The sequence below is a fragment of the Amblyomma mixtum genome, chromosome 7, assembly GCF_055824585.1.
Source record: "Amblyomma mixtum isolate Tamu chromosome 7, ASM5582458v1, whole genome shotgun sequence".
Lineage (NCBI taxonomy): Eukaryota > Metazoa > Arthropoda > Arachnida > Ixodida > Ixodidae > Amblyomma > Amblyomma mixtum.
In genome coordinates this window covers 40,269,153-40,341,241 of record NC_143018.1, presented here as the reverse complement: position 1 = coordinate 40,341,241, position 72,089 = coordinate 40,269,153, and the positions used below count along the sequence as shown (strand labels likewise).

The window sequence follows — 72,089 nt, the reverse complement described above, 5'->3', positions numbered from 1 at the left end:
AACAGCAACTTTCAAACATTTCGGCGGACACCTCAACCGCGCCTTACGGAAGAGGTACGCGTAAAAAGTCTGAGAAGGCATACAAGTGAAGATGCATATTACGTCGGTTTAAATTGCTGTCGCAAACTAGCCTGAACTTGGCTAGCAGATGTAAGGTAAGCAATATACAACGGGAAATCGTATGACACCACCCGGAACAGACATACAGTCGCGTCGCAATTTTGGCAGGTAAATTGTCGAGAACACTGGCGCCACATCGAGGCTGGTCAGTGGCGAGTATATATTGAAAAACGGCATGCATAGTATTGTCTGAAGTGGTGGTCCTCGGCTTGCAGTGTGCGCCCTACGGCAGTTTGATTGCGTCACCCTATTTTCCTTTCAATCGCTGGAATTTTCACTCCCATCTTCCAGCGCGCGCGCACACGCACACACACGCACACACACACGCACGCACACACGCACGCACACGCACACACACTAACAAACGTACTAGCAAAGGCTTTTCTCGTAAAGACTAGTAATATTTTCGCCCTAAAAACGAAGTGTTCTGGTCGCACGCTCCAACGCGCGTTTCTCAGATTTTCGGTAACACAAACGCGTTCATTAATTTGCTTTGCAGAGTGACCAGCTGCCGTTCCCTAAATTACTTAAAGGAGCTCTCTATTGAAACTTCTTTTTTCGTATTTTGCCTCAGCATTTCGTGTAGCGGCCTCAGGATTCACTCGTGCATGTAGGAAAATGCGTCTAGGTGCGTAATTCGGAGCTAACACTCTACCGAAGTAAACAAGATCAGAGGCACTTTCAGTGACGCTGGCGTGGCGGTGTTATTTTCGCGGCCGTTACGATGCAAATGAGGTGTGGAAATGTCGAGATTAAGAGAAATGATTTTCTCCTTTTTGAGTGAGTATTGCCGTCCTCGTTTTTGAGCTTTGTATTTCGGTGCGTTCACTCTTTTACCTCAAAAGCTTTCCATTACAAAGCAAGAGCAAGCACAAAACACTTAATCCCCGTTGGAATAAATAACAGCCTAAGAACCTTCTTTTTTTTGTGAACTCTTTAAAAGCGACAACAGCGGCAGCATAAACAACAATAAATATAGAAAAGCAACTTCGCTAAGCTTTGTGGAAGTTGCTCAGTGAAGAAAGTGTCGCTTCCCCTGGTGCTTACATTCGCTACTTTGTCTGGATGATTTTTTTTTGTTTCGAAGTTAAGCTCTCTTGTTTAATCCACAATACGTTTTAGTTCATGAATCTTGATTGGTACCTATGGCACACATTTCACACAGTCTTGTGCGCAGTTTTTTTGCTCAGTTTATCTTGTTCATACATAATGCACCAAGAAGATCCGCTGTTTAATCAAGGACGTATGCATGACCGTTAACAGCCCACAAACTACGGAAGTTTCGACCACCTAGGGTTCATTAACGTGTACTGACATCGCACAGTACACGGGCCTCTAGAATTTCGCCTCCATCGAAATTCAGGCGCCGCGGCCGGGATCGAACCCGCGTCTTTCTGGTCAGCAGCCGAGTGCCATAACCACTGAGCCACCACGGCGGCGTTCGCCAAAAGCAGAAGAAATGGTTGGTTGGTTGGTTGGTTTATTGGGGTTTAATGTCCCAAAGCGACTCAGGCTATGAGGGACGCCGTAGTGAAGGGCTTCGGAAATTTCGACCACCTGTGGTTCTTTAACGTGCCCTGACATCGCACAGTACACGGGCCTCTAGAATTTCGCCTCCATCGAAATTCAGGCGCCGCGGCCGGGATCGAACCCGCGTCTTTCGGGACAGCAGCCGAGCACCGTAACCCCTGAGCCACCGCGGCGGGGCAAAAGAAGAAATGGAAAACTGCAAAAGTACGGCTCCTGACTTCCTAGTTTAAGAGAGAAGGACGAAATCCAGATGAGGGACGCAAGATGCCGCAAAACGGTACTGCGTTCCATTTAAAGCGCTGTTTAATGTCTTATGTATATTCTAATCTTTCTCGTCTAGCGTTTGCACTGACTTCTTCACAACTTATTTCAAGCCTTTGGTTCGGAGAATAATTGCGTGTTCCTTGTACCAGAGGAAAAGCAGGCCGTTGCTACCTGAAGGCGATGGAGACACAAGCTGGAGACACAAGATACTCAGGGAGTTGCCGGACAACCTGACTAGATAGTATTCAATTAAAATTAGCTGTGCCCTTTGGCGCTGTCAAACATCTAGTTAGATCCGATCTAGTTAGATCCTTCTGCTTTGAAATACCTTTACGAGATTTACACTGACACAACTCACGAGTATGAACCCGTTACTTCAAAATAAACGAATGAACGCAAAGAGAAAGAGAGAGGACCATGAAATACACGGAGGTTAACCAGAAAGGTGTTTCGGTGCGCTACCCTGCAGAGAAAACAATAAAAATGGTAAGGCTATTATCGACTACATTTAATCAATGCATGCAGGACCGCAGAGCAGTGCTGCAGGCTTTCTTTTCTCTTCTTTCTGCATTGCTTAACTAACACCTTCCTTGCTTTCTGTTCTCAGTAAACGCGTTTATTCTGGAAAAAAAAAATAAACACACTCGTTTCAACGGCAAATTTTTCCGGGATATCTTTATGTGCTGAACACCTACACAAAGGTACGGCCTTATAATAGCATGTTAAAAAAAAATAATGGCAGCGGAACAATGACGCAATATGCCTGCGCAACGGAGCCAAGTCTCAGTGAATTTGTATACAGGGTGTTTCACCTAAGACTTTCTGCAATTTTTAAAAATAAGCTATTTGAATTAGATGCGCGCTTTTTCTGGCATAGCATTGTCAGTGGTGTAGTACATCATAATGCAGCTAGACGTGCTAACTAGCACGCTTGTTAACCAATATTTAATAGTTAACTTTTAAACTATTACCGTTGGGCTCCTTAATTATTGAGAGGCATGTAGCCCACCGTAAGTAATGTGCATATCCGTTTTTAGAATTTCGAGAACGCGATTATCCTCGGCTCTGTGGCCCAACAAATTTTGGCTATCTCGACGAGTTAGGTTCACTGGAGAGGTTGCTTTGCCTGGAAGCTTCTCAAACCGCATGTATTTTGGCGCGATGTAGGCGAAATTTGTTGAGCCACAGCGCCAAAGGTAACCGCGTTTTCGAAATTCTAAAAACTGATATGGGTATTACTTACGGTGGGCTGCATGCCTCTCAATAATTAAGGAGCCCAACGGTAATACTTTAAAAGTTAACTATTAAATATTGGTTAACAAGCCTGCTAGTTAGCACGTCTTAGCTGCATTATGATGTACTACACCATTGACAATGATATGCCAGAAAAAGCGCGCATCTAATTCAAATAGCTTATTTTTAAAAATTGCAGAAAGTCTTAGGTAAAACACCCTGTATATTGAGTTTTCAGTGCTGTTTGATCACACGGTTACTGAAATGTGCGCTAGGTACTAACGGTTCCGACCAATGGCTCACATTGTAGCGAAGTAAAGCCATCGCGTGTCGTGTGTAATGAGGTTATTGTGCTTCTCAGTTTTACGAAACTCATAAATACGAACGACGGCGTTTGCGCCTTCAGGTTTGACGACATGTGAACCGGGCTGACGCTGCAAAACGTGCCAGTACTGAGCAGTCAAACTTCTTTAGTGCCCCGTTTACCAACGCTGGCCCATTCCATGTCATAACATCAGCCGTAAAAGACGCCCATAATATGCAGCCTATGGCAGCATGGCGTATACGTCTGCGGCGTAACGACTAAATGCCTAATTATCGCTGCTGTATATTTCTTCTTTACTCTCGCTCCAGCAGATCCTTATGAAAGAAGCCATTAATACGTGCTTCCCGAAACTGAATGAAAGCGCGCTATCTATTCGCAAGATGAAACGGAATAACGCAACGGTGTTCGCTCAAATCCTCCGAGCCTCAGTGCAATAACCTGCGGTGGAACGACCTTCTTTGATGCTATGCCGGTGGACTGCGATAGGGAAGGTTATTGAAGAAGGCTTTGATTATGGTTCTCTAGCAAAAGATGTTGGATTCCTTTCAGGGATGAACTTCTTTCATCCTAAGAGACCATACGGAAAGTAAGCTACGCGAACGAGAATGCCCAAACCCTAAATGCATCAACTACAAACAATGAAATGAACAACCTGTAAATAAAAGCCATAAACATGATCAACTTTACAGCAACAGGAGAAGAGCAGACTTTGGGCGACGCCTCGATATTATGTTGTCATCAAAAGATATTGCCCTGATCTGCTGGCAAGACCAAACATTATCAAAGCGAGTAGGCAGTGGTGTCTTCAAAGCTGTGCTGCCTGGAGTAATACGTTGAAAGTTATACTGGCTGATATTATAGTTGGGTGCGTGTTCTCGTTGGGGAGGATACTGGGCTGCGAAAGTAATTCTCGTCTCATTTTTTGAATTTCAGAAGTGAGTATCTCTTCGGGCTCAATTAGAAGTTATTCTTGTTCACGAAATTCACTTTTGTTGTTGATTGGCTTGTCTCAAAGATAGTTACCAGTACATTTTTTTGTATATATTTGCAGAAGAGCATGTTGTAGGGAGCTTGAAGAAAAGGAATTTTTAACGATATACCTTAAAATATGTTTTCCTTGAGAAATAGCGATATACGGTATACTTATGAACAACGACCGCCGTTGCAATTCGGATCAGAACAGACTGTTTTCTCCTAGAGATGTAAGAACTCTGTTCCTAAAAACAAATCAGTGTCAACCCTAGCACGTTGCTCTTTAAAAATGAATTGAGGAGTGCAGAAGTTCCACGAACAAAGTGCTGCTAAACGGGTCGCTGCACTCGCTTAAGCTCGATTATTTTCACTTCGATTCGATTTTTCACAGATTTGCACGTGATCTTGCAGTGCTTATTGCAGTTTTTGAACATGAGAATATTTCTAGTTAAATATAACATTAATAAAAAAAGCGCACCAAACCCAGAAATTCTGACCACGGGGACTTTTCTTCAGGAAACAGTTTATGGGCACAATTTTTTCATATATTTTAACATATCACTATAACAATCAGTATAACCGTAGATCACCACATCTAAAGCTTCCTTTTTTTTCTATTAGCGCTTTTGCTACCGTCAAAAACGTTGCTCGCTGGTTTTCTGTGGCAGGCATAAATACTCGATGTGGCTGATGGAAAAAATTTCAAAGGAAGATATCGCAACACATTAGAAGAATTAACTGTTACCTTCAATATCTTTATAATAGTAAATTACAATATTACAATTTTCAAAATCACGTGCAAGAATCTTGTACTTGCAATGTCACTGGCTCAGTGTGTTGGTTTCATAATTTTCTTTTTTTTCTCTTCGCTCCCATTAATCTTCCCTCTTCATTTCCTAAGCGTCTATTATTTCAATTTTGCAATTTTGCAATATGCAAAATGCAAAATGCATATTGCAATTTTGCAATATGCAAAATTTCTCTTTTATTATGTCGTCTTTCATTGTGTTTTCAAGTTCTTCAAGCGTCTCGTTTTCTGACTCTTCTAAACCATAAATTATAAGATTATTGCGACGGCTTCTGTTTTCTAAGTCGTCCACCTTATTCATCAGAAAGGACAACTGGCTGTCAAAATCTGCTATTGTTTTTTCTATTTCGCTTACTTGTTTTGTCAGCGTGCCTAGTTTGGACAACTGTTGTTCAATGCTATCTATTCTGTTGTTTAGTGTAACCATTTGCTCTTTTATTTCGTTCTGACCGTCGATAATTCCTTCAATAGTTCCTTGCACTTTCTTTTGGCCGTCTAGCAGTTCCGACAGCAATTGCTTCTCAATTGGTCCCGGGTTTGTCTCAATATCGCCCGAAAGAAGTAGGTTAGTAGGCAATAAAGCAATGTGCGCCAGAATACATTTGAAACACTGTGGGCAGGGCAGCAGCAACAGAAACCGGTTGTCACTACGATAACAGTACATGGAAACGTTTTTACTAACCTGTAGAGCAGTCATGTTTTCCTAACTTCGCACGCGCTGATGACACATCAATAATCGATACCTTATCCTTTTATTTTGATAGTTTTTCGAAGTCTACCGCAAATGTAGACGATCTGTGGATTTCTTTTAAGGATCTGGTTATGATGTGTATTAACCGTTTTGTGCCAAGCATTGTTAAAAAGACAAAACGTGACAATCCCTGGATTTCCCGCACTTCAATACAAATGCGTAGAAAATTAAAAAAGTTGAAAAAGAAAAAGCAAGCAGTTGTCCAACCTGAAGGCCTGCTGGATAAAATTTCCGCTCTGTCAAGTCAACTACGAGGACAGGTAGCACTTGATAAAGAAAATTATTTTGGCGATTTGTTGCCTAATTTTATAACTAGCTCACCTGAAAAATTTTGGCGTACAATCTCACCAGTATCTAGGGATTCTCATGCATTTGAAATCAATGGCACATTAACACATGACGGAAAGGTAATATCAACCGCCTTTAACGAATACTTCAAATCCGTTTTTACTAAGGATAATGGCATACAACCTGTGTTCGAAACATGCTTACCTCCGATGCCTGATCTTGTCATCAGTGAACAGGGTATAACTAAAATGCTTTTGAATCTTAACGTAAAAAAATCCCTTGGGCCTGATAAAATACCCAATGCATTCCTAACGAGGTATGCAGAATGGGTGTCCAAGTATTTGTTTATAATTTTTTCTAGGTCTCTAAACGAAGGACAGGTTCCGGGCGACTGGAGGACAGCCAGAGTTCAACCAATTCATAAAAATGGAAACAAACAGTACATTAATAATTACCGACCGATTTCATTAACATCGACAGTTTGCAAAATTATGGAACACATAATACACACCCACATTTCCCATTTTCTTGAACAACACAATTTTATTACAAATTTCCAACACGGATTCCGGAAAGGTTATTCTACTTGTACCCAATTAGTTCAGACTATACACGATTTTGCGAATGCTATTAACAATAGTAGCCAAACAGATGCCATTTTTATGGATTTCGCCAAAGCATTTGATAAGGTCTCTCACAAAAAACTGCTTTCCAAAATTAATAGCACACTCAGAAATAACAAAATCATTAATTGGATTTCAGCATATTTGAGTAACCGTCAGCAATATGTCTCTTTTGGGGAACATTCCTCTCAAACTGTTTTTGTTGACTCTGGCGTCCCTCAGGGCTCAGTGCTTGGGCCACTCTTGTTTATCATTTACATTAACGACATCGTGAAAGACATTCCTGTTAATATTAAACTATATGCGGATGATTGTGTGCTATACTCCGAAATTAAAAACATGTCAGATCAGGTAAAACTTAATGAGGCTTTTCAGAAAATTAATGCCTGGTGTGATGCATGGCAGATGCCTATCAACTTTCAAAAAACCGTGTATATGAGAATCACTCACAAGAAAAGTCCACTGATGTTCCAATATTCATTTGATAACAATATTCTTTCCGAAGTCTCACACTACAAATATCTAGGGCTATGGATTACTAACAACCTTGACTGGACTAAACACATTGATCAAACTGTAAATAATGCAAACCGTAAACTTTTCTTTCTTAGGCGTGCATTGAGACTTTCCACACCCCGAGTTCGGCTTCTAGCGTATAAATCGATTGTCCTTCCAATACTAGATTATGCGGCAATAATCTGGGATCCATTCACCAAAACAAACGTAAATAAAATTGAAAAAATACAAAAGAAAGCAGTATGTTTTGTTTACAATAGCTATGGACGCACATCAGTAAGTGACCTCTTAAACAGGGCTGCTTTAATATGTATAACCGAAAGGAATCGCGTTGCTCGACTAAAGTTCTTATACCAATTGGTCAAAGGTCATTTTAAAATTAACATTGATGGACTAATATCCTTCTCTTCAGGTTATTCTACAAGACAACGTCACAATCTTACAATCACCCCTTTCACCCAGCGTAATAACTGCTTTAAATATTCCTTTTTTCCGCGAACAGTAACGGAGTGGAATCAACTTACTAACGACGAAGTCCTACAGCTATCTGTAACATCATTCATCGGCAACCTCAGTGCACAATAATGTCCTCTGTCATGCATTCCCGTTTCCCATTTTTTCTTTTTTTTTATGACCTGATTTTAATATTGTGATCGTTTTGGTGCTCTTTCTTCATTTAATTAATTCCCTGTTGACCATGTTCACTGATGACTTGATAGTAGTGTATTTATATGCCTCAAACCTTATTGTACTTTTTTGCTGTGTTACGTCATTGAGCCTTTCATTTTTGCTGTTGTGTTTTTGTTGCTTATTATTAATTTGTGGCCTTTGTACTTTTTTTTCTTAATATTTGTACTTACCTATATTCTGTATGCTCACCCTGCGAAAATCCCTTCCTGGGATTGCAGTATTAATAAATAAATATGCAATTTTTCCAGAAGGGTCTTCTGAGCGGGGTCGATTATTCTTTAGGCGCAACAGAGTAATTGATTCTTCCTTCTCCTGGAGTGCCCGCTCCATGTGCAATGTTCGATATACGTAAGACCAGCGGGCGTAGACTATGCGGTCACATGCAGTGACTTGTCAGTCAGTCCTAAACGAGATCTTTTGCCGCCTATCATTTGCCGTGCTTCAGCAACTGGCAAAGAGGCTAAAGTTAATGAATAAAACAGGTATTATAATTATTTCAATGGATATAGAGCCCGACAGCTGTGTAGAACGGGCCAATGCTTAGTTTTATGGGGTCTAACGTCCCAAAGTGACTCAGGCTATTAAAGACGCCGTGCTGAATGGCTCAAAAAATTTCGACCACTTGGAGTTCTTTAACGTGCACCGACATCGCACAGTACACGGGTCTCTATAATTTCGTCTCCATCGATATTCGACCACAACAGCCAGGATCAAACCCACGTCTTTCGGGTCAGCAGCTGAGTGTCATAACCACTAAGCCACCGCGGCGGCCAGATGCCCAGATGGGGCTAAATCTTTTCAGAAATTAAGGAAGCAGACGAAGAGAATGGTAACATATAAACCTTGCATCTTTATAAGCTGATTGGTTGCTAGCCGCAGTTTGCAATTGCATGCGGGAGCATGCTGATACCGTGTGGTTGGGCGCTCTGTTCCCGTCGTAGCCATAAACCGCTGCGTGTGACTGAACTTCATGGGGAGTTCTCGTAAAATATGCACACTTCTTCCCCACGCCTCCTATATAATCTTACACACACTAGGAAGAAAAGCGGGAAGTTGATATGTCACAATAAAACGACTCGGTGAGCAGAAATGTTGTCCGTGTGGTTTTCCATTGACGAATCAACTGTCTCGATGCGGGCTCATGGAGAAAATTTTTTCACGCGGCCACACACAACGACGACATCGACCCTTCCACGAAGCGCCGAAGCAGAAATGGCTGTAAACAATTGTTTCTGAATTTAGAATATTCGCTGGCGTTGTTACCGGCGCACTGGACACGTGTCGGCCCTCTAGCCGCTATTATTGATTCTTTTATGGCCCGCTCATGCGACAGAAACTGCGTTAGGACATTAGGGTGCTAAAGTCATTTGTCAAAGATACGAACGTTTTCTGCCCCTCCCCAGGAAAAAAAAATTCTCTTTTTTCCGAAGAACACCGCGGGCGGTCCGGTCATTCTTTTCGCAAGTATTCGAAAGTCCACGCAAAAAACACATTTTAAATTCTGTTCATTTCATAATTGCTATTCTCTCAGATAGTTGCCACACCGTAAAAATACTCCTCGGGAGGTTGTCGACAAGGCCGGGCTTGATTTCAATTCAAGCTATCTTTGTTTGCAACTTTTTACACTTCTTTTACCTGCTCTGGAACGCATGTAAAGATTTTATAGAATCTATGTATGTACGCGAGCACATTTCCCTGTTTTACCTCTTCGCAGCTAGGTTTGAATTCAGGAATATGGACAATTGTTTTCGGGCACGGCCTCTCTAGGCATTATGCGTTCACTGAGGTGCTGTACATTTTAATCTTCGCATGGCCGTCCTGAAGAATATCTGCACCCAACGACGGCCCTAAATTGAACGCGCTATATTTACCTCTCCCATCTTTACCTTTACATGCACATCAAGGCACGTCCGCCGCATGCCTCGAAGTGGGCTTTCACTCAGTTTGCTTTATGATCCGGGGTAAAGCTTTCCTACATTGCCGAGATCAAAGAACGCAACCTCAAATGTGTTCTTCCAGCTGTTTTCTATAATTTTTTTTTCAGGTATTTCTTTTTATACGTGCTCGTACGTTTAGCCTGTACTGTTCCATCAGTGGAATCAGTTTTCAGGCCATAAATAGTAGGTTTGCAGTCCAGATTATAGCGCTTTTCTTTCATTTCAATTTGGTGTTTAACACGTACAAAATATACACATCTAAAAATATCTTTCCGGGACCGGAGGAAGTCTGAGATGGTTGGACTGTGATCGGCTGGTTTTTATCTTCACCCCCTTTATAACTTAATTTTCTCTCAAAAACCAATTTCTCGGAAGGCTAGAGGGGAAACACGCGCGTCTCTTTATTTCGGGCGGCCGTTCTTTCAAGCCACAAGCTTGATGCTGTACTTCACTTAAGCATAGCAGAGCCAGCTAAAGGACTTAAGCACTAGAGAAAGGAGGAAAGAGGAGAGCGCTGAACCAACAACTAAAGTATTACAAAAAAAAAACTTACTTACCCTCCTGACCGTAGGGTGGATATGTACATATAACGTAGAGAAACATCGAGACAGCCACACAAAAAGTTAAAGCAAGCACTGATCTTGAGACACCCAGCCCACAGACAAAGCTTATTCCTTTTTTTTTTTTTATCCTCACCATGCATGATATTAAATTCTTTATTCGTCAGCTCAATGGATGAAACATTGATGCTCTCTCTTACAGCATCCAGAATATCCCCAAAAGTCTCCAGAACATATATTTTCACTCTTTTCTTAACATTTCCGTACTCATGAATCACGTAAAAAAAAAAAAACAGCGAGCCGTAGTCTTCCCAAAGTTTACACGCGGCAGGTTGTTCTTCTCAGACAAATCTTCCAGAAATTTACCGTGTTGACATGTCAAGACAGGAAGTATCAAGAAGTATCGTTGACAAGAAGTATCATCACATGTTCAATAATGCAGCCATTTGAATTTTCCCTTCTTTTGCTGCGCTTCGCACTCCTGGCACGAAGCCCAGAAAGCTAATTGGGTGTAGAAATAGCACTTTTACGCCGTGCCGTTGCACAACTTTCTTCAAATTGCAGATGTACTGTGCGATGTCAGTGCACGTTAAAGAACTCCAGGTGGTTGAAATTTCCGAACCCCTTCAATACGGCGTCTCTAATAGCCTGAGTCGCTTTGGGAGGTTAAACCCCAATAAACCATAAACCTTCAAATTGCAGATGAAGTACCGCTCTGCTGAGCTGACCAAAAAGTGCACGTCTGCGGCGTTGCTTTAAATAGCTCCTAGAAAAGATGAGCTGTACGGTAGGTGGTCACCTGGACTCTACCGTGATGGAAGGGATTAAAGAAGGCTCGAAAGGAGTAGAAATTTAAAACGAACTGGTGGTGTAAAATCTAGCTCACGATGAATTTCGGTATTGTCGCAACGACAGTAAGCGTGGTAATTATTTTTCGACGGATTTCAACTTTGCTCTTTATTTTATTGTCGTGTCCACGTTGTTCTAGGCATTGCTGCTGCATATGCTCGGCGTGAGCTGTGGGTAGTCGCATGGCTTAGCTTTACGTGTAATAATGCTATAGTAAGCCGTCCTTACTTCATCGGGCCAATTTAACCGCTCTTTGGTTGTTAGCATGGTGCAGATGTCACTAATTTTGCAATGGCATAAAACTGAAGAGAGCAGCAACGCACAGTTCGAAATCAATAACAAGATCCCTGGCAGCATATAAGCTGCGTGCATATAATGTTTTAAGAAAATTAATTTTTTGACCATGCCGAGCATGCTTTTAGCCGCATCATGTTTCTCTAAAATGAAAGATCTACAACACCTAAGTTATATGGAGCGCTTTTCTATTTTCTAAATTCAGCCGTGAAGGCCTTGCCAATAAAGGGCATGGCTGCTCGTGCCGGCATGCTGAAGCTAGGCGTAAGTACAGTTGGTAGTTTAAAAGTTCAATAAATAAACTATTTACAGAGTAGTGAACCCCTGCGCAGAAAGGAATTCTGAATACTCTATAAAATGGCGACAATGATTGTATGAAGTATATTTTCGGTCAGCCTAGAAAAACCAATATAAAACCGCAGCTATTTTAAAATTTCTATGAATGAATACATGAGATTGCTCCTAGTTCAATGAAACCATTTGTATTGATCAGCCTTCATTCTTTTCGAACTCGGACACGTTTTCACGACTCTTACTCCTGTGAAGGCTTCCAACGAGAAATTTTCGTCATTTATACCCCTCGTGTGTAAATAAGATGCTCCTCGAATATCACGAATAGGCCAGGAGGTGTTGACGGTTTTGCGGAAGAAACGCTATTGGCTACGTGGTGTGAAGAATAGCGGAGGTTTCGCAATTATCTACACCTCCTAGGATGATTTCGCGTGGACCTAAAGTCTAAGAAATGTCTAAAAAAAGTCGCCTCTGTTGAAATGCGTCCGGCGCGGCTGCTATGCTCGAACCCACCAATTCGTACTCGACATCCGGCTTCCATATCGACGAAGCCTCTCCAAAAACGACTCAGCCCGAAACTTGGAAAACGCTTCCCAGCTCTCAAGCGACTCCACATATGCAAGAAACGAGGCCGCAATCGACTCGAGATGCGTAGCTTGGCCTCAGTGCATCAAAGACATGCGACGTAGCAAAAACTCACAGTGAACGGCTTGTATAGATGGGGCGAATATGCAAACATCCGAAATGTATGCACTCCCATCACACAATACTTCCCCACGCCTGCATTTACCAAGACGGCTTTCTGGATGGTTGCTTCGCTGAACGTACGAGGCGTCTAAGTGAATTCCGCGGCAGCAGCAAAAAGAGCGGCAAGGGCGGAACTCCTAGTTTATAAGAAAGTTGAATAACTATGAAAAAACTTTTTGTATAAAGAAGAAATCCGTAAAAAGTCGGCGCTCAGACAACAGTCAGAAAACTTGTATTCCATACATGCCACTCCAAACTCCAAACATGGTTGGGGTGCATGCACTCTCGGCATCGAATTCAGACAGGTCACTTTTTAGTGCCGTTGAACGCGTATGTGAACTTTAGTAATGGCCGAGGAGGCAATGTCAAGGAAGCCTATACTTTCACGCAGCGAAATGCATAAGCAGGTCCTCTAGAGGTTTCAACATAATGCTGAGCGCATATAGGGCAACTTCGGTGCAGATTATTTCTTGTTATATCCAGAAATAAATACCTCTTCGTGCACCTGCACGAAACTACCGCGGCGAAGGCCCAGAAATAGCAGCGAGAATGTTTTAGCTTTGATCAAATACATGCGAGAAACAGCTTAGAATGAATACAAGAACAAAGAATTAATTATGGAATAGACGGTGAAATGAGGCAGTTATTTTCAAGGGATGCTATTTTTTGTGCCTCAGTGATCTGTCGAGTTAGTTGAGCTCGACTTCTTCTAATGACACGGCACTGGCTTAGGAACGGAACACAAGAATAGCACAACTTCGAAGTAACCTGTCAGTTCAACCTCAATTTCGTTATAACTGAGAGGCCTACTTCTCTTAGTATGACTTAGAAACCTTTCGCATGTATTATCGCTGCTGCAGTCATTGCAGTGCATGATGATGAGCATAAAAGACGCATTGTGGTTTTCATTGGAAATAAATTATTTCGAAGTAGCGCTCGTCCTTCTCTGACTCTCTCTCTCTCTGTGCGTAATGATTGCAGCTTTTCCAGATATGACGTGCATGCACCAACTAGCCTGATCAGTAACTCTTCTGAGCAACTTTTGGATTTTGACAAAGTATCGAAACTGCAGAGTAATTCTAGTGATGAGAGCATGCACGTGATGCTTCAGGCGGTGCTTCGTAGCACTTCCGATAGACAGCGCCGCGACTGAATCATAGAATAGGATGCACATTAAATCCTTCAGTCTGATTACATAACATCTGTTAAACATTTAGCTGCCAATGGAGGCGGGGAATTTAAAAATGCAGTTTATAACATATTCGAAGAGCTTTAGAATGGGTTCAGAAATGGTAGGCGCTTTGGCGATAGCTTGTTCGTGCTTGCCCAATGCATCGAAATGGCTAAGGCAGAAAAGAGAACTCTGTATCTAGCCTTCCTGGACATATCGCTCCATACGACAACGGGAACATAAGACTTCTCTGGAACATACTAAAAGATGGAGGTATCGATCATGAGATAATTGTTTTCCTAGAGTAAATATACAAGAGCACAAAGTTGAAATTACATGGGAAGAGATAAGTACGAGAACTGAAGAGCTACGGAAAGGATTAAGAAAAGATTGTCCTCTATCACTGCTGCTGTTCAAGCTTTATGTGAAAAATACGCAAACGTGGCTACAATAAGGTAATCCAGGTTTTAGTCTGTCGTACAGATTAGGCGGAAAGGCCGTAGAGCAGTGGCTCCCTGGTTTAATGTATGCGGCCGATATTGCACTGTTATCAGATAGCCAGGAAGATTTACAAGCTCTAGTTAATTCTTGTGGAGACTTACGCGAGGCTAGGCTTCAGTTTTAGCGCTATGAAGTCAGGTATGATGATTTTCAACGACTCAGTTGATCAGATGCTTGCATGAAACACCCAGACTGGCTGAATACAAATATGTAAGGGTATGAGTGAAAGAAAGAGCAGATATAAGTGGAAAACAGAAACAGTCTGTTAGGGCAAAACGGCGAAGAGATGCCGGGTAAATGAAACATACGGAATTATATGGGTACAACAAATATGAAGTACTGAGAGGTATTTGGAAAGGAATGACGGTGCCAGGGCTTACTTTCGGGAATGCGGTTGTGTGTTTAAGGGCAGAAGTTCAGTCGAGATTAGAAGCAAATCAGAAAGTTTTTGTAAGATTAGCAAAGCCAAAAACGAGGCAATAAAGGGGGATATGGGCTGGGCATCATTTGAAGCACGGGAAGCTCAGAGTAAATATTATATTAACGACTCCTCATGAAATTGGACGATAACACGTGGGCAGCTCAGGTATTTAATTACTTACACAGAAAGAGAGTTGGCTCAGAATGGTGTAAAGGACTAGGAAAACACAAGGATGGAGAAATAAAAACCTTTAACCGACAGGTAAAAAACACAGCTGGTAAAAACTGGATTAAGTCAGTGGGAAAGAAGCAGAGTGTAGAACTATATAAAGATTATAAAAGGCAGATCAATAAGGTATCAGTCTATGATAACTCAAAAGGCAGTGCCCTACCCTTTGAGGCTAGCTCGAGGTCTCTTAGAACGCACCGCTACAAGAAGACATTTAAATTAGATGACAAATGTGCAGTGTGTGGTAAATCTGTAGAAACAATTGAACATCTTAAATTACAATGTGGCGATATCCATCCTAATGTCGATGCAGGCAGAGTTACTATTCCTAAAGCCCTAGGGTCTCGAGATAACATTTAATGGCTATTTGAATGATTCTGCGGTGGAAGTTAGCAAAAATCGATTGGAAGATTGGTGACTCAAAAGCAGAGAGGCGACATAAGGTTAGAGGTGTAGAATTAAAAATTTATTTAAAGAAAATTGAGAAATTATATATCGATTAAAACCACCGTTAAATAAATGTAAAGAAAAAAGCCGAGCACTGTCATCACCCCATTTCAAACGGGACACTCGTATCCATACGTTCGTTCGTCCGTCCGTCCGTCCGTCCATCCATCCATCCGTCCATCCACCCGTGGATATATCCATCCGTCCACCCGTCCACCCGTCCACCCGTCCGTCTATCCATCCATCCATCCATCCATCCACCCACCCATCCACCCTCCCATCCGTCCGTCCACCCATCCGTCCGTCCGTCCACCCGTCCGCCCGTCCGTCCGCCCGTCCGTCCAGGCTACAGTACCACGTTGCTCGTGCCTCCGCTGTTCCATCGGGGCAATCTAATCAAAGGCCTTGGCAGAGCGCTTTCCCCGTACCTGGCCGTCGCTCCCCCCTACATTTCGTTTCGCAGCGATGTTGACAGGTAGCACTCCGACCTAATCAGGTCTGCGAGGAGCGAGTTGAAAGGAAGAAAGCATTCGCAACACATGTCAGTGAGAATGCAGAGAAACTCGCAGAGCGGGATGTCGGCGTGGCAATATCGGCGTGTGCCTAATGCATTGCGGCGCGCTATAGTCGCCGCTGCTGCCGACATCTGTGGTAGTGCATTATTGCTGGTGTTTTTCAATGTGACTTCAGAGACGGGCACTACAAATTCCACCTGCCGACAAAGTGGTATAAGGCGTGCAATATGATTACAGGCACGTAGGTAAACGCGAAAATAATTTATCCCGGGTTCTAGTTGGCCAAAGTACTTCAAAATGCAGTCCGGTGAAGCATTAAGTGTTCTGAGGCTTTACTCAGCTCAGTGCGAAGTGAAGAATAACAATATCGTGAAAGAGCCACGTACTACGGATAAAGGTTATGTTAGTCGAGGTACAGGAACTTGGACACAGACAGGTACTGGAAGCCTAATAACGGCTAAAATTTCACGAACACATTACATTAAGTAGCGTTTCAAGTCTCGACGTACGCCTAGTAGCGTATTCCTTTCGCTAATCAAACAATACTCGTCAGCCGTCATGTATAACTAGAGGTCGCTTGGCGTATTTATTACGAAGCTCTAAGTACACACTGTATCTCATCACATCAAGCGAGAGGCGATATTTATTTATTCCATCTTTGCCGATCCAGCAGGATGCTGGCAGCAAGTGAAATATGAGGATCCAATCAAATACTGTTGCTGAGGGCAATGGCTGAAGCTTGGCAGCTGACTAAATGCATCGCAGGTTAGGATCTCGATGAAAAAACTCCGGCGCGATGAAGGCTGCCTCTTAAGTTTGGAAATTCATTAATAATAGTGTCCAATGCAAGGTAGAAATTATCGTTTTTTAATCCACGTCTATAGTTTTCTTTGAAGAGCCCTCGGCCGGCAACGAACGTGCGAAGGCCGCTTCCAGCATGCGGCCTTGCTTACTCAACTTTACTCAAAGTTGGATTTTGCAGCAAGCGCCTGTATTCATTGTTACATTATTTAATTTTGTAAAAGCTGGCTTTCTGTTTTTACATAGTCCATGGTGCACAGGAATGTGGCCCGGCTACAGGTCGAATGTAATAAAATTTACTGATCAGCCCTCCGCACTTTTGGGTCTTCCAGCCATGATGTGGAGCACACTGGTGCATCTCATGTAGAATATAATTATGTAGATTTATAAAACTGGGGAAGCAAAATGAAGTGCAGCTATGATATCCTCTTATTCATACTTTAATCTAAGGTATTATTCAATATCGAATACACCGTTTCAGAAATAACTCATGCGATTAGTCTTTCCAACATACTCAACTTGCTGAAAACTCCAGTGAATCCTAGTGCACAAGAGCAAAGTAACAAAAATAAAACAACCTACAGTCGTCGTACCAAAATCTATCACTTACCCTCATTGTTAGTTTTTGTTGCTACAAGAAGATACAGCTAGATACACTTCACCTGCAGGAATGCGCGATGGGAAATACACACCTGGTTCGAACAAATGTGCGCGAATATTTAACAAAAGAACGGATGACTGATCTGTTGTATAAGGCTGTTATAACTAGCCACTCAAGTACTACGTTGTCGTTATCTTCTGCGAGAAAATAAGCTTTGATAGAACGCTGTCCATCAAATTGGAAGCCACGAAGCCACCTAACAATCAGCAGTTTTCATCAACTGATCATGCTCATTTAGTTCCCAGGCTTCACCAGTTCGCACCATGGACAATGTGTCTAATCTCATGCTGCGTTTTTTTCTTTCTTTTGAACTCAGCTGGTGTACGAACACAATTATAGGAACGACCATCAAAAAAAGTATTACGTTACGGCCGTACAAAAAGGCGCCCTGTAACAATTGTACCACCAAACGTTGCAGATTGAAGCAATATTTTGCTGCTGAAGGACACGGAACACCTTTTATAACCACTTCGCTCGGGTTCACACTATAAAAAAGCTGGTACAGAGTTTTTACACGACATAGGACATAGGCACGGTTTTAAAGCTGAGATGCGTTCGCGATGTTTTTTATTTTGAGTCAAAGTTGAAATAGTGTTTTGTGAACTTCGTAAAACAATGACTGAGAACAGGCAACTAGCAATTCACACTTCGAGGTTCGCTACACTGCGATTGTTATTCACATTCGCAAGGTGCTATTAACTAAAGATCATTGCTTTTGTAAAAATCTTAGGCCACATATAATTTGTAGGGAACATTTTCTTCGCAATAATACCATCACAAGCGGTAACCTTCCTCATGGTGAATAAGTACCCAAGAGAAGTATTTGATATGAACGTACACGAAAACTTTGCTGCCTGTTGAGAGAAGGAAGGAAACAAAGCAGCTGTTATATTACATGGCAAACCGTAGATAAACATAGCACACAAAATGACATAGCTCGACTATACTGCAAACACCACGCCCCCTTGCCAATACGATTTTAAAGCAGTATTCTTCCCATAACACTGCAAACAACACAAGGCAGTGGACATGAGATTTACAAGCATCGCCAGATGTGCGCCTGGCCATTATGAAGGCCTCCAATTCTACCTGCGTGAACACCTGGCGTAGCATGATTACCTTATCGGCAATCAATAAAAAGGAGCTCCAATAAAACGCCTGCGAGGTCTCGTGGTCCGCTTTTCATGCGATCGTTGAACAGACCTAATTACGGTTACAAGCACCAGGATATAAACTGCATGTCCGCAAATGAAGGTGCCCGACAACGCCGCATTCAATGTCTCGGCGTTTGGGTCATCGCATTGATCCGCTTTTGTTTGCTGCCTACACTAAGGACAAACAGATAGAGAGGGCACTAGGGATGTTGTTGTGCCAGCAGGAAAAAGCGTTAACCGGAGGAAACAAATCGAATTTGAGGGGCGATACTGTGCTCTTGCTTTTTGCCGCCTGAACATAAAAATAACTAAAACGATGATCAGACATATGGGCTATGCGTAAAAGAAAGAGCGTTGCCTGCCACCGCGGCAGCTCAGTGGTTATGGTGCACGGCTGCTGACCCGAGAGACGCGGGTTCCAACCGGGCCGCGGTAGTGACATTTCGATGAAGGCGATATGCTAGAGGCTACTGTACTCTGCGATATCAGTGCACGTCAAAAACCCCAGGTAGTGTAAATTATCCGGAGCCTTCCACTGCGGTGTCTCGCATAGCTCGAGTCGCTTTGGGACGTTAAAACCCGTAAAACTAAACCTAAACCAGCGTTGCGGCAAACCCTCAAGATAGGGGATAAACACCTAATGGCTAACCCGAGACATAAGAGGTCTATTTGCCTATCAGCTACAAGAAAATTGGGGGCAAAAGTTGGAAGGAGAAAAGAAGCAGACAGTCGAACGCGACATGTGTTCGAAAATCAGTGCTTTTATTTTGTGAATAGATGATATCAGTGGTTTCTAAGCATGCATCAAATATCCCTGTGTAAGTAGGTCCCAGATCATTATGTCATTCTTTTCCAAGCTTGCCTCAAACATCGCTGTGTATGTAAGTAGGTCCGAAATCTCTCTTTCACTCCGATTGTGATAATTGCCAAATAAATGCGAAATAAAACTGGAAAAACAGCTTTGTTTATCGGCTAGCACTCGATCAATGCTTTCTCCTTGAAAATATTTTGCAAATTCAAGGGGCGCTTTGTTGACCTAAAGCGCGGAGAGGCGAAAGCCTTAAGCGCGGTGTTGCTGCTAGTGTCGAGCAAAGGAAATGGATCTCTCTCGCATATCTCGGTGGACACCTGAACCTCGCCTTAAGGGAAGGGAGGAAGATGGGAGTGAACGAAGAGACCGAATTCACTAGACGCGCCTTTGTTCATTCCAAACCATCGAGCTGGCATGGCGGAGTGGTTACCGTGCTCGTCTCGCACTCCGGAGACCCTGGTTCGATTTCCCAACTCGACGAAATTCCTTCTGGGTTTTATTTATTTATCTGGTCTGACTAGAAAGCTTAATTAGGCTAGTTGGTTAATTAAGCAATGAACTAAACTCAGTCCCACTTAATTGGAGCATCACTATACGATCGCTTTAGTTGTTTGCGTAGTTGCTAGCCAAAGTACAATTGGCCCCGTTTGAAACTCGCGCACTGTGACGTCACGACCATTTCGACCAATTGAAAAGTGTGACATTCCTGTCGACAACTCCTGCTTACAACGATGAGGCATTAAAGGCTTCGGCCTTAAAATTTTGTCCATTGAGTTGGTCTTCAAACGGTTACCAGTACACCGCTGAAATAAGCAAATAAAACAAAGCAGAATAGAACAAACGGGAATAAATTACGAGCACTAAAATGTAATGAAATTATTGATAAAGCAGACGCTTGTCTTATTTTCCTGATGAAACAGAATAGTTTACTTCATGAGACGCGAGTAAATCTGAGTGTATCCAGCTGTCTTACAACGGAAGCTTCATTGACTGCATAGTATGCATCGACTATTGCCCTTTCATCATACTGAGAGAACCTAACAATAATCTGAAAATTCAATGGCTTCTATGCGGCCATGCAGGTAGTTACTTTTATTGATATGTGGGATTAAATTTCCCAAAGCGACGCATAGGCTATGAGAGACGTCGTATTGAAGATAGAGGACTTCGTATTATTTTAAACGACCTGCGGTTCTTTAACGTGCCTATTGCAGAGATGCATAAGCAGCTCACACATAAATGCATAAATGCAAAAACAGTTCACGCATGTTTACGCATTTCGCGGACATCCTAATATTGCATTAAGCGAGTGTGGCGGGGCCACAACAATGTAGGAAGCGCAGGTGTTCGCTAAGAAACTGAAGACTCTAGCGGAGCAAAGATTACGCAGAAAGGAAGATCGGGTAAGCTTTCAACTTTTTGTACCAACTAAATCGGACAAAAGTCGGTTGAGGCTTTCAGCAACAGTCGCTTCTTCCTTGTCATTCAACGTTTGCAGGTGAGGGGCATAAATAGATTTACTGGTAGCAGGTAAGCGAGGCGTAGAGAAAAACATGCATGCCCTGCTGTATTTAAGTGTGAGCTTTCACGGATGCCTCACTCATCCGTTCCGATGTGGAAAACGAACAAGGCATCATGCAGGGTTCCGGTTTAATTTCGGTTTAATTTTGGAGCGTGACTGCGATTTCATTGCGACTAGCCGTTCTGGTCGGCTTCATTTCACACCTTAAAAGCATGTGGGTCGCCAAACTTCCTAGCGTCAAAACAGTGCCTTGTGAAAACGGTGCACGCTCACCCGAAGGCTTTGGTAATGGCCGCTTCTTAATTAGTAAGAGAAATTGCTTGTCGCTTTTGTTTTCAGCCGTTTGGCCCTATGAAACTAGCGGGACCTCGATACCGTCCAGCACGCCAGCTCACTGCCAAAAAACAAGGCGACCGTGCTGCGAAAATAAAAACTAAACTGCCCTTGGAAACATCGAAGCGGAGCACGCTCGCTGTGTGCCGTGTGCAGCGAGGAAGTTTGAAAACGGAGTAAATTGAGTTTGCCACATTTAATCGACGCGGAGGTGTTGGGCGCCGTTACAAGTTAACATATTATGTGCTATAGTTCTCAGCCGGGTTCATTAGAGGTCCGTTATATCCCCCTGTAGGAAACTTTTACTTCGTGAAACGAAGATATCCACTACAGATTTCTACGGCGGCTTTCGAATGGAACGACACTTCCTTCGTTATACTCATTTTTTCGTTACCCGTTCCTTTACAAAGATGTTCTATTTTAGTCACGTTCTAGTGGCTTCACTGCATCCGTTCCGAACTATGTGTGAAAGTTTATTATCGGAATTCTCAGCTGCATTTCTCAGCTGCAGAATGTCAGTTTATCTTAGAAACACTGAGAAACTCATAACGACCACTGGTGTGAAAGAGTATTTTCAAAAATTGGGTTGTTCTTCTGAGTACCTTCAACATACACAGGTATTTGTCCTTCAAAATTATTTAGGTACCCCATCAACCTTGCACCATCCGCTCACCAGTCGGCTCACCCTGTGTGACTATGTCGAGGTCCTAAGGCGAAAACAATCAATGAAATGTTCGATATGCTCAATATTACTTGTCATTTTATTGCCACTTAAGTTGAGTTTCAAAGATGTGCCAAATTATTTATTTATCGGGAACACAATGCCATCACGCTTAAGTGAAAATCGACTAAATAGTCTCTGTCGGGCCACACTAAAGAAATCGGTGCTTATGCTCCGTGAAATCGATACACAGCCTGTGCCGTGCATCTCCGCTGCCACGCTTCTGTTCGCTACCTGGGACGTGCAGAACTTGAGGCTTGTCATGGCAGTGGCGCCATCTACTAATTGAAGATGAAGTTAGGTGGCTCGTTTATTCGTTGCTCTTTGCAACTTTGAGAGATGGATCTTTTGTTTTGTACTATTTGTAACTGAATTGCAGCGTGTGCGATAAAAAAGGCTGCTCATTACACGCGGTTTAAAAGGCGAGCTTGTAGAGCAGAAGATAGAGTTAGCTTTCTTTCTAGCTTGTCAGAAAAGATGTCTTCTCTCGTCCTTGGAAAGAAACGCCTCCGGTAGTTTGATGAGGCGTAAGCATGTCCTATAAAACACATGTATAAAAATATAAACGCAGATCGGCGAGGAAGAAGGCAGAATCAGTCAGAGACTGGTCTATCCACGCAATGACGAATCACGATTGGTCAGTCAATCACGGCGACCGGTCGAAGTGATCCTCTGCGCGAGGACTTAAGAAGAGGCTTGCGGTCGAAAACATCTATGCTCATTTACACGTAACAAGGAGTCATTTGTTGGTGATTTTTTTTTTATGAAGTGAGACAGACAGTCAACTTTTACATCCGCTGAACGGATAAGGTAACGCAAGGGAACTTTTAACACGGCTTCTATGGTAACTGGGCTTTCTGAAATGTGAATGCTATCTCACTGTTCAGGAGCGCTCGTAGTAAAAGCAGCGACTGCATTTTTTGCTAAAATAGCAAATGCAGTCACTTTTGTTGCGTCGTCTGGGCGGAAGTTGTCACAGCGACGGCGTTGCACACACTGGCGCTTTCTCCGCAATAGGAGCAGTTCGGTCGGGAACACCGTAGCTTTGACAACATTTCTTTCATTTTCAATCTGGTGTTCAGGAACGTAGAACGCATTCGTGTGTCACTTCACGCTTTCTTTTTTTCAAAATAACGGTAACACGTGCGCCTAGTTTGGTACTGTGCGCTATGCTCCAGTCCCCCCCCCCCCCCCCCCCCCCGCCAGATTTATTACTACCCCTTCCTCCCCTCCCGTCGTTGTCCCTGACATCAAACACGCATTACGACCGCCACAAGCATGAGAACGTGATATGGAAATGATGTGGCAATAACAGAACTGTCTGCAGAAACGTCCGTCAAATCACGTCACGGACCACGTGGCATTATCGGCCCCATCTACGCTTCAGTGCTCACCGCTCCTGGCCAATTCGCTGCTCCAGAATCTTTTCCTTGAAATCTTGTCGTGCGCTGTAATGACCGCCAGATTCAAGCCATTACCGACATCAAGGTAGCAATAATAACTAAAATCAGTTTTAGTAAACTTTTACGCTACTATGGGTCTGACAAAGAGGAACAGCGAGCTGCCAGAAGGATGCGTAGAAGGTAAGAGGCAAGTAGAAACTACAATCCCAAAATGAGTGGCCACCAAATCGTGCTAGTCTTGAATAAAAGACGCAACGGTTATTATCTATAGCATCGCTGTAATGCCTTCCGATATTTATGCCCGGAAGTCCTGTCAAAAGCATACGTTGTCTTTCGTAAACAATTTGTGAACAAAACGTAGTACGCTAGTCTTCACGGGTAAAAAATGAGCACCAATTTTTTTTAGAAATAGCACCTCGTGTCCGGCTGAGTGCTGTTGCTCACAGTTCAGAGACACGGAAATAGGTCAGCAGACAAAACAAAAATCAGAAAACATGGTGACGAGAACATGTATAAAGAACCTTAGAAATAGAGGCGGTCTTTTCTGCTCAGCTATTTTATGAGCGGAAAAAGTGGAAAAAGTTTCTAGCCAATCAGCGGGAATTAACCCGGTGCTCATCCCTCTTTTTATTCGAGACGTTCTGGCAGCGAGGCAGCCAAGATTTATCTCTTCGCTTTTCAGTGCCTCACGCATGGCACTCAAGTTTACTTTTGCGAAATCACTGTAGTTTTTTTTTGCAAGAAAAAAGGACTTTCCGTGCAGCCCATTAATGGTGCAGTTGCGGCTAGCGCACAAATAATTGGACGACAAAAAAAATATTATTGATGGGTACTGCCCCTTTAAGCTCATCGGGCCGGCACGTGGCATAAAATTATCAGCTGCGTCTGTTTCTCTTTCCATTAGCGCCTGAGGAGAAACCGGAAGCATAGGCTGCGATCAAAAGAAAATGTTGCGCAGTAGAACCAACAGCCAATACAGTGAATGGTCACGCTTTACATGCACAGTCTCTGTGGGTTCTACAAGCATTGACAGAAAGCAAATCATCCAGACCTTATTAACAGTACCATAAGAATTTTATGTAATGACAGTAAATGCTTAGTGCCTTTGGTTTGTTAGCGCCCTTATTTTGACCGTTGGCGCTCCGCGTCCAGATTTACTGTCATTAGGCGTAAATCACGATATTGATAACACCTACAAGAAAGCAATAAATTTTACCTGAATATTGCCGCGAATGTTTGTAGTGTTGTTTGTTCATTCTTCGAAGCTGCCGGCACGCCGCTTTATCGCTTTGTTTGTGATGCAAGACGCGCCTAGGAATAAATAAATAAAATAAATCTCGATTGATCGCATCCAGGCGGAGCCGATTCTACGTTGTTCCAGAATGTTCTAGTAACTTTCCAAGCTTTATCTCGAAAGTTCGCTATCAGCTTTAAAAAGAGCACACTTGTTCCTATGCCGCCGCCGAGTGATTCAGTTCTTTGCGGGTGCAAGTCAGCCCAAATAAAGAGTTTCGTTTAGAAGACATTTTCACTGTTTTCCAGTTCGCCGGACTGCAGTCAACACTACGCGACAGTATAAACAGCGCTCATGTGTGCAAAATTTCTTTATTGTAGCCTAAAAGTGATATTTTACCTTGAAAATAGCACCCCGTTGTTGGTTTACAAGGCGAGAAAGTAGCCATATTCTTCCGTGTGGGCAGCCAAGCAGATGTTGTTGATCAGAATTGATAGTAAAATTGTCGCCTTTTTCCCCCCGAAAATGTAGTAGCATTAAAAGAGCGATCAAAAGAAATGCAAACAGCGCAGTTCGCATGTGCTCCCCTTTTGTCTTTTCTTCGCGATTGCACCTAATTTTGAATGAAAGTTATGAAGAAAACATTTGCTTTCTGATATCAGGTTGTTACGAACAAAGCTGAATGCCCTTCTGTGCAAGGAATAGGTACGATAGTAAGCATTTTTTCGGTTAATCAGTTGTCGAGAACTCAATATGTGGCAAACGGTAATAAGGCTAATTTGCCTTTAAATGCGAACGTTTGGCACTGCGCGAATTGCGTTAAAATTTGAGGAGTCTGACCCTCAATAGCCTTAACTATGTCCGTGTGGCACAAATTTGTAGCCCTTCTTCAAAAGCACCCAAAAGTGGCTATTTTCATGGGTAAACCAATATTCCATTTAATGCCCTTCGCAAGTGTAGTCAATTGCTTACTTATTTCTTTAACCATGTTATAAACGACAGACAGGCATGAATTTGTGCGAATATTTCCTCATATTTTTCTCTTGTATACTTTTGTGGGCTCCAACATGACCTTTTATTCAGCGGTTCACGGAGCAGCGTATTCCTGCGACTTTGGGTAGGGACGCGTACACATCGATAGGTGGATTATTTCTAAGTTGCAGGAGAATAGTTTCTTCATATATATCGAGATTGCGATTGAACGATTGCATAGGTTTGTATTTGCCAACTTATGTTTTCCTTAAACTAAAACAGAACCGACTTTGCTAGATGTGTGCAGTCTATTATTTCGACATATTTTATTTGGCTTGAAAGTGGCTGCTTTCATGCCCTTTAATCTAACTTCTATTTTTTTCAAGTTGGCGCTCTAAGGATACGTCCGCTGAAGGGAGAGAATTTTGAGTGACGTTTCCTACGAATATCAAAGCAATACATGTAAGTCTGCCGCATTCCGCAGTGTAATCAATCAGTTTTTTTTTTTTTTTTGCTATAAGTTTGCGACCATGGTAGAACTAAGATGAGTGGAAACGAAATTTTGCCTGGATTTTGCACGCTTTTAAGCAGCTTGCACACACCAATTACGGTAGTGTACAGCGCAAGCAAACAATGAATTACATTCTTTTTAACGAAAAGCTCAGGTAACTTGTCCTCACTTTGTCCTGCCCATGTTTTCTACGCGTTTACTATTGCCTCAAGGCAGAAATGTTTTGTTTCGGAGTTTTTTCGCCTACTTACTTCAATCACACCGATATCACCACTTGTACAATGCATAAGAATAGTAATTTATCGTATCTTAGGTACCTCAGCTCATAAATTCACTTTCGTTGACTCAACTGGCTCATCATTGCTAACTACTCCCAAAACTAGGTTTGAATGGATCGGTGTCTCTATATAGAACGCTTGCGCCTGTGCTGTCTCAGCAAGCACAGAATATAAAATTTTATTGACGTCATACAAATCAGCAATAATGTTAAGAGTATCCGCGTAAGCTCGCGACACTCTGTTAAGAGATCATTAATATTAGCTCAGTGAGACAGTGAAGTAAAAACAGAAGGTTACCAGCATTCTGTTCTTGTTTGTGGGTTGAAACTGCTGTCTATTTCCAGAGGAAACAAGGTTGTGCAAGAAAAACGAGTGCTTGATATTTTATATGCCTTGAAAGAGTACCAATGAATAGTTACAGATATACGGAGATTTTCATCTTGAAAGCTACAAAGAGCAAAGTTTTATATGAGCAAGGACGGAGAGGCCGACTGGTGGTAATGTGGCCCTCGCCTGCTACTCCACGCGGGAGAAAGGGGGTGGAATCTAGAGTTCAAAGGAAGGTTAAAAGGCCATAATACAACGATCTGCACAAACTGACTCTGGCAGCGAAGATGTCCACAAAAAAAATGTCCGCGCAAAAACCGTGAGCCACGACATCCGGTAAAGAAAGCGGACAAATGTTGTTTATCACCGCTCACGTTATGGACCTTTCTCACCTTTTGGTTTCGTTCGCGCTTTGTGCGCCATCGTAAAAACGAATATCAGGCAACTAGCTCAGCTTGCCTTTTAACTCCAGCGGTCTTGACATAGTTGACAAAGACCGTTAACCAAGTTTTGAATATCAGTAATCAATCCTCCTCCGCAAACCAAACTGCACGCTGGTGACAGCACCTATCATATATGGCACATTCTAGATGAGCCTGATGCTCCTAGCGACACGTTTTATTGCGCAACCTTTGAGTCTCTAAACAGCATTAACTACCATAGTTTCAGTTCCACCCTGCAATACCTGGTGTTTAAAAACTCGCCTATTATAGGGGACTTCCGGGACTACGTGACAAAAATTCTTTGAAGGCAACTAAATTCCCGGTTAGATTGAGAAGGTCATTTTCATGTCTTACAACTATCTGAGAAGCTGTAGGGCACAATTTGCTTTATTTTTGTACTACTCCCTTATCGAACAAAACAAAACAAGGTTTGAGAGTACTCTAGGGAAGGCGCCTTTAGCCAGCAAGACAATGTAGCATAATAATATAGCTACGAAGGCAGAAAGTATAGGCAGTCATACCCAACAAACCTCGACAAAAGCATTCTTCAACGGGAACGAGTTATGAACGTAATTTTTTAATATATTCTAAGATAGCACAATAGCAATTTATATATCAACAGATTTCCCGTGAGCTGATTTGCATTTTTTGCTATTAAAGTTTTCCTCTCGTCAAAAATGTTCCAAATTGTGTTTCTATAGCAGTCAAATGCTCGATGCTAATGATGGAAAAACTTTAAAGGGAAGATTTCGCTACGCTTCGGAAGAATGGACCTTCAATATTTCCATAACAGTAGCAATACACAAAATTTTTGTACAGGAATTCAGGATATGGAAGTCTCGTGACTTGTGTTCCGTTCATCTAGAAATTCTGCACTCAAAAAATGATCAATTATTTGCTTCTGCTAAAATGTGATGTTCTGTACCGTCATTTTGTGCATGAATAAGTTATTGCTCGAAAGAACACACATGCTTGTCTTACCATATTGCGCCCAGCACAGAGCAGATATGGCAGCGGTTGAACCGTCTCATTGGCTTTCAAAGAATTTTAATGAGAAATGTTGACACAGCCGTTCAACTGAGAGCAACTGCCATCACTATTAGTTAGGATTAAACTGTACCTAACTGTGGTTACTATTTTGGGCTCTCCGCCCTTGTCTAATGCTCTCTGGCTCATTCCCAATTTGCACAGGTCACTCACACATACTTCATCATTGATTCTTGTAGCGTGAGGCTCCCCACTAGGTCTTTAGAGCGTTGGCTAAATCGAGGCATCTTCCTTGGGCAAGCAGTCTTTGAATGCACTTCAACAAAGTTTGGTGTCTTCACATGCGACGGTAGCTGACATCACTTCGGTTACTCAAATCAATAGGTTCGGGAGCATCGACCCTCCTTCGAGATTATTAATATCGCTAGGGTCCGTTACGTAAAAGCCTAAAATCGATCCATAAGACATATCAAACGGAGACAGAGTGCGAATAGACTCGAGCGAGTCCTTGCTCGCACCATATCAACGGAGCGATTGAGACATCCTCTGTCTTTCAGAAAGAGGGTTTTCTATTCAATAATGAATTCCGGATGTCAGTCGCACTTCAACCGGACTTCAGCAACTCTTCAGTCGGCTGGTGTCGTCTCAGGCTGTATTGCACCGCCTCTTGTGAACGCTCTTTGGGAGGCATTGAAATCTGAAGAAATTAATCATTTAGAGACATAGTTTCGTGAAGACGTGGTATGTCACAATCAATGTATAAGACAGGAGCGCTGACTCGAACCCGCCGCAGTATATTCAACACGTGCGAATAATGCCACGCTGACCTCGCTAGCTCAGTGTCTGCCTGTGCTTCCCCATTTGCTGCCTTTCTCTCCCCCACAAGTCTCTGTGCATGTTCTGTTTCTCTCCTTCCTTGTAGGCAAAAATACCGAATTATTCATAGCCTTCATGCACCACTGAGGAAAGCGAGATAAAGAGTTGAATATGCATTATTGTGTCAATGCGACCTGAACTGCATAAAGCAAACATTCGTTTGGGCAGTGGAATACAAGTGGAACGTTCTAGTCCCCTCATGGCACGCGCGACCCCATAATGTGCTAATGTTCACCATGCGCCGAAAACTGAATGCACAGAAAGCTAACATTCCCAGGAAAAGTCTAGTGCTTCTGAAGCTATCTCTAATGTCTAATGACGTGCGCTTTTATATAGCAAACTTTTAGGGTTACAGATGAAAAAAGTGGTGTCCTACACAGTGCATAGGTTGGTTAATCTGACTCGTTTTGTACTACATCCCATAGATTTAACACAACAATGGCATGGTGGGCCAACACAACTTGGATGTCCCTCCCATTATTTCTCTCGTTCATGTCCACCGCTTCCTCTCCCATTCAAAGGATTGACTATACACTGCCTCAGAGATGCCTCCATATCGACTGTATGCTTTCTTACACCGTGGTAAGGCGGCGCGCCAGCGCTGTGGCGTCTCCAAAGGTTTTTGAGCGTTCTCGAGAGATGGCGCTGACGAGCCGTCTTCGTAACTCCCCATTTCCCACTCTGTCGCTCCCTACGTCCCTCCGCTTTCCGTGGTTCGTTCCTACGGCGCGCTCGCTTCCCCATTCGCGTTTCGGACGCTCAGGCCGCTAGGGTACTTCGAGGCAGTGCGCGTGCGAGAGAACTCGGTGCATGTTTCAACTCTAACTTTCCCTCCGTGCCCTTGTGAGCGCTTGAAAACCTGTTTCTAGCCAAGTGTTTTAAGCACGAGGATATCACTCTGCGTCGCTCTTCGGATTGCTTCTGCAGCGAAGTCCTTCTGGATTACAAAGAGATGGAGTTGAAAGCCACTCTGCTGGAATCTTTTTCCCTGCGATGTTTGGTGATTTTCATGGGGATTTTGCTTTCGAAGACAACTGGGAATAACTACACTGAGGAAGACCAACATAAAGGTACTGAAATGAAACGTGCAGTATTAAATAATTGTTCATTGTTCATAGCATATTTTATCTCAAGTATATTTATTGCTTTTGAGGAAAGAATTGTTAGATATCAGAAATATTGAGGAAAAATATCGGCCATATTCCCTCGTTCAACTTTCATTTGTTTGCCGCATCAAGTTAGGAATTACTCAAGAGTGTATATGCAGTGTAGATTCACGCTCGCCACGAGGAAACTACTAATTTCGCTTAGCATAGTTCCTTTAGCGTTCGCTAATAGAAAAAGACGTTTTTAAATTGCACGCACGACTTGCTTTTTTTGTGTGGGGAAATGAAGATACACATGAAGTTCACTTGTCTGTGTGTCGTATGAGACGACCGCTATTTTAAATGTTTCCTGTTCAGAAGCACTCTAATTAAAAGAAGTGTAGAGATAGTGGCTAACGTTACCTGGATACAAATTTTGCGGCAGATGGATACAGCTCACCAAGCAGATTAATGTATTCTTTTTTTTTCTGATCAAACAATCGCCTTTGGTTGGGTCCGACATTCATAGTGTTCTATACTAGTTTCTAAAAGAATCGGGTTTTTCTCCTTGGTGTTATGACCAAATAATATTGTTCCTTTCCCTTGCAGTGATATGGTGATCGTACCGAAATTCTCCAGATTTCTTGTCTGGAACTTAAGGGATTCTCCCATAAGAATGTAGTCCCACTTTCCCTAAATTCGAAGTTAAGTTGAACAGATGTTGAGATTCTGGATGATATCTTTGTGCTACGCTCTGGGTTCCCTCAATGAGTAAAAACAGGCGCAGAAAACTGCTGAAAGGGAGATATCTCATGCTTACATATTGATGGCCTTGGCGTTTTCATGCAGTCTGTTCTTGTGCCGTTGCAAATGAAATAATCTTAAAACTTATCGGCAGTTTCAGGAAGTTCTTGCACAACTTAGACATAGTCAAGGAACACCGTCACATGAAACAGAATAGGGGTGAGCAAGCAATACAATTCCGAAAACGAACAGAATGGGAAAGCGCAGCTTTGCTAACGGATCAACTTTGAAAACCGAAGTTAGAAAAAGAATTGAATACGAATCGAAGAGTGAAAAAATCAAATCGAATATAAGTGAAAACTTTTAGGGTAATATGTTGCAAAATGTATAATCATGCAAAACGCCGAAGCACTAGTGGGGACGTCCAGTAGTGTGCTGTCTTTTATAATGTTGTTGCTAGAGCGCTCGGAAGAAGCCACACCTGTCTTCACTAAAGGGTACGCAAAACGATGTCAGTATTCGATCTGTGACTGCGATGACAAACGTACATGAAATTATCTGTTTCTAATTGTAGCAAAATGAATAAATTGGTGCCATATCTAAGTAGGTGAAAGGGGCATGTTCGATCAGCCATAGCCTTCGAGATCAGGTGTCACCGCAGGGTTTACTAAACCAGCCAGGGCACTTTGGCGGAGGCCAATCACGGAGGCCATGTTTAAGTATTATCAACACCACCACACGAATGAACTATATCGGTCGCGGCCCCATTTTCTGAAGCAGTTCTCGAAAAAAACTACGCCATGTCTCAATGGAACTTCGTGCCAATTATTGAAAATTTACTTTAAAAGTTGAGAACATAATGAATTCGTTTCGAATAATTTATAACATGCACCATCCGATTCCTTTAGCGAATGGACACATTAAGACAGTCCAAGAAAGAACACTACTCATGCGCTGTTTTAATGCTGTGCTGTCTCAGTTGCGCCTCTGTTCTCTGACATCACGCACCACCTCGCCGAACAATCCGTCACACTTAAAGCTAGTATTCATTGCATACCCCACGAAGAGCGCCACTGTTTCTCATTGCGACGCCTGAATCACATGCTCCAAATCGCCAAGTCGCAGACGCTAAAATCTCAACCGAGTTTCCTTCTTGGCGTCCTTGGCCTTCGGCGCCATCCACCGATCTTCATTAGTGACCACCGGGTGATCACAAATTGTTTTAGCTACTTTTAGCCTATACTGCTTTAGACCTTAATGATAGCTATTACTAGCTCAAATCACCATGCTCTCGGTAAATTAATGCCCGAGTTGCCGCTGCACTTTTATGTTATCAGCTCATTCTACACGTATCAAAGAGCAGCGTTCAGTTACGGGGTGTTTCTTTCCACAGGCATGACTTCAGCTACGCTGTTGCGGCTCCACGTCCTGGAAGGCGAGCAGACATCGCTGCCCTGTCCCATCGACATGGCGCCGCGGCGGGCTCTCTCGGCCGTCTGGTATCAATTCGCCACCACTTACCATAGCAAACACGAAGACCCCTCGTCTCGGAATTTCAGTGTCCATCGTGAAGCGAAGAAAGCTTACGCACTCGTTGTGCCATCTACGTCCTCCACCCCGGTGCTGGCTGGAAGTGCCGGACTAGTGGACGGCACCCACTGGAAGCAGCCTCCATGGTCGGGTAGAGCATTCTTCTCGCTTCTCAGCGACCCACCAGCTTTGCTGCTGAACCGGCTGGAACAGAACGACACCGGGAGTTACGTCTGCAACGTCACGTACCGCGATGACGACGACAATGCCACTTTTCCCGTTACTGTCACCGTGGCTCGCGTTGAGCTGTTCGTCGCAGGTGAGTATCTTTCCGTAATCAGAAAAACCAGCCTAGCCATCGAAAAACCAGATCTGACTTGTTCCATAATGTTTAGATCAATCCTCCAATTCTTCAGTACAATTCAATCAATCCCTTCATTCAATTCAATTCAATCAATCCTTCAATCACCCGTGTACTGTGCAAAGTCAGTGCGGGCTAAAGAACCCCAGGTGGTTGAAATTTCCGGAGCCCTTCACTACGACTTCCCTCATAGCCTGAGTCACTTTGGGACGTAAAACCCCCCATAAACCAAACCAAACCTTCATGCTCCGATTGCATTAAGTATGTAGTGCGACGACATGCGTTGTCCCATTTAGAGATAACAACGGTTACGGTCTTCGAGAGGTCGTGTACAAAGGCGGTTATGGTGCAGAGAGCCAGCACAGCCAAAAAAATGCGAGTGAACAAATCTGGCTACTGGCGCATTCAGCTTTAGGTCTCCCCTCATCAGAACAAACCGGTGCGATTTCTTAGCTGCTATGCCATTCGGCTGCGGATTCAAAGGTCGCGTTTTCGAATCCTGTCCATGGCGACTGCGTTTCGATGGAGGTGAAATGCAAAACCGCCTGTGTGCTGTGCGATATCAGTGCACGTTCAAGAACCCCAGATGGTCGAAATTAATCAAAACCTTTCCAATACGGCGTCCGTCACAGCCTAAGCGCAACTTTGCGATCACGTTTAACCCCAAGTATCATAGCACCTCTTCATTACAATTTTAGTGCCAGTTAATTGCCCTTCTCGGCAGCAAGTGTTGTGGTTGCCACAGGGCTCGCGACGGCATTTGTGCACGACAAACACGTGCGTTTGTGCAGTGCGTTCGTTGCTCGAATGTAGCGGTAGTCAGTCGAAACAAGTTGCTCAAACTATAAGTCAAAGCGACCAATTTGTCTCTCAAGCTTGTGTGAGTCTTCCGTGGAAGTAAAAAAGCATTAAACAGAGTCAATTATTTTTGTTGCCTGTTTCGGAGTTGTGTGATCTTGTCATGGTAACTAACGCTAAAAAAACACGGACACAAAAAGAAGGGACAGGACACTGCGTCCTTTCTTTTTATGACATTCTATTTTCTTATTTCAGTGTAAGTCTCTTTTTAGCGTTAGTTAGCATGTCAGAATCCGTAAACCAACTAGCCCATTTAAAAGCATTAGCTGCGTGATGATTCGAAATTTTTTTCGTTGAATGTAGCGGACTAACCGTGAAGTAAGAAGCCTTGAAAGTTTACTAGGCACTCGCTGTGAAATCCTGTTTGGGAAAAAGTGCGCAATATCTTTAATGAAACTTTTCTTTCAGTTGGACACTGCTTAATCACAGTGTGGAATTCATTAATCAAAGCGAAGTTTTGGAGAAACGATTTTTTTTTTGTTCTCAGAATTTCTTCCTCTTATATTTCTGCAACCCATCCTTCCATTTCCCTGCTTATACTCGGCTGCTGTCGGAACGATGAAAGGGCCGTGTCTGAAATTAGAGGCTCGCCGCCTGCTTTCTTCCGACAAACAAAAGTTGGCGCCGAGTGTTGGGAATCTCTCAGGAAGAGTAATTTTTTTGCAGCTGTTGTAGTGAAGACTCCGTCCTCACTTTTCTTCCTTCTTGGCGTGTTTTGTTTTTTCGGCCTTCATTCTGAGGGGCACAAGGAAAAGTATATATATATATATATATATATATATATAAACGTCATTCGGTTGACACACGGTAGAAAAACAACAACTTTAATAAAGTTGTTTTTCTACCATGTGTCAACCGAATTACGTTTATGTTCTACCGGATCCATCCGTCTTCACCCCCTTCTTATATATCAGGTGTTTCAGTGAACACTTTAAAAAATTTTCATAAATAGAATTTTCGGGGTAAAGGTATGGCTTTTACAGCATAGCATAAACAGTGTTGGCGGACACCAGAAAACCGCTGAATCGTATAACTTAGTAAACTGGTTAACTAATTTTTAATAATTAACTGTTTAGGTATTGCAGTTAGGCACCTAGTTGCAATTAGATATTTGCAGCCAGTCGTCAGTAATAGCCATATCAGGTTTTATAATTTCGAAAATGCGATTATCCTTGGCGCTGTGGCTCGACAAAATGTGGCTTTTTCGACTAGTTACCTGCACTGGAGGGGATGCTTTGCCTGCATGCTTTCGATAGCGCATGTATTTTTCGCACGATGCAGCCAAACTTTGTCCAGCCACAGCGGTGAGGGTAATTGCGTTTTTTTTTAATTCTAAAAACTGATATGGCTATTACTAATGACCGGCTACAAATCTCTAATTACAACTAGGCGGATAACTCTACTAGTTAAAAAGTTAATTATTAAATACCAGTTAACCAGCTTACTACTTCAGACGATTTACCGGTTTTCTGGTGTCCGCAAACACTGGTAATACTATGCCTCAAAAGCCACACTTTTACCACAAAAAGCCCATTTTCGACAATTTTTGAAAGTGTTCGCTGCTGAAACACCCGTGTGCGTGTGCGTGTGTGTGTGTGTGTGTGTGTGTGTGTGTGTGTGTGTGTGTGTGTGTGTGTGTGTGTGTGTGTGTGTGTGTGTGTGTGTGTGTGTGTGTGTGTGTGTGTGTGTGTGTGTGTGTGTGTGTGTGTGTGTGTGTGTGTGTGTGTGTGTGTGTGTGTGTGTGTGTGTGTGTGTGTGTGTGTGTGTGTGTGTGTGTGTGTGTGTGTGTGTGTGTGTGTGTGTGTGTGTGTGTGTGTGTGTGTGTGTGTGTGTGTGTGTGTGTGTGTGTGTGTGTGTGTGTGTGTGTGTGTGTGTGTGTGTGTGTGTGTGTGTGTGTGTGTGTGTGTGTGTGTGTGTGTGTGTGTGTGTGTGTGTGTGTGTGTGTGTGTGTGTGTGTGTGTGTGTGTGTGTGTGTGTGTGTGTGTGTGTGTGTGTGTGTGTGTGTGTGTGTGTGTGTGTGTGTGTGTGTGTGTGTGTGTGTGTGTGTGTGTGTGTGTGTGTGTGTGTGTGTGTGTGTGTGTGTGTGTGTGTGTGTGTGTGTGTGTGTGTGTGTGTGTGTGTGTGTGTGTGTGTGTGTGTGTGTGTGTGTGTGTGTGTGTGTGTGTGTGTGTGTGTGTGTGTGTGTGTGTGTGTGTGTGTGTGTGTGTGTGTGTGTGTGTGTGTGTGTGTGTGTGTGTGTGTGTGTGTGTGTGTGTGTGTGTGTGTGTGTGTGTGTGTGTGTGTGTGTGTGTGTGTGTGTGTGTGTGTGTGTGTGTGTGTGTGTGTGTGTGTGTGTGTGTGTGTGTGTGTGTGTGTGTGTGTGTGTGTGTGTGTGTGTGTGTGTGTGTGTGTGTGTGTGTGTGTGTGTGTGTGTGTGTGTGTGTGTGTGTGTGTGTGTGTGTGTGTGTGTGTGTGTGTGTGTGTGTGTGTGTGTGTGTGTGTGTGTGTGTGTGTGTGTGTGTGTGTGTGTGTGTGTGTGTGTGTGTGTGTGTGTGTGTGTGTGTGTGTGTGTGTGTGTGTGTGTGTGTGTGTGTGTGTGTGTGTGTGTGTGTGTGTGTGTGTGTGTGTGTGTGTGTGTGTGTGTGTGTGTGTGTGTGTGTGTGTGTGTGTGTGTGTGTGTGTGTGTGTGTGTGTGTGTGTGTGTGTGTGTGTGTGTGTGTGTGTGTGTGTGTGTGTGTGTGTGTGTGTGTGTGTGTGTGTGTGTGTGTGTGTGTGTGTGTGTGTGTGTGTGTGTGTGTGTGTGTGTGTGTGTGTGTGTGTGTGTGTGTGTGTGTGTGTGTGTGTGTGTGTGTGTGTGTGTGTGTGTGTGTGTGTGTGTGTGTGTGTGTGTGTGTGTGTGTGTGTGTGTGTGTGTGTGTGTGTGTGTGTGTGTGTGTGTGTGTGTGTGTGTGTGTGTGTGTGTGTGTGTGTGTGTGTGTGTGTGTGTGTGTGTGTGTGTGTGTGTGTGTGTGTGTGTGTGTGTGTGTGTGTGTGTGTGTGTGTGTGTGTGTGTGTGTGTGTGTGTGTGTGTGTGTGTGTGTGTGTGTGTGTGTGTGTGTGTGTGTGTGTGTGTGTGTGTGTGTGTGTGTGTGTGTGTGTGTGTGTGTGTGTGTGTGTGTGTGTGTGTGTGTGTGTGTGTGTGTGTGTGTGTGTGTGTGTGTGTGTGTGTGTGTGTGTGTGTGTGTGTGTGTGTGTGTGTGTGTGTGTGTGTGTGTGTGTGTGTGTGTGTGTGTGTGTGTGTGTGTGTGTGTGTGTGTGTGTGTGTGTGTGTGTGTGTGTGTGTGTGTGTGTGTGTGTGTGTGTGTGTGTGTGTGTGTGTGTGTGTGTGTGTGTGTGTGTGTGTGTGTGTGTGTGTGTGTGTGTGTGTGTGTGTGTGTGTGTGTGTGTGTGTGTGTGTGTGTGTGTGTGTGTGTGTGTGTGTGTGTGTGTGTGTGTGTGTGTGTGTGTGTGTGTGTGTGTGTGTGTGTGTGTGTGTGTGTGTGTGTGTGTGTGTGTGTGTGTGTGTGTGTGTGTGTGTGTGTGTGTGTGTGTGTGTGTGTGTGTGTGTGTGTGTGTGTGTGTGTGTGTGTGTGTGTGTGTGTGTGTGTGTGTGTGTGTGTGTGTGTGTGTGTGTGTGTGTGTGTGTGTGTGTGTGTGTGTGTGTGTGTGTGTGTGTGTGTGTGTGTGTGTGTGTGTGTGTGTGTGTGTGTGTGTGTGTGTGTGTGTGTGTGTGTGTGTGTGTGTGTGTGTGTGTGTGTGTGTGTGTGTGTGTGTGTGTGTGTGTGTGTGTGTGTGTGTGTGTGTGTGTGTGTGTGTGTGTGTGTGTGTGTGTGTGTGTGTGTGTGTGTGTGTGTGTGTGTGTGTGTGTGTGTGTGTGTGTGTGTGTGTGTGTGTGTGTGTGTGTGTGTGTGTGTGTGTGTGTGTGTGTGTGTGTGTGTGTGTGTGTGTGTGTGTGTGTGTGTGTGTGTGTGTGTGTGTGTGTGTGTGTGTGTGTGTGTGTGTGTGTGTGTGTGTGTGTGTGTGTGTGTGTGTGTGTGTGTGTGTGTGTGTGTGTATAGCGCTAGAGTATGCACAGATCACGTGCGACAATCAATAACGAATAATTTTCACAGGTGGTCGCGAGTGATGGCACCTTCCGCTAAGCCAATGCCTTGACTAAGCTTATTCATTGAAACTGGGTGAAATAAGCTACCCTTAAATAACAACATTCCCTGCCTCTAGCCTCGTCACCTGAGAATCAAAGTACGCTAGAGTCAAAAGTAAAATAATAGGACTGAAGTCAAATTCATAATATTATTTTTCCGCTAGAAATATATGGGTGACAAAAACACAAATCTATTACACAAACCTTATCGTCATCAAGATTACAGGCATAAATTCCTCATTAAGTGCTCTGTTTTGATTTGTTCATTTTTGCACTTCAAAAAAAGTTTAATGAACCGAAATCTTCATCTTCTTTCTAACCTGTTCATTAGTATTTTTGAATTACATTGCTCTTTGCATCATACTATATTTGGTAATCCGTATTTTCCTAGTGTATTATAGTATCAAATGATGAGGTCGATAGAAACTGCAATGTCTATAATAATTTTTTTCCCTGAAAGAACCTGGACAGAAACAAAACTGTGATGGCAGTTGTGGTTATGGTTGTCGTGGCGTTAGGGGGAGAGGGATTATATAACCCGCATCCCATTTTAAATGCAACTTTAATGCCCGGGACGTCAGCTTGGAAGCCTCCTGTAGAGATATACGACGTGCGTACGTAAATTACCATTGCTTTCAGTATAATCCAGCAAGACATTGCTTCATATGTCAGAGGAGCTTAGCGTTCCACAAAGTTAAGAGAGCACGCTTAACTGACATCGCAGAGGTGCAGCATGCGCCGACATTACTGTGGGATTAAGTGAGCGCGACGAGACTTTGCAGTGTCCGTCGCGAGCCCCCTCTCAGTATGCCAGTAGTTCTGCGGCCCGTGATGTGCAGCTGGCCTAGGTTTCCCGAGCTCGTCATGCCGGAAATGAAAGAAGTGCCTTGCACTGTAGTTGTAGATGCGTAGTAGCGCTGCCTTATTCTTGAAGAGTTTAGAAGACCTAGGTTTCTTGCCTAAATGTTGCAGCGCTCACTCTTCGTAACTACGCAGCATTACTTTGCACAGACCTTTACTTCCCAAAGATTTCAAAAAAAAAAAAAACGTGACGCTTCTCAGACTTGCTTCCACTCCCTTCCCTTAAACTAATTCTTAATAGGCCATCTGCCTGGAAAGTGTCATTTTGCTTCTGTGCGATAAAAAAAAAATAATTATATGTCGGCACAAAAAAAAGGCAGTCTCTAGATATCCAAATTTCAATAATCTTAAAATCAGCAATTCGACAAAATCGACGCTGCGAAAATATATATTTGACATCCGGCCGCAGTACCTGCTGCACACTTCTCGCAGTGAACTTAAGCGCTACGCAATCCTGCCAGTGTCAGAGCTGCACTCTAAACATCTCTAGCCTTTCACAAGATCCCAATGTAAGCCTGGCAAATGGAAATGCACAGAGCCGAGACTGTGACCTGGATTTCAGGGCTCAGCGAGGAAGCCTGTTCACGACATTTTGCGGTTCCTGTGATTTGAGCCGGATTTAGATGTTTCGCTTTACTGCGTCTCACACCAGCAGCTGCAGTACTTAGCAGCCGCTTATACTGATTTCTTCCGCCTCTGTCTACAAGTAGCTTGCTCTATGTTTGCTCTATGGTCAAATTATCTTTTTACTCTTTGTTTCAAACTATCTTTTTGCGTGTTTGAGTCAAACTATCTTTTTACGTGTTTGTTTTTTTAATAAATATTAAGAAATCTTTTTTTCTTCACGCTCATTAGGCCGCATTTGCAAACCCGTCTTACAACTTTCTTGGCATTCTTTTTTTCTGGTACAAAAAGAAACTTTGCATATTTGAACACGTACTCGTTATCTGAACGCAGTTGTTTCTTTCTATTCGGGCTGACGATGTTTATAAACAATGGTGAAAAAGGAAATTCCTAACTCGTGTGTTATTACTTTTTATTTATTTATTTATTTATTTATTTATTTATTTATTTATTTATTTATTTATTTATTTATTTATTTATTTCAAATTTTCTTACACACCTGCAGGGGATTGTTGAGGACAGTTTTTTTTGCCACCATCCCTCAGGCCTTGAAATGAAGCTATCCTTCGAGGCTTCAGATGGGCCCGGGCCCCACAGCCGCTGATAATTATCGAGTGAATAGCTGTGTGACCTATGGTCAGGTATCCAAAACTAAAAAAATCATTCACATCATCACCGCAGTTAGCCTGTGAAAACCGCTCGTGACGCGGGTACATATTTTTGCATTTTTTTCCTAGTATATTCTAATGGCTTCGCTTTATGTGCAATCAACCTATTTGTCAATGCAAAGTAGTAATATGTTTGATTAGGCCAGCTTCAGTTTCTTATCTGAGAACAACAATAAATCCTCTTCGGATATCAGTACCTTTCCCTGACTACACGAGATAGCAGATGCAGGGCATCGATTGTTGACGCTTAATGCATTTTTTATGCTCCATGCACGAATCAAGGGAAAAAAAAGAAGCAGAAAAAGGAACCGTAATTCATAGAGGAGGAGAGAAGCACGTCATGGCGAACGCAGTAAGAGAACTCGCAGAGAACTAGCAGTTTCCTCAGTGCTTACGAGACCGCGAATTCTAATGTTTTTTACTAACACTTTTGCTAGCGTTCGCTTGCACGCACTTCCCTCTCGAGAATTTCTCAAGACCCAGAGCGCATAATGTAAAGCGGATGATTCCAACTGGACCCGCGAACACACGAATAATTAAAAGCCGTGGATCACAGCGGCTCAAGAAAAGCAAAAAAAAATTCAGGGGGCACTTTGACTGTCTAAAGTGGGTAGAGGCGGAAGCGTTTTCCGCACCACCTTCGCTGTTTCTGTGGCACTGGTGGCGTCACATATATTTGAGTACTAATTACTAAGTGATGGCAAATCACTAATTAATTGTTAATTACTGATTAATGCCTGAATACTAATTAACTGCTAATTAATGACGCTTAAGCTTCGCCTTTAGGAGTGCAACGCGACAGCGCGTTGTAGCGCTGCCAGGGAGTCCACGGAACGCCACCACCCGTTCGGCGCGATGCCTTGCCCTTTGAACGCAACGCTTTTTGAGGAAAGGAAATGGCGCAGGAAGTCTCTGTCATCTCGGTGGACACCTGAACCGCACCGTAGAGGAAGGGAGGTGGAGTGAAAGAAGATAGATAAAGAAGGAGCCGTAATGAAGAAAATGAAAATTGTATTTGAGGAAAGGAAATTACGCAGTAACTGTCTCACATATCTCGGTGGACACCCGTCAAAATTCAGGGGGGCACTTTTTTGAACTAAAGTGTGGTCACTGATGTGTGGTTAAGATGTTAAGCTTCGCCCCTTAGAGTGGAACGTGACAGCGTCTTGCAGGAGTCCATAGAACGCCATCGCCCATTCGGTTCTACGCCTCGCTCGTCGGTAAATTGGTTTTTGAGGGAAGGAAATGTATCTGTCTCTTATTTGTCGGTGGACACCTAAACCTCGCCGGAAGGGAATGAAGGAGGATGAGAGTGAGTGAAGACACCGTATTCACTAGACGCGCCTTTGTTCATTCCAAACCATCGAGCTGGCATGGTGGAGTGGATAGCGTGCTCGTCTCTCACGCCGAAGACCGGGGTTCGATTCCTGAGCTCGACCAATTTCTTATTCGCATTTATTTATTTATATGGCCTGACTAGTAAAGCTAATTAGGGTAATTGGGTAATTAAGCAATTAACTAAGCTCAGACCCACTTACTTGGAGCATCACTAAACGATCCCTTCAATTGGTTGTATGGTTACTAGCCAAAGTGCATTTGGCCCCGTTTGAAACTCGCGCACTGTGACGTCACGACCGTTTCCACCAATTGAAAAGCGTGACTTTTCCTGTCGACAACTGCTGCTTACAACGATGAGACATTAAAGGCTTCCGCCTTAAAAAAGAATGGGTACGCGACTCTGGTTAAAAGGTTCCGCTCCTAGGAAGAAAAGTATTGGTCTTGCATTTAAACCAGTTTAAATAGGTCGATGTTCCGGATTTTTACGCTTCTTCAGTTTCTCTGCGCTCTGTCTCGAGACAGCGGGGGAGACCACAATCTGTCTTCTTCTTCTTCAGTGTTTTCTCTTGTCTGGGTACTCGTACAAGTGTCCCAAGCACTCCGCTGATTTGTTTCACTTGGAGAGCCAGAGAAACGAACCTCGCCTGCTTTCGACATAAACTCATGCATGCCCGAAAAACACCGTGGTGTGTCATCTTTTTTTCGTCCCTGTCGTAAGTAGAGGTCTGTTATATTCCTAGCTAAATTCTCGGCAGCGTTGATTTTTTTAATCCAGGACCGGCTGCGCGGATGCTTTTATTGCTGGCAGTTTCCGGTAAGAGCTGCAGATTAAAAATGGCTCATATACACCACCGCTCTTTTTCCAGAAAAAAAAAGGAAGCTTAATAAGGTCATGCGGCCGTGCTTGCAAGCGGAGTGCACGAAGTGTAGGACATGCGGAAACCTAGCAACAGGGGAGGAGGAACGCAAAGTCGCTAAGCTAAGTGGTCGAACCAAACGTCGCCGCTAGATGAACGCAGTACATGTTTCGGTGTATCGCAAGCGTAAGCGGGAAGCATCCGACATAACTGCTGCTTTGGCCATGTCCTGACCTTCGAAAGCGGGCGGAGTGGGTGAGAGAACAAACGCGCGTTAATGATATCCTAGTTTAAATCATGAGGAAGAAGTGGGCTTGGGCAGGGCATGTAATGCGAAGGCAAGATAACCGCTGGTCCTTAAGGGTAACGGAGTGGATTCCAGGAGAAGGCAAGCGTATAGCAGGGGGCGGCAGAAAGTTAGGTGGGCGGATGAGATCAAGAAATGTGCGGGAATACGGTGGCCGCAACTGACAAAGGACAGGGTTAATTGCAGAGACATGGGAGAGGCCTTTGCCCACAGTAGGCGTAGTCAGGCTGCTGATGATGATGACGATGACATTCGACGCAGCTGGCGTTGATTTAACTTGGGCTAACCGATGAAAAGCGTGCTCGTGAAGTGAAACAGCAGCCCGAACGCCGCCGTGAGGATAGGTCATCGCTAAATTATTCGTCTTCTCCAGTCCCTTAGCCTATATAGCTTTTTTGTTTTATGTCTCTTTGACGGTCTGTATCTCACTTCACCCAGTTTCGTTTTGAACAATTCCTTTGGCCACTATATTTCGGCCCTACAAGTAAACACTCGAGCGAGATAAATTAGTGACGTTCTTTTCGGTCTTTTCTGACTCAGATTCCGTCTTTGAATTCATACGAAAGAGAAGCTAAACTATTAATGCGAAAGCATTACTAGGCTATGTCGGCGGGGTCGTGTCAGCAAAATTTGTCGGCAGCAGTTGCGGACAAGTCAGAATAGGTAGCGTCAAACGAGTGGTTCTAATCGAAAGAGGTTGATGCGAGGATAATGCGTCAAAAAAAAAATTCCGAAATTGAAGGAATAGGTAATTAATTAGACCCAGAAATCTTCAAAAAGTGAGCGGGGCGAGAGCAAAATGGCGCCAAATTTGTAAATGCCGGAAGTGTGGGGGCACGTGAACGGAAGTGTGGGCGGAGCCAACACATGGCGCCAATTTTGAAAGTCCGCAATGAATACTGAGATGAAACGAGGGAAAATCTGCAGTTAATCGGAATTCAATCAATAATAATGATTATAGAAAGTGTCAGGAGTGAATTAATGTGAAATAATGAGCATTAATTGTCAATAAAAGTGATTTAATTATGAATTAAGATGAATTAATGTGTTAAAAGTGAATTAATGATACATTAAGGCGAATTGAGGGTGATTTAAGTGAATTGGCTCAGAATAATTTGTGAATTAAGGGGAATTAAAATGAATTAACTGCGAATGAAGTGGTCAATTAAGGTACCAATTAAAAACAAAAAGCAACTTGAATTTTGGAGGCGTTATTGCTTTCGCATTGCTCCAATGCGGGTTACCGCAGTGATCTCGAATTTTTTTCTTATCCTCAGTATCTCTTCTGAAATAAAAAAAAACTAAAGCGCTTTGCGTTTTAAGGTACAAGTAGTTACCATTAGTTCCGAAATTGTACTTTAAAACGGAATGTTCAAGGGCAAGTAGACTAAAGAGAACTTTTTAACAGGGGGCTGAAATCATTTGCTTAATGGCTACCGTGTACAAGAGAAAGATAACGGACCTCGAGAGGATGTTGCAGGGCCGGCGAACCTGGTTCTCTCTCTATTACAAGTAAAATCATAAAAGAGCAATATACTCGTGGCACTTGCAAGAAGGCTAGAGAGGAACAAACCCAGAATAACACGAGAGATGGTTTTCTCGTACGCAGTATCGAGGCAAAGCACACAGAAACTAAAAAAAGAAATCTGGAAAATTTGGAAGCATGATCGATTCTCGCTGGTTGAGATACAAGAGCAAACACTTTCCTCCCTAGAAGTGGAACCTTTTACCCAGGCTTAATTTCAATATTCTATGTACTTTTCTTGAGCCACCATATGTTCGTGTTCGTAATTATGTTAGTGTTGCCCAGTGGAATTTTAAACATCCGCTTTAGGTTCTGCTCTCTAGATCTTAAGCAGTTCTCAGTAGTATTCTACGCGCGACTGAAGGCTAAAAAAGGGGTTAGTGCAATGAAAAAAAAAAAACTTTACTTAGCCTCCAGGGTCTCGTAAGCGGTGGGAAACGCGAATATAGTAAATTCCCAGTCTGCATGTCTCCGTCGAAATAAGGACAGGTCTCGAAAAGTTCCGAGAGACGCTGCGGCGCGTCGCCTTTATAGTTCGCTCTGATGCGCCTCTTTCATGCTTTATGCATTAAAGTTCATTTTTCCTTGTTGCTTTTTTGTTCATTTTTCTGTGCAAGCAAGATAAAAAGTATGTTTAAGCCGAAAAATTTCAAGTTTCCGATCTGCTGACTCTTAAGATCAGGGGAATGCGCTGAAGTGGGAAAGTGATTTATTTTATATTTGTTAAAAGAACTATGCGGATAATTTGAAGCTTGCCTATACTGATATATTATCACGACCCAATTAAAGAGAGGCTACTTCCAAAGAATATGCACCGGTGCCACTAGCCCTTCTCGCATGCAAACTACGATGACGTATATGCTTTGTTTCTACTTGCTGACACCGAAGGCTAAGTTACACTCCCATTAATTTAATAATCAATGAATATTTGACCTGGGAGCGTCCATGGGCCTCGTACAACAGTTCTTATCGGGTAAGCACTAATCGGATGGGCACCAAACCCGAGCAAAATCATTCGTTGTTTTTTCCGTTGTCTCTTTGCCTAGCACGATCACTCCGTCCTATGGCACTGCCTAATCTGCGCCGTCTTCTACGCAGCAAAGATTCCTGCTTTCGCACTAATCCAGACAATACTAGCGCTGGACTTGTCTGCTGTTTCTTCTGGTGTCCCCCTTTTTTGCGCTAAATTCATCTCACTGAAAAGCCAACTCGCCTAACTTTATGCGCTTAAAAATATTCGTGCTTTCGAACTAATTCGATTGTAGTAAACGTTTGCAGTAGCTTTTTCACTGCAAGCCATCATAACATATGAGTTGGCAAATTTCTTTTTGCAGTAATTCTTTATCAATATCTTCTGCATTAGTATAGAGATACAGCGTCTAAATAAGCAGAGAATTACGGCCATTTTTTTTTTTGCTCTGTGCTCAAGAGTTTCATGCAAAGGGAGCCCGTGACTGAACTCGTAGGATCTCCAAAGTGTGTTTCGAAACCTACACCTCAAAATATGACTAACTAGCAGGAACCACGATAATTGCGTTTTTTCGCTGGGAAATTTCTGTGTTCAGTGAGATAGGGGCTAAAGAAAACGCTTAAGTCTTCTGTAACTAAGAATACCGTGAAAACCCCTCTAATTTCCTAAATCTGACAACACCAGGCCAACGGTTCGTCCTGATAAGAATACTTTTGAGGTATCTCGGCCAACTAAAGCCTGGCACGGAGCAACCACTTCCCAGATAGACTAAAGTAAGCAGAAGAAGACAGTTCGGCCAAGAAGCCTCAATCCGGACACTAGAGAATAAGCAAGAGGTAGGCTCTACCTAATAGGATCCCATGCGCCAGACTTCCGGGAAAGCAGCCTTCACCCGCTGTGCTAAGGAAGGAAAAATTCAATCAGTGCGAAGGATGTACAGACATGATGCTCTCAAGAGCCTCGCTGTTATATCAGCTGGAGGCTCCTGAAATGACTTCACTACCAGCCTATACAAGCCAAGTGGGTAAACGTGGCTTCGGAGACGTTGAATGCCACATTTCGATGAGATGCAGCAACCTTCTTCAAGCACAAAAATGATTAAATTTGACGCCAAGTATACAGGTCGAGAAGGCTTTTCCTACCCCGCCGCTGATTACAGCGAATAAGTGGACGCCTGAAAAAGGAAGACCGTAAGAAGAAGGCGAAGGACCAAAGAAATAGCACTGCCATTGACTAGGGATGCCCAACGTATAAGAATGCCCACTGAGAGTAAGTTAGCAGCATAGGTTTAAGCAACCTTCTCAAATGAACGTGATTTGTCGGAAGTTAAAGTTTTTCAAGGCACAGAAAAATAGAGCAAAAAAGTCATGAGCTGAAACGAATCAAGACGACCTGCGAATTGAAAACAGGAAAAGGGTCCTGGAGAATTCTAAGACCTCCGAAATAAGCCCAGGTATCTTTAAGGCTGTCATAAACATTTCCGCACTGACACCAGCAGACGATAAGGCTTGTAACTGCTTGGACACTATCCTTAAAGGAGTCATCAATATGTAGGCCCTAACACTAGAATGATCTCATGAAAAATTGCCCTTACAGGGACAACTCGAAGTGAAGGCGCCAATTACAACCGCTAAAATTATCACGTACGCGAAGTGCTAATGAACGATGCCGGAAAGTGAGTAGCTAAGAAAACAGCTACGTGGGTCATTACATTAAACCCATTGCAACAAAGGTAGGGTCTTCCTGAAACTGAAAGCTCAGATGAATTCTGTCACACTCAACCATCCAGAGACCGTCCTTCGTTCCTTCGACCCAGAAAGGAGGAGCAAATCGTCACATTCAACCGGCTCTGCGTCACTGAAGAATGAAAACGAAGATATACTTAAAAACGGAATAAATACGAGAGCTTCAAATAAGCACACCTTAAGAGAGCTGTACCGAACTGAAGGTCATGAGATCGTTTGCTTGAATGTTTGTTGGGGTTTAACGTCCCAAAGCGACTCAGGCTATGAGGGACGCTGTAGTGAAGGGCTCCGGAAATTTAGACCACCTGGGGTTCTTTAATGTGCACTGACATCGCACAGCACACGGGCCTCTAGAATTTCGCCTTCAAGAAATTCAGCCGCCGCAGCCGGGATCGAACCCGCGTCTTTCGGGCCAGCAGCCGAGCGCCGTAACCACTGAGCCACCGCGGCGGGTTGGTCATGAGATCGGAAGAAGATACAAATGCTACATACGAACTTGAAACGATCATGAAGCATCCCTAAGGCAGGCTAAAATACGTCACCCATGTTTTCATTAGCGCAAATCTTCCGTCTGCGCAGCAAGTTAAACACTATTTTCAACGGCCTAAAAACTCTTCGGAGATGACATGTAAGCATGTATGTGGTACATTCAGCCAAGGGATGACACGAGCAACGGGACCACAACGCTCTTTTTGACGCGAAAGTTTCCGTGATCACGGCAGTTGATCATAATACTGCCTCTCCTTCAGCGCTGCACGGCATCGTTGAGGGCATTGCGAACAGTAGTACCACGAGTACTGAGGTTAGATGCCAGCTCCCGATGTAATTAATGCGTTGCTGCAAAACAGCACATGGCACTGCAGACAGAGTGCAACATTATAATGGCTTCTATTGTTTCTCGTGAGATGGCAATACACTGTATAGAAAAAAGAGGCTTCGGCAACTGTCTAGACCCTGGGCAGCCGCCTGGCCATTAAGTCTTCCACGAAAAATCCCCGGAGCCGATGACGCTAACGATCCTCACTGGTCGCATTTCTGTGGACGGCTGATCTTCAGAGGATCAGTGGTTGTGTTTCATTCGGTGCCGAAATCTGTGCTCTATCGCGTGACTAATTGCCTCGGACAACCGTTTTTATACATTGCCTGACAACCAGCTTTTCCGTTGTATGCTGTTCGCCGTTGTCGCAATCGTTTCTTATCTTTTTTTCATAGGCCATATTCCCGGTTCATTGCATTTTCGACCAGTTGGTCTTTCGAACATACACCCCTCTGTAGGCTGGTGATAGATTCCCGACACTCTTAGCATTACATCTCGACAGCTGATCAGAAGAGCAAGGGTCAAAACGTGCTGCACATAAATTGTTTATTTCTTTCGGTTTATTGAATGTCACAAGGAACAGTTTGCTTATTACGAATTCTCGTTTCCCTGAGCGTAACTTATGGCGCCAGCATATTGCGCTTTACTAGCTGTTGATCAGTCGCTTCATAAATGACTGGTGGTGTCTAAATATTTACTAGAATTAAAGGATTGAAAGAGGGGCCACGAAAAGGTTCAGAAAGTACATAGTGCACCAAAAAATCTGAGTAAACTGGTGATATATTCTAAAGGGCGTTCTGCCTGTACCTTTTTGCGCTTTTTGGCCATGGAAATTAATTTAGTCCTGGTCATTAAGATTTGCATCATTTATTTTTTTTCTAACCTTTATCACTGTGCGCTGCTATTTTTTTTTTTTACATATAAGGAAATTCTCCAAGGCCCTCCAGAAAATGCGCGCTGGTCGTCTTTACTGCCGTGCTTGAAGAGTAAAAAGCGGAAAGCCAAAGTATATTGGTCCCCATGGCTGTCGCCGCTAAAGAATATTGGCACAGCCCGTCAAGTCTTTTGCACCTCCTCCACACAAATCAGCGGTAAGATTTGGATTCCTATTAGGTCCTCCACAGGCCTGTCTCCTTGTCTTCCAGCCATTACCGCAACGAGGCCAGACTTTTTGACGCCATTAACGTATCTGATCTGGCCAATATTATGCGACAACAGCACTCGTTGGTCTCCGGCGGATGCCACATCTTTCTTGAGAAAAGTAGTCTCTACAACTCATATGCATAGCTGCACGGGATATGTCCAGGAAAAAGTTGTAGGGTTCTGTAATTTTCAGGGGAAAAAAAAAACTTGCAAGCGATGCCAGAGTGGTCTGCATAACAGGATGTCTCATTCGGGTGGGCTCATGAACGGCGTAATGGCGACCGCGCTTCGCGTATAGTGCACTGTTCACTGTAGACGAATGGGAGTGTTCTTGGTTCTCCTGAAAATGTAGAGGAGCTAATAATTTTTTTAACAAATGCAAATATTCGTTCTCGTTTTTTTTTTTTTTGCTCCCCTAAATACTGCAACTATCACTTTTACCTTCTAGCCCCTAGTGAAAAGAAAAGTCTACCAGCGCTTTTCTTTTTTGACAATTTGAACCCTGAAGCGAAGGGCACAAGGAGCATTCGTGTCCACCGAGATATGCGAGACAGTTACTGCGCCATTTACTTTCCTCAAAAACCAATATTCAGCCAATTTTTTTTTTCTCATTCGTATTTCAACTCCTGAACAGCAAGCTAAACGAACTGTGCTTTGGGCGAGTGCATTGCAACGCCGGCAGGACACCAAAAGGAATCTGTTCGTATCTTGGCACGAACGCTGTCACTGACAAGCAAAACGACAAAGTTTTGCACGTCCCACTTGAAACTTGGCTTCGAACCCTTCCTGGCTGAATGAAATGCAACGCGCTCTGCTCAGTTTTATGCACTACAGAGTTTTCTCACTCTGTCTGTTGCTGCCCGGTGGTACTGATTCCTGGCTCCTGCTTTGTAGAAAACTTAAGAAAAAAAATAGAGGCTTCCGTGGCTAAACATGAGCAGAGCTGAGTTCAAGTCGCGTCTCTTTATTTCTTTTTCGGTACTTTACGAATCAACGAGCAGCACTCGTCTTCAGGACCGTAGTCTCAAAAATTCAGAAGCAGCGCTGGACAGCAGGACGAGACAGGGAGCAGCACGGGACATGCCCATGAAGAAGTTCTGGGATCTGTTGCTTTCAACAGAGATGAAAAAATAGTCAGAGGAAAAACGACGAAACAAGCTTGTTCTGTGGGAGATATAAATGGAACAAAGAGAACTAGCCGGGCGCTTTGCAGTAATAACAGTTTTTATAAGAAAGCACGCCTGGTGGTGTAGGTCGAGCGCCGAATTTATATTGATTGTTTTATTGGGTTTATCAGATTTTCTCTCGTTATATATTTCGACAAACTAAATATCTTGACCAGTTGTTGCGCTAAGTTCAGCTGAAGTCACCGCTCAGTGAATACGACAGAAACACGAGGTACTTTCTGTTCTGCTTAAATATAGGCGGGTTTCTGGATATTAGTGTCGGTAAAGTTTGAGGTTCTATGTCGTTGTCATATAATACCACATTGTCGGCTCAAATATTCTCGCTTTTATCAGGTCATGACGGTGGTGACAAGGCACTATTCTCCTTATTTTATAGCCCACTGTGATGAATATTATCAGCACACGCAACTAAGAATATGACATGTATCTTCAATGAAAGAATTTACTGAGGAGCATTCAATTACTAGGTCTCTGCTCTTGTTTGGATAAAAAAGTTTGGCAACCTTGTCTAATGACTCGCCAAGCAACAACCCACTGACATCAAATTCAACTAGCCGAAAACCCATGAAGCATGTGATGATTACACTGCTAAGGAATATGCTGAATGCACGACGGAGATAGCAGCCTAATAGCTGCCGAAACGCGCGTGCATTTCGTGACAAGAGAGCAGGGATAGCTCAATCATCCGGCATATTTCATCACAGCGGTGCTTCGTGATGTTCATTTGTGCACAGAGTGTTGGGACTTATAGAGACATGCTAATGCATTTTCAATGGCAGTCCCGACTTATAACCCGCCGAGAAAATGCCACAAACGAAGCCTCGGTCACACGTTTTCCATCTAGTAACGAAATTTATGCGTCTCCCAACTCTGATTTGCATTCGTGGCGAACACCTGCAATGCATTTCCATAAAAACCGCCACGTGCTGGAAATGGGAGCAGCCAAACATAGATAACAGCAGCCATGTTCATTTATCGAGTTTTGAGATGCATGGCATCGGAAATAGCTACCTGAGGGCGTCTGAAACTTCTGTTTTCCCTTTATGCACACGAGGTTTGACTGCATCCTGCGTTCTTCGCATAGAAAGGGAGAGAGATAAAGAGGAAGAGAGGGAAGGCAGGGATGCTAACCAGAAAGGTGTTCTGGTTGGCTACCCACGTTCCACGCATCGTTTATTTTTTATTTTAAATCTTGAAGCATCATCACCTGGACCACCCAAACGACGTGCGCATATCGACATGCACACTTCATAGTAATGAATAACGAAAGGCGATTGCTTCACTAATTCTGAGAACAATGAAATGATATTTATGTGCGAAACACTTGCGTTCGGGGCTTAGGTCGATTCTCATAACTACTACGTCGACACAATTCATGCAAGCGCCGAATAATTGGCTGCAAAGAAAAATGAAACATTGGTTTCGCGGACTGGAAATCGCACAGTAACTGCCTCACTTATCTTACCCGAACCCGTACTCGAATCACCTACCCGAACCACGCGGTACGGGAAGGGATAAAGGAAGGAGTGGAAGAATAAAGAGAGAAACAGTGGAAATAGTAGAGAACTCCGGAATCATTTCGATCGCCTAGGGATCTTTAACGCGCATTGGCATTGCACAGCACACGGGCGCCTTTTGCGTTTCTCCTCCACCGAAACGTAGTCGCCGCGGCCGGGTTCGAACCCGAGAACACCGGCACAGTAGCTGAGTACCCTAACCACTGAGCCACCGCCGCGAGTGACTGGAAGGTGCAACAATGAAATCATGTAGGATTTTCACGCAAGCCAGTTGGTAACTAAACACGAAGGAAATATGAATGTCAGAAGGAAGTGGCTGCAGGCCTCTTTTAGTATTATTCATTCGCTACAGGACGACTATAAGACACTCCCAAACAAAAAGGTGTACGTCAGGAATCTGGATGTTACAGTCAGGCGCAGCAGATGGTGCTAATGTTAGACTGCTGCAATGAAACGGCAAGAAACAGCATCACATTCTGCAACGAGCCGCGGCATTTAGGCATGCAGCATAAAATCATTAAACCACTTATAGAGAAAGCAAAAAAATCATAAAATATTATGTCGATTATAGTGTGACTACATAAGATAACCGGCCTACGGCCACTTGAATCGCAACAACTTAACCAACTAATCCAGCGCAAAAAAAAAAAATAAAATTACAGGCAAACAAAGAACTTTCCGTCATCGCTTGCAAATTTTATCACCGGTCCACGATATACGTGAAGGCGACAAGAAACTGAGTTGATTTGAGATCAGGAAACTTAAGGTAAAATATATCACACCAGATGTGCTAACTCACTCTGAACGTGAAGCAAACGAAACTGGCAACGGGTGGTTGTTTGTGCCCTACCGGTTTCCCATTTCCGGTTCTCTGCGGACTAGAATGACGGTTTACGCGTCAGCGCACGAGCTTCGCACTCGAGCGTAAAGCGAGTCGCGCCGCACCTGCGTTTGGACGCATTTCGTCCAGCGCGTACGTCCAGCGTATCTCTGATCGCACTCAGCTGCAGTATCACGAAGCAAACGCCCTTTATTTTTTTTTATTTTTTTTTTTGCTCAGTGGTTACCACGCTCGGCTGCTGACCCGAAAGATGCGCGTTCAATCCCGGCCACGGCAGTCGAATTTCAATGGAGGCGGAATTCCAGAGGCATGTGTACTGTGCGCTGTCAGTGTACGTTAAAGAACTCCAAATGGTCGAAATTTCCAGAACCCTTCCCTACGGCCTCCCTCGTGGCAGGAGTCGCTTTTGGACATTAAACTCTGATAAATTAAACCAAATATCATTTTTTTACTCACTCAAAGAAGTGTTGATGAGGGTTTAACGTCCCAAAGCGACTCAGGCTATGAGGGACGTCGTAGTGGAGGGCTCCGGAAATTTCGACCACCTGGGGTTCTTTAACGTGCACTGACATCGCACAGTACAAGGGCTTCTAGGATTTCGCCTCCACCGAAATTCGACCGCCGCGGCCGGGATGACTTAGGAAAGAAAATAAAGATGGAAAAATGGCTCACCTGTGCTGAGCTGCCTTCCTGCCGTCAATGTTGCTCCATCAACATCATCATACTCAACCGAATGTACTCGACGTGCTACGAATTGAACTGTAAGCACTGCAAGGTGCCTAAAACCCTAAGCCACATATTGTAGGAGTGCAACGGCACTTAGATGCCACCCGCGAAACAAAAAATGCGAAGAGCAGCGTGAGGCCCGTATAACCAGCCCCGACCCTGAGATCCAGCTCATGACGGTTTACAGGGCACAGCGAACGGCCAGGGCCCTCGCGTCCTGGACTAAGAACGCCGCCCGCCTGGGGCGAAGACTCTGGCGTGTTAACTTGAACAAACAAAATTTTTGCAAGTACTTGCTATACCGGTCGCACTCTATTTTGCCAGGGAAAAAGCTTATCAATTGCTGTGCTGCTTTACCGAGCGATAAACCTGAATGAAATCTTTTTCCTGGCTATAGTAGCGGGCATCAAAGTGATAGCTTTTTGGTTAGAACATGAAATTCTTGAGCGACTTCATATCGTTCAGTATAGTCACGACGGAATACAAATGCCACGTACTGAGTCATATTACGCTTACGTGGCGTCGCAATCATGCAAAAGACGTACTCGTAATGCGTCTGTGAAACTTCTTTTATGCTTCTAACGCGGAAGGAGTTCAAACACGTGCGAAATCATCACTTGTATGTGACGTGTTTTTTGCATTTTGCATTGTGCTATTTACTCTTGCGTTTGTAACCCCCCCCCCCCCCCCCCCACACACACTCTAATGCCGAAAGGCGCTGTGGGTATCAGATAAATAAATAAATAAATAAATAAATAAATAAATAAGGTGGGGTGACTTCACCATGATCGAATAGTTGGTATATGAGGCAAGTAGTAGTAGTAGTGAAAACATTTATTTTTTTTTCAAAAGGAAGAGTTAGGGAGTAGGGGGATGGGGATAGATAGATGTGGAGCTTCAGTGGTCGGTATTCCCTAGTCCAGGATCCCGTTGGCCTCCGCCGCTGCCTTGGCCCTCGTCACCAGCATAAGCTGTGTGCTCGGGTCGGAGTCAGCCAGGAGGGCCTCCCACTGCTCTAGACTAGGGCTATTTACCTTTGGTAGTAAAGGGCTTTTTTCGCAGCCCCAGGTGGCGTGGTACGTTGTGGCGTAGCCCCCACACCACACGCACTCTTTCGCGTATCTGTTCGGCCACATTTTGTGATACATGGCTCTGCTTGGGTAGGTGTCTGTTTGTAGTCGTCTGAGCGTGGTGGCCTGCTCTCTGTCGAGGATATCCGCCGGAGCCGAGTACTTCTTGCGCGCTCCCAACAACGCCTTCATTGCCTCCCCGTAAGATTCTGGCGTGCTGAAGGGTTCGACCGGCAAACCCGCCCTCCGGTTCGTGAACCCTCGGACAACGGTGTCTGCCATGAGATTTCCCTCAACCCCAGTGTCAGGGACCCAAATGATGGTGTGTTGAATGCTTGTGTTGTTTGATCCATGTCTGTGTTGTTTTTGTTCGAAGAGGATACTCGCGGCTTTTCGGCCGATCCTTCCATCTCTGTATGCCCTTGCTGCAGCCTGAGAATCCGTCGCTATCCAGTAACTCAGTCCCTGCCGATTGGCTTCAGTCAGGGCTAGAGCTATGGCGATCTCTTCCGCTGCTTGTGTTGTCCTTGTGCGCACTGATGCACCAGTAACTATATTCCCATTGGCGTTCACTACTGCTACCGCCCTAGCGTTTTCCTTCGTTCTGTACTTGGACGCGTCAACATACAGAACCATCTGTTTTTTCTTTAGGAACCTGTCCAACTCCAATGATCTCGCCGCCCGTCTTCCTTCGTGGTTCTTGGGGTCCATGTTTCTGGGCACTGGTTTAACCAATAAAGTGCTCCTAATTTGGATGTCAATGTCTGTCTTGTCTTCGCCCTCGTCTTCTGCCGGGTATCCTAGCTTGCCCAGTAGTGCACGGCCAGCGGCTGTTCTTTTAAGTCTTTCCATTTGAAATCTGAGCATGGTTTCGCTGTGCTCCTCATACGTGCCGTACACCCCCATGTTCATCAGCTTCTCTGTCGAGGCGCAGGTCATGACGCCTAAAGCTTGCTTATACGCCCTTCTGATGCATGTTTCCATTTTGTTCTTTTCCCCTTTGTTAGGTTGTAGGTACGGAAGCGCGTACGTCATCCTCGGTATGATGAGCGCAGAAGTGATCCGTAACGCATCTCGCTCCTTCACCCCTTTTCTCTTGTTCGTAATCCGGCTTAACATCCTGCATATCTGTTTCGTGGAGTGTTCCAAGAGCTGGATGGTATGGTCCCGTTTGCCTTTCTCCTGCAGCCACATTCCCAAGATGCGAAGCTTATTTGTCCTCCTTACGGGTTGTCCATCTATCTCTAATTCTATCGTTCCCCTGTCCTCTTTATTTTTGTGAAGTCTAATAAATTCTGATTTTTCTGGGGAGCACTGCATGCCGCTAAAGAAAGCAAATTGACCGATCTCATCCGCCGCTCTTTGCAATATTTCTTGCTTGTTTCCCGTCGATCCTTTTGTCGTCCACACTGTGATGTCGTCCGCATAAACTGAATGTTCGACATCTTTGATGTTTTTCAGTCTCCTAGTTAATCCAATCATTGCTATGTTAAAGAGCAAAGGTGAGATGATGGATCCTTGTGGCGTCCCTCTGTTTGGCGTCGTCTTCTTTTCTGACCTTATGTTGTTGATGCCGATCGTTGCTGTTCTGTTAGACAGGAAGGCCTTTACGTATGCGAAGATCCTCTCCCCACAGTTTGTTGCCGAGAGTTCTGTGAGAATGGCATTGTGGCCGATGTTGTCGAAGGCCCCTTTGAGGTCTACGGCCAAGATTACGCCTTCTCGAGTGCCCGATATTTGTTTTAGTACCGTGTCTCTTAACTGGAGCATCACGTCTTGCGTGGAGAGCCCCGTTCTGAACCCGAACATGGTATCCGGAAACAGACCGTTGTCCTCCATGTAAATGCTTAGTCTAGTCTTGACCACTTTCTCATATAGTTTACCGAGGCATGAAGTTAGGGAAATGGGCCTAAGGTTCTCCAAACTGGGTGTTTTCCCTGGTTTAGGTATCACGATAATCTCAGCGTGTTTCCACTCCGCCGGGACCGTGCCCCTTTCCCAGTGCTCGTTGATTAGTCCAGTCAGGCTTTCGATTTGGTCATCACTGAGGTTTCTGATCATTGCATTTGTTACTTGATCTTTTCCCGGTGTTGTGTTCCTTGTGAATGACCTGGCAGCCGCGTATACCTCGTAGTCTTTTATCGGTTCATCCAGCTTCGAGTTCCTTGTCCCTGAATATACCATGGTGCAGGGTGGCACTTGCGTGCTTCCGACGTACCTGGACCAAAGAAAATCTGTAATCTGGGCGTCCGTTCCCTGAAAATTGTGCGTGATACGTTCTATCGTTTTGCTGTTTTCTCTTTTCGATTTTGTCGGGTCTATGAGGTGCCTGAGCAGCGCCCATGTTTTAGCGCTACCCAAGTTGCCGTTTAGTTCATTGCAAATTTGGTGCCAATTATCTCTAAGTAAGTTTGCAGTGTGGTCTTCTATCTCCTTATTGATTTGAGCTATTCTGAGTCTCAATTTCCTGTTATGTTTTTGTTTCTTCCATCTTTTCGTCAGCCCCCTACGAGCCGCCCAAAGATGTAGCAATCGTTTATCCGCACGTGGAAATTCATCGGTGACCTCTAGCTCCGTAGTATTGTCTCTGTGGACCTCCCGTAGTCGTTTGGTCCACTTTTCGATGTCCGTTATCGCAGTTCTTCCGGCTTCATTCTCCAACTGTTCACGGAATTTTTTCCAATCTGTGATTTTTGTCTTTCTCTGGATTGTGCTGAACCTTGTAAGTTTAATTTGAGTTTGAATTACGTAGTGGTCACTTCCGAACTGCTCTCCGGTGTTAGACCATTCGTAGTCTAGGATATTTCCTATGATGGTCAAATCAGGGCTAGTGTCTCTTGAAACGCTGTTTCCGACCCTAGTAGGGTATCTGCTATCGGTAACGATTTCCAGCCCGTGCGTGTCCACTCCATCTAGGATGGTTTTTCCTTTCTTTGTATTCATCTTGTAGCCCCACTCTTTGTGCGGAGCATTGAAATCTCCCACAATCACAAGGTGGTTTTGTTTTACCAGGCCGATCACCGCTCTAATGATTTCTCTGAAGTCATGTCTCTTCTTGCGCGGTGGTGAATATATGTTAAGTACGAATAGGCTCTTCTCCCCGCGCTTCTTAGGTATTACCTCTATTAAAAGGTGTTCTATATCTTCTTCTGGTGTCGTGTGCTTGTGCGTAGTGACCCCCTTCTGACATAAAATGGCCACTTTTTTAAATCTTTCATCTACTATGGTGTCGTAGCCGACTATCTTCGGCGAAGTGTTAGTTTCTTGCAGCGCTATTACAGTAGGAGGGTGTTTATGCTGCATTACGTGTATGTTGAAATCGGTTTTTTTTCTAAATCCTCTACAGTTCCATTGCCATATTGTAAATTTTTCTTCTGCGTTAGCCATGATGTGACACTACTGCTGCGCCGCGAAGATCTTCGCGCTTTCGTTTAGGTCGACCTGTTCCGGTGCTCTCTTGTTTTGTCTCCTGAACAGTTCTGCCAATCTCTGATCGGTCGCGTTCAGTCTGCTCATGATTTGTTCCAGCGTCGTCAAGACTGTTTTCTGTTGCTCCTGTATTTGATGTAGTGGTATAGTAGCATCTATTTCTTCCCTTACTTGCGGTTGTACGGCTGCTGGCCCCTGCGTGCTTGTTTTCGTCGTGGGCGATTGTACTCCGTGTACTTTTCCTCGGTTTGTATCATTTTCTTCTCTTTGTTGTCGCTGTTCTATAAACGAGAGCCTCCTTTTTAGTCGTTCATTTTCCTCTCTAAGTTCCCTGTTTGTTTTTTCTAGAGCTTCAAATCTAGCCTGTATCGAATAGTCTAGAGCAGTGGGATAGACTGGAGACTCGCTCCCAGACTGACTCACCTTCTTGGACTGCTTGGTCTACACACTCTAATGCCGAAAGGCGCTGTGGGTATCAGATAAATAAATAAATAAATAAATAAATAAATAAATAAATAAATAAGGTGGGGTGACTTCACCATGATCGAATAGTTGGTATATGAGGCAAGGACTTTGAAAAAAAAAATCTAACTGATGCTAGAGGTGATTTCGCCATTGAACACTATTCCCTAGAGACTTAAACTCTCCTTAGGATTTCCACCATGCTAATACTTGCGGCAGAGGCGAGGTAGATACTTAGCGAGCCCATGGCCTGGGACTGAAATCAAGAAATCTTATCTGAAATGACGTCGTAATACGCCATATGTTATTAGTACGCCCACGTAGTAACTGGGTTGTCTCACGTTCTGTTGCCACTATATAGCACTCGTGTCCCCGGTCAATCGCGTTGGCACGCTCGCTGAAATAAATTCAGTCAGTGTTCGTTGGCTCCGAATTAACTTCATAGAAGAAAAAAAACGATGAAAAATAAAAAGCAGTCACGCCATTGTGTGATAAGCATCTCCACTCCTACCCGTTGAAAGTGACCGCACTATTAAAACAACCGATTACAATATCCAGTCCAGTATGCGACTAGTTATAATAAATAGTTGGTTTTAGGGTGCCACTACAGACTAAAATTTGACCCGCAGCTGCAGAAAATTGTTCGACACTAGTCGACATATTCTATCCCATTTTCTTTGACCGCATTGAGTGGAAGGTGAAATTAAAAGAAAAAAACGCAAATGTACTTAGACTGCGTTGCCCGTTGAAGATTCCCAAGCTTTCTAATAATCTACCCACGGCCCTACACTACGGTGTTGCCGACATCCCGTAGAGTAAATCTAGGGCACAAAGCACAGAACACGCTTATCCACAGCGCACAAATCTTCCTCTATATAGGTATGCCCTTTGCCAAAAGTATCCGAGCAACAGGTTTTTGCTTCTCAACCAAAAAACAGCACCCTTAAGGCAGGCACCCCTTAAAACCGAAAGGTTTCAGAACGTGAGGACGACAGTTCACCTTATATTACACAGATTGTGAGTATGAGGGCTGCCGTAAGTGCTTCGCTACGCGGCTAGGAAGCAAGCCACAGTTGCCCGGTTACTTTTGCCAAAGACGGTACGTTTCGTTGTTGTTTGGTGCGCCTATTTGCGATGCTGGCAGGCCTACCACATCTTTAAATTTCGGATGCACCTCTCTAAACTAGAATAGCTTCCGGAAAGTGTCCCAGATGTGTCAACAGGCGGGACAATAGCTTAACAAATGACGAAAGATTTTACGCTCCGGCATCCTACGTATGGTTAGGAACTGCCCCGAGCAACCTAAAGCGTACAGTTTGCAGGAACTCAGCTATGAGCAGTGGGAGGCGAAGCTGGATGATACAGAGCTCCCCTTTCAGGGCCAGCTCATCGGTCAGGCCTGGAGGGCTGTATTCGCCAATGGTTTTCGGGACCCGGGTGAACCACCGACAATATTACATTATATTAATAAAGTTTATTCGCTCTCTTTAACCCACAGAAAGTGGTAAAAATAACTGTGTTCAATAAAAGCGTTCAATAAGTGCCGTCTCCTAGCGTCCGCGTTCAATTCATGAAGCCCATCACAAAAAAAAAAACAGAATAAATTGCCAGTGGTTTAGCTCTGGTTAAACCTGGAGGATTGCGAAAGCAATGAGGAGAGAGAGAGAGAGGCGATGGAGAGCACGCGGCAGCGACGGCGGCCCCGGCACGCTGGCTATGCGCCTCTACTGCGCATGCGCAACTGGCGAGCGCGGCGGCGCGGCACCTCTGAGTCACCCGCGCAGCGACGGCGGCGGCACACCAGCTGTGCGCCGTCCTCGCGCATGCGCAGTATGGCCTTTTGTCAGCTCCGCGAAATGGCTCGGCGACTCGCGTAGTGTTGCTTTCACAAGAAAACATTCTTACCCCGTTCTATTATTTTCGGCCACTGATTTTGACATCAGCGCTGCGAGCTAGCAGCTAATGTTCTTTTCTAGCTTTCCTGCCATAACGGTGGCCGACCAATTTCGAAAGTCCGAAAATATTGTTCGAGAAAACTGCATTTAAATAGTGAAGGTAAATTCTTACAGGAAGAGGCAACATCTGTCACGTGTTCCGCAGGGGCATGCACCATGCAGACAATTTCATAAGGAAGTTTGGACAATTGTGAACGTTTTATATAACCGTACGCTACAGAGCCGCCCACTCTGATTGGCAGTGCGTGATAAACTACTTCTTTGGACAACAGCACAGCACGTCATTTTTCTTCGCAATACATTTGCTACAGACGCTTCTCGGGTGCAACTTCAAGCACACTCCCGAGCGTGGAGGGCTTACTCAATCTTTGTCTTACAGCGTTGCACCACTGATTCATTCTATGCATTTTTCTTTGCTCGCGAATAATGGCGTGACTGTGATGGGCGAAAGCAGGCCAACGAATCACGCGATCGATCTCCAATTCTTACAGAAGAAATGTGCCCCGCTGGTAGTCATGTGTTTCTTGACCGAGATTGCAGGACTAGCAGTTCCCAGAAATGTATTGGGAGTGCGTTTTAAGAGATAAGTGTTTTTTGATTTTTTTAAAGCAGCTGGAAACAAAATGCGCTTCATGGTCCCTTTAAGGCATAGACATTACAACAGAAAACCAGGGAACAGCAAAACGGGACTTTCACATTGAAGACATCATTTACCTTTTGCGGCTCTTTCCAGCGGTAAGATGGAGTCGGCGTTGTTAAAAGTAAGTCATAAAACACCCTCACGCCCACTCCCGCTTTTGTTCAATAGCTGCCTAAGGAGATTGCGGGGTAGGCAATATTATGTGGCTACACCACACACTTGTTCATTTCTTTGAGCCGTAATATAGCTACCGGCTCCGTTTACTGGCCCAGGGTGTGGAAGAAAACTTCGGCAGTTTCTGGTTTGTTTTTTTCTCATCTTCAGTTCCACTGCCTCCCCCATTGATCACGGACTACAACGGTACTGTCCTAAACCAAACGGTTGGACCGTACGCTGAAAATGATACCATCACACTGAAGTGTGCGGCACCTTCAGGTAAGAAGGACGTCACTAAGCCTTTACCGTCCGGTGTAGATACCTCCTCGCTTCATGAAACGTTATGCTATCTTGAAATTCTATTAAGGTTAGCTAGCCGTACTTTCATTCAGACAAACTGGGCGAACCTGATTACTCATCTTCGTCTGAAGCGCATCTCATTTTATACTAATATGATAAATCCACTTTCCCCAAGCATAAAGGTTCTCTTCCCACTCCCACTCCAGACGTATTTTCACCTCTTTACCTATTCATGGCAAAGGTCCCTGAAATATGCTAATAGCAGGCAATGAGTAAAACATCCGTGTCTTGATAGAGCAGCATTTGCGGCCTCAACATGGTATTTGTAATGTCTGCTCGAATAAAATGCAGTATCTGCTGTACTTTACTGCCGTTTTTCTTGCCAAACTTAGCTGCAATCTATTGAAGTATGAGAGACAGCACGATTTAACTCACATATAAGGCTGGCGACTAGGAGAGTTGCTACTGATTTATCTTTAAAACGGCCACAAGTGCAACGCAGGATACCAGGAGAAAACAGGAGAGAGGCTGGACTATGAATTGAAATTTCGTTGAAGGGAAGAGGCAAAAGAACACTCGCACACAGATGCGCGCGCATATGGCCCAAACCTAGTAGAAATGTGACTGCAGTTTGGTGTCCGCTATTTCACTGGTTTGGGTCATGTGTGCGCGCGCATCCTTGCGCAAGTCTTCTTTTGATTCTCAATATAATTTTGATTCGTAGTCAATCCTCTGTCCTGTTTTCTTTTCTTTGCCGGTGTTACGCCTTTTAGCTGGTTTTAAAATGAATAACTCACATACGTTTACATGCGTGGTGCTCTAGTTGAGGCTTTGCTGCTTTTATGTGAGAAAGCGGCAAATCTAATAGAGCCGCAACGCCTTTTGTAGACTCCAAGCTGGCCTCAAAAGATAGAGAAAAATTTCTTATAACTTCCGAACGTACCTACTGTTTAAGAGACCAAAACTTACCTGGACATAATTCACTTTGAGCCATGTGTGCTAAGTTATACACCACATGTTCCGATGGCTAAAGCAGAGTGCTTTTCTCACAACTGGGGGTTTTCTGGGCCAGACTGCTAATCGGGCAGCTGTTCTGCGTCAGGGTTCCTCCCCGACATAGGTAATGAAGTCGAGAGTGTGACGGAATCCCGTCTGGCCGGGTGGATGCATTTCAAAAAACAGAGACGCCGACCAGTCAATGAAATTTGAAATTGACGTTTCGGCGCCCAGAACGGAGGCCTTGTACACAATGGAATCACACCGAAAGGGTTCGTCTTTAAAAGTAGAGTAATCGCCGTAAGGATGGAGAGTAAAATACTCGTGATAACGCCTTGGCAGAGCACGCGCTGACGCAAAATCACAAAACCGATTGGGAAAGGCACGAATCATCGAGAAAGAAAAACTGTCAACATCACGGCATCATCTCGAGTCTCTGGTGATACAGACAATGTCACACACGCTTAATCGTAACGAGGGCAATCTTAACCCTATTTACGCGCGATCTTTACGGCGATTAATCCGCTAATTCATTTTGCTGCTTCAACCACATTCAATTCTCTTCCCTTGTGGATGTTTCTAAAGCTTTCTCGCATGTTATTGGCTATCTAGCATTCCGAAGTTTCAGTGTGACATCTTCAGTCGATGTGAGAAATTGAGTTCAAGTGAGCCACGCCGTGTGTTATCTAAGCGAGCGAACTTTTCTGATGGTCTGATGTTGGCTCCTGCAGCCAAGCACAAGTTGACACTGGCATGGCGACGGAATGGCAAGCAGCTGAGCCCGCATCAAGCTACCATGGAGACATCTGCTGGTGGCTTGGAAAGCATTCTCAAGATAGGCCCGTTGCTCAGGGAACACTTGTTTTCAAACTTCAGTTGCGTGGTTTCCAGTAACGCCTCGCGACCCGCAGAGAGTTCAGTGGTCTTCGACATGTTCCGTAAGTACGTGTAACCGGCGTTTGCTGTACACCACTTGTGTCCAAAGTAGAGTCAACACGATTCTCTTAACGCAATCGCGCCGGCGTCCTGTGCATTGAAGATTTTCGTCGTAGATCCCCTCCAGTGTAAATATCGCAGTGAACATTCTAGCATGACAAGATAATTTCCAAGGGGATGGCAGGTATGAGCGTTTGAAAATTAGTTGAAAGAAATTCACTTCGCTTAACTGTGCTGCCCTTTCTGCGTAAGTAAGGACAAGTTCACCTTATACATAAGCTTCGTGTGTTCACATTATAAGCTTCATAGCTTAAATTTTCAGTACTCGCAATTTCGATTACTCTGTGACAGACATAAGGCAACTTGGCTAAAGTTTTGTTTTACCGAGCGCCCACACTGTTTTTGCGCTATGTTATTGCCAAAAAGTTAAGGGCGATAAGCACAAAACGTTACTTAACCTCCTAGCTTCATCCCAGCCGATACAACATACAGGTTCGCATTTGATTCTTGTCACGTACTTCCCAGTGGCGCCCAAGGATGTTGCTCTCAGGAAATGGCCTCACGGCAGGAACGACGCTTTGGGTTGGGTGATGATGGCCGCCTCTAAGCAGCCGGCTGCATCGCCGGCCAAGGCTTCGACACTCGTTGCAGCTCAGGCAGTAGAAGCTCTGGGATCAGACGATTCGTCGACAGTGTCCCGGACTGCCAGCACAGATTCTAAAGAGAACCGGGATACGGATACGGGATTCCCCGTTCCTCGAAGCTTCGAATGTGTGGTGACCGGCAGTCGGCCGCACGCCAACGTCACGTGGTTTCTGGACGGACGGCCACTGGACGTCAGCCTAAGCCACAATCGAGATGAGGGAAACGTCACGGCAAGCGTGCTTCTCCTTCCCGCTTTGAAGCACGCGGGAAAGCAGCTCGAGTGTCGTGCAACCAACAACCACCTGCCGAAAGACAGGGGCGTCGTCAGTCGCTACCTTGCGGTGAATATCTCAAGTAAGTAATCTGTCTCTTTATTTGATTTTATTGTATGGTGAGCTGGGTAGTGAAACGCCAGGAGGCCTGTGGCGGAGGAGATAACTATGAGGAAGGGAAAGACACTGTTTCAGTCTGGCTTTGGATAGCTATCCCTGTCTTTAGGGATGGGATCGAAGGATGAAAAGGGGAATGAGAAAAAAACAGTTCATGTACATGTCACGCGCGAATTATACTGCGCGTGAGGGTTTTTAACCATCCCGAGAACAAATGAAATAAGAGGATAGCCAACAGCCCGTGTAAGTGCTGGGGTGAGTGACATCCATACAGTGCTCACTACAAAACCATAAAAAAATTGTAACGAAAGCAAAAAAAAAATGTGAGGGACATATCTGGTGACAAGGAAGATACGATTTCCAGCTTTGAAAACATTTTGCACAACATTATTTTAGGGCATTTGCTGTTATTAGCTCGTACGTCGTCGTCGTCGGCGCCGTCGGCTTTGGCATCGGTGTCAACGTCCGCAGCACCACCTGCCAATTTGCCACCTGCCATTTGCCTCGGTTAACAGGTGCCAAATTGAAGAGAGGAAAATCCCCTCTCCATGTTTAGAACAGAAGAGAGAAAGGGGGCAGGGGGGACCGCAGAAAAGCGAAGAGGGGAAAATTCCGCAAGAGAAGGTAAGGGAAGGGAAGACGAAGAGAAGGTGGGAGGCGACGGGTGGCCTACTTTTTTGGCCTTCCACTTCAGCTGCTGGGGGTGTTTGGTTCTAAACCCACAGAAACCCACGGCAGAATATGACTGCGCTTTTGGGTAAGTCCGAATTGGCCTCCGGCTGTCTGAGTTTGCCAAAAAAAAAAGTTTGTGAAAATCATTTGGTGTCCCACCACAACTAATGCTCAAACAAACACTGGCGTTACAAACTCTTAACCGTCCTGTCAATAATTTTTTTTTTCATTATTCAATACGCAGGTAAGCCGGAAGTGATCGTCAAGCTTGGATCTGGTTTGAACGCCAGCCACATCATCGAAGGAGCCGATGTGTACATGGAGTGTTCCGTCCTCACAACGTCCACAGTCACCGACGTCACTTGGAGACACGACGGACGCGGGCTCGGCGCAGAGCCAGCAGAAGGCACGGTGGTGACGTCCCGGTATCTTGTGATCCGCCGGGTGGATCCTAGGCACAGTGGAAGCTACACTTGCACCGTCACCAGCAATGACGGCGAGAACGTCGAAAGCAAGCCGCTACATCTCCGCGTGCGGTGTAGGCAGCTGATTCAGAGCGGTTCGCATGACGCATGCGTAGTTTCCTTAGGTGCTTTTAATGCTCTTTGGTTTATTGGCATTACGTTGTATCAGTGTTGTATCTGCATCTCGATAAGCTTTAAATTCACTTGCACTTTACCTTCATGCATTCTTCATGCAGTGAACTTCGTCCGCCCATTTGTCGGACTATGCACTCCATCATTCCATAGGTTACATCAATACTCGCCATTGCATCCTTAGTACCCATTTCATGGCCACATTTTATTGTTTTTTTTTACCTCTTTCACACTGCTCTCCGTCTGTCTTTATCTCCTAAATTCCCCTCCCTACGCAGAGTAGCATGCCAGCGATTTTTTAACGACGGCAAAATTCTCTGTATTTCATAAAAGAGTCTCTCTCTCTCTCTCTCTCTCTCTGTCTCGCGTGGTGCAATAATTAAAATTTTACTTTTTCTGTCTTTTCTTTCGCTCCTTATTGGTTTGTTTGCTAACCTCATGTTTGGTGTCAAGCGCAGGTCTTCTATAAAGCTCAACTCTGAATGCTAATGTATTTTGAGCAATTACAAATTTAAATGTAAAAACTCTACTGTCTAGGTCAGTGAATTTAGCCAAGCATCTAATGCTTGAACCCATGTTACTTCCACGATACGCAGATTCACCCCGATGTGACGGGCTCGAGGAGCGCACGATAAGCGCGGAGAAAGGCACTCTCATCAGCGTGACCTGCAACGTCCGAGCTGAGCCCATCGAAAAGCTGCGCTTCTTCTGGCTTCTACAGAACGACACGGAGACTGCAACGAAGTCAAACGAGAAACGCCAACCTCCCCGTGTGAAGGAAGCTCACAGGCTCCTTGTGACAGACTCTAACCGCCTAGAGGTCATCGTCAATGACACTTTCTTAAACGCCATCCTAGCATGCTGGGCCGAAAACGCTGTGGGAACGCAGAGACAGCGCTGTCGCTTCAAGTTCGCTTACAAGGGTAAGTTTTTTATTTTCTTTCCGTGTCCCACCTTACCCCGTTACAACTCTATGCGGAAATATATTCGGCGAAACAGTATTCGTAATACAACGAAAAAAACTGAGAAGCACGACGAAAGGTCATAACGGGTGCAGTATGTACATATTTCAGGCCGTGCCGGACACAGCTGCATAAGGCAATCGCTGGAGTAACCTTGAGAAGACAGCAGCGGCCGTCTTTCCCACCCATGCCACGCTTTTCTCATACAGTTGCCTTGCATTTTCATCACGGCTAGCATGAGTGCCAAAAAAACCCTCCATGGGTAACAGCAAGCGAATCATCATCTATATTTTAGAAAAAAAAAAAACAATCTACATGAGTCACATTTTATTAAAACCTTTTATCCAAAAAATTATTTTGCCCGGCCATTTATAATTGGTGGCGGTCGACTTGACGTCATGATTGATAACTTAAATTAATTTCATTCGGCGGCTCCTGCGTCGAAAACGTGAATCACCAATCGTAAAGACCGTAAACACTTCATGAAAGGTTAGAAAATTCGACGCCGACATGCTTTCCCGAGCTTGTTGTTAGAAAAGAAGGCAAAAGTGAATGGGTACCTTGAATCATGACTGGCCTTAAACCACCTCATCTCTCTAGAGCTGCGGTGGACAAGTGTGTCCATGGTATCACAGCACGCAAAAGGAGTAGACAACAGAGAGAAATCGCCAACAAAGTGCTCCGCAGAGCCTCTTTTACACAACCGTTAGCAATTTCGATGACGGTAGGAATGCTGATACGATGCCAAATATTTTACAGTGCCCTTATTCAGCACCGTTTTACGACAAAAAAAAAAGAACTTTCTTGTAAGCTTTAGACGCAGTATATATGCGGCCATCACTAATCGCTCGGAAGCCAGTTGCAAGAGCCAAGTTCCTCTATTGTACTTCAAATTTAACTCAGTGCTCCGTCACTCCTTTGTTATAAACAAATGTCGCTAGAGTCAGGCTTAAATGAACTTTTCTAGAAGCACTGATGCACGAAAAGCAAATTTGATGCAAGCGCTACGGTATCCTCCAATCTTTGGTGGGGACTTTGAAGGAATGAAGGAAAACATGTTGTAGACGATACTCAAGCAACTGAGTCGCAAGCATAGTAGGCCTCAGTAGCAATACGCCAGGGTTTTATCAAGTGAAGCTTTTATCTCAACAAAACTGCGCTGCGGGCTTTCAAGTAAGAGACTGATTACTACTGAAAATTAGATTCTTTAACCTTAGTGCGCGTCGCGCATACCTTACAAAGACTGCTTTGAACCCCAAGAAAGCGATTCTAAACTAGTTGCATAAGGAGAAAACCAAAGCCCGGTGGTATGGCTTCCTTGCAGGCAACGGCTTCTCCGGGTTGATATGCAGCGTGAGCAACTGCACGGATACGTCATTCTCCTTGACCTGCTCGACGCCTCTAGTCAACAATACGAAGGCGGCAACGTCCAGGGATCAGCAGCAACGGCTACGGGTCGAAGTGTTTGACTGGGGTCGCAGCAACCGTTCCGAGCGCAGCTTCTGGAGCCTTGACATGGGTCCAATGTTTATCACCAGGCTCCGGCCCTCCACCGACTACCTGGTCGTGGTTCGAATGCCTACAGAAGCGACGTTTCGCACTTACGTCCGCACCCTCAGTACGGCCCAGAGCCTCAAGGGGCAAGGAGGTGGGTCTCAGGGTAAGTGGTAGTTCTGCCTATGTTTCTTTTCTCTTGTGCCGGAAATGAAAGGCTATACACTTCCTGAGATAACTTAGTTCAAGCCAGAAAGGTAGTATAGCGCCAGACTTCTAAGCTCCCTGGTGGCTGAGAGACCTGCCTTTCGGGACATCGATTATCGTAGGGTTACGTGAAGGACCAGTACGATAAGGATACGCTTAACGCACAAACAGACGAGAAATTATGAAACAGCACAGCTTTCCTTGCTACTGAAACTTAGCGGAAGATAATGTAAAATGGAGCGACCATTATTACACCACCATTACACATCACTTCATCTAGACAGCACTTCATATTTTGAACATTAACATTCCGTCTCTTGACAGATATATTTCTATTTGTCAGTTATTAGCAGCTTCTTCCGTAAGGACGCAAATCATTATTAAAAATGCGTCTAGTTTAAAGGCATTTGCATCCTCTCGAATCTACTGGGAGTACAATGTGCACAACCTTCACTTGCAAAAGCATTAAGAGCATTTATGTTTTATTGTTCACGGCCCGCAATATACGCCAGAGATTCTTAAAGCTGCGTTCCTGATGAGTTTTTCCTTTTCAACATCGTTTCAATTCGAACAATTAAAAAAACTGCATAAATTTTGAAAATATCTACAGGGGCCTTCCGGGCTATATTGCTAATTTCATCGGCTCCGATTGTTCGCAGATTTCAAGAGGACCACTCAGCGGGGACGCTGGACGCTGACCCCGATTGTGGTTGTCGTGCTCACTTCCTGCCTCACGGCCGCACTGGTCGCTGTCGGGAGCGCCTACTGCGCATGCGTCCACAGAAAGAGGCGCAGGAAACAGCGACGAGGATCGGACAGTGGCGACGGCACCACTGCGTCGTGTAAAGACGAGAAATCTGAGCATGAGTGCAAACATAAGCTTAACTTCCCTTCTGTTGAGATCAGCTGAGTGTGGAAGCAATGCCTGGTCTGCACCAGAACCGACCATAATGAAGACGTTACAAAAAGTATTCACGATATTCCCTGCGGAGTTTCGCCGTCCTCAGGGTTTAAGAACAGACCTGGACAGCGCTTCGTCTGGTGTACTCATCCGTGTCGTGTCTTGTGTTGCCATGCTGGCCGAGCTGTGCCACGTTACCGAAGTGGCTCATATGGGTCACATATCCGAACACAGTGCATTGTTTAGGCCTCCACTGTCTAGCGTCTGCTGCCGACCCCACAGCAATAAAAATAAAACTTATTACTGCTGAGTAAGTCGAGGACGCAATCAATAAGGGAGGTCAGGTATGCATGGGCCTGTCATTTTAAACCCTGTTAAAGACGTCTGCAAGACTGATCCTCAGGTAACCCCAGTGCTGACTGAATGACCGAACAATGTCGCCTAACACAGCTGCGTGCGGTGATAACATATGTTTTCAGGTACAAAACAACGTTGTTAAGGCGGAGGCTTGGGCAAGTTGGTACATCATATGTAAGTAAAACAGCGCAAGACACGGGACGAAAGAACAACGCGCCTTGTGCTGTGTTGTTCTTACTTCGTCCCGTGTCTAGCGCTGTTTTACTTACATAACAACGTCCTGCCGATTAATTATACGGCAGTTGGATCGCTTTCAGTTACTTGTCCTTAAGATTTGACCACAGTGCTCGGGGTCACTGTCAATGTACCAAAGTGCCATCAACGTCTAGGTATATGAACATTGAAAGTTGGTTTTGAGGAAAAGAAATGGCGCAGTGTCTGTCCCACATCTCGGTGGACACCTGAACCGTGTCGTAAGGGAAAGGAGAAAGGTGGGAGTGAAAGAGCGAAAGAGGTGCCGTAGTGGAGGGCTCCGGAACAATTTCGAACACCTGTGGATCTTGAACGTGCACTAACATCGCACTGCACATGGGCGCCTTTAGCAGTTCGTCTCTATTGAAACGCGGGCGCCGCGCCCGGGTTCGAATTTCGGGAACTCCAAATCAATAGCCGAGCGCCCTAACCGCTCAGCCACCACGTCGGGTTCTGTGTATAAGTTAGGCACTGAAAATTGCCCTCCATATCGTTTGACGAGAAGAGCGAACGGACCACAGCATCTATCTCGTTGGTGACCGCACATTTGGACCTCAGGTGTTGTGCTAAGTGTAATGAGTGTTTGCAGTCGCAGTCACGACGAAAAACTTAGCGATTGCGAAATGTGAGGCACAAACACGCATTAAAATGCCATAAGGACATAAGGTTTCGCGGAAACGTTCAGCGTTGGTGAAGTGTCATCAAATGCAGAGAAAAAAGGTCTTACCATAATTTTCGCCTCTCGTTTCCAGCTCTAGACAAGCGCTGCATTTTAGCGACGGTTTGTCATGTTTTCGCAAGAGTTCCTAAGTGGCGTTTTTTCAATTCAGTCACACAATTCTTTTCAACCTTTCCGCTGCTTGAACGTATTTTTTTTTTTTAGCTGAACTACGCAAAGCGACACTAGTCTGAGAACGGGCTACGTGCCTCACCATACCTGTCCCTAAAAGACAGCGCCCGTCCGCGTGTCGTCTGTTGTGTCGCCAGCAATGCGCCCGATGGACAATCAGTTCTCGCGTTTAATAAGCAAGCCGCAGCCGCTGGAAGTGCTCCAAAAGAACAGAGTGTCCTTGCGTTGTAAAATTTTAATTGAGAGGCAATTTACTTACTAACTTTAATTCACTGGAATTCACTTACTAAAAACGTACTTCTTCAGCCATCCTTGAAATTGTTCGAATGCCATCTGAAGGTTATCAATGAGTTTTTGTCTTGACATGTTTATTGTGCTTTTTTTCCTTGACTGCACTGTTGACACATGCCATTGTTTTTTTTTATCCCCTTCTTTTGAAATGTATTCTTTCTTTTTTATGTATTCCCACCCTGCTCAAATCCCTCCACTATAATGCAGCATCTATAAATAAATAAATAAAATGAAAATGAAATGCGATTAATGCGGTCTGCATTATTTTGCTTTTAACAGGTGTCACAAGGTTAAAGAAAATTAAACCTAAGACAGTCTGCCACCGCTACTCAGCACTTTGTACAGTATTTGTCAAAAGTTTAGAGCCCAGGGGGTTCACTTGCGAGCTTTATACTGGGACTCCAGGAGCATTCATGGAAGTCCTACCTATTGCAGGAGGCAGTACCAGAAATCTTCTCATGTCCAGGAAATTTGGAGCGCTAGAGATCCATTAAAAACGACACAGTGTGGCTCAAAAGAAAATCCCCTGGGCTCCAAACTATTGGCAAAGGCTGTACCGTGTATTTCAAACAAACAACTTCGTAGAGCATATAAACCTTAGATGTGGCTTCCGCTCATTGCTGAAATTGCCGCACCCGGGTTTATGCTATCTGTTATTCGGGCATGGGCACGGCAGCCGACCATAAAGCCTAGCGCCATTGAAAAAGTGAAATCGTATTTTGAATAATTTTTTAGCCTTGTAAAACTGCGGCCATAGTCAACTTTTTTGTCTGCTAGAAATTAAACAGCACGACCGAGCAGATTAACCAGTTTGGCCCTGATGACAACGATTGCTGCCGAAGCGCAAATGTCCCTCATGCGCCTCAGTAACGAACGAATATACAATTATTTTTAATGTGATATTTCCACCGCATCCCTGTTGCTATCGGCAACACAGTTCTCACATTTCAACTGCGCTGTGCTATCTAGGAAAGATGCAACAGCACACCAGGCAAGGCTGAAAAAGCTGAGGCATACACAATTTCTAGATATCGCACTGAAGAGTCCTTCTTTGCACGTCAGATTTTTATATGATTCGCGAAACTATTTTGCAACCTGATATCCGGGTCTTAAGTATTATTGAATGCGCCGGCACTTCGCTGCACCGTGTTTTTGACATGTGCTATTGTGATACCACGGGGGCTCGGCGACTGCCAGCGGTGGCCGTTGAGTGACGATAGGCAATCCTTCTGGAAGTACATAGTCTTTTTGCGGATCCATTTATACTGATGAGTTCGTTACAGTACTGAAAACAATATTTTTTTTTTCATCAATAAGCTGAAATCTGAGTTTAGCCCTTTTGATGAACTGGAAAATTAAATTTTTGCTATTATAGAAGGTGACTGTTAGGACAGAGCCTGGCAAGGGCGATGCGGATGTTGACAACAGCAACCGGAGCGAAAGGATATTGAAAATAAATGAACCTTTAACTTTGCGCTTTGACTTGTTTATCTTTATCGCTCGCTCGCTAAAGTGAGCCCCGGCAGCGAGCTCAAAGGAGCGAACCCGCGTCATGCACACTGCACCTTG

General features: G+C 44.3%; 1 protein-coding gene across 1 annotated transcript; it reads left to right on the top strand.

The window, feature by feature from the left end:
- The first annotated feature begins 32,339 nt into the window (after positions 1-32,339).
- LOC149335764 (uncharacterized) lies at positions 32,340-68,779 on the top strand. Its single transcript, XM_089554002.1, has 8 exons — positions 32,340-32,793; positions 60,841-60,951; positions 62,700-62,906; positions 63,430-63,903; positions 64,855-65,148; positions 65,803-66,129; positions 67,493-67,816; positions 68,529-68,779. Exons 1-8 carry the CDS (start codon positions 32,340-32,342, stop codon positions 68,777-68,779), a joined length of 2,442 nt encoding a protein of 813 aa, XP_089410128.1.
- Positions 68,780-72,089: the final 3,310 nt, after the last annotated feature.

Coding starts and splice junctions, on each gene's coding strand:
- LOC149335764 (XM_089554002.1), top strand. CDS start 32,340: ATGACTTCAGCTACGCTGTTGCGGCTCCACGTCCTGGAAGGCGAGCAG. Junction 32,794..60,840: donor CGTTGAGCTGTTCGTCGCAG/GTGAGTATCTTT, acceptor TCTCATCTTCAG/TTCCACTGCCTCCCCCATTG. Junction 62,907..63,429: donor AGTGGTCTTCGACATGTTCC/GTAAGTACGTGT, acceptor CGTACTTCCCAG/TGGCGCCCAAGGATGTTGCT.